The sequence below is a fragment of the Gasterosteus aculeatus genome, chromosome 5 (assembly GCF_964276395.1).
Source record: "Gasterosteus aculeatus chromosome 5, fGasAcu3.hap1.1, whole genome shotgun sequence".
Taxonomy (NCBI): domain Eukaryota; kingdom Metazoa; phylum Chordata; class Actinopteri; order Perciformes; family Gasterosteidae; genus Gasterosteus; species Gasterosteus aculeatus.
The window spans coordinates 7,606,585-7,663,013 of NC_135692.1; the positions used below are offsets into that span (position 1 = coordinate 7,606,585).

At 44.6% G+C, this 56,429-nt stretch overlaps 2 protein-coding genes across 56 annotated transcripts; one reads left to right on the top strand and one right to left on the bottom strand.

The window, feature by feature from the left end:
• The first annotated feature begins 7,044 nt into the window (after positions 1-7,044).
• LOC120819588 (KAT8 regulatory NSL complex subunit 1) lies at positions 7,045-32,038 on the top strand. Of its 7 annotated transcripts, none has more exons than XM_040177131.2 (16): positions 7,045-7,105; positions 7,726-7,808; positions 12,967-14,461; positions 21,751-21,892; positions 22,015-22,098; positions 23,140-23,249; positions 23,795-23,936; positions 25,761-25,926; positions 26,204-26,359; positions 26,755-26,970; positions 27,068-27,213; positions 28,187-28,311; positions 28,399-28,456; positions 28,839-28,951; positions 29,039-29,291; positions 30,397-32,038. In XM_040177131.2, exons 3-16 carry the CDS (start codon positions 13,035-13,037, stop codon positions 30,601-30,603), a joined length of 3,345 nt encoding a protein of 1,114 aa, XP_040033065.2. In that variant the 5' UTR covers positions 7,045-7,105; positions 7,726-7,808; positions 12,967-13,034; the 3' UTR covers positions 30,604-32,038. The 7 variants fall into 7 exon arrangements, with proteins under 7 accessions (XP_040033065.2, XP_077959011.1, XP_077959014.1 ...); XM_078102885.1 differs by having other exon boundaries at positions 26,764-26,970; XM_078102888.1 differs by having other exon boundaries at positions 26,764-26,970; positions 28,190-28,311.
• Positions 32,039-32,181: 143 nt separating this feature from the next.
• On the bottom strand, positions 32,182-55,590 carry LOC120819595 (microtubule-associated protein tau). Of its 49 annotated transcripts, XM_040177145.2 has the most exons (16): positions 51,457-51,654; positions 49,465-49,630; positions 48,191-48,262; positions 46,599-46,622; positions 44,724-44,758; positions 43,812-43,952; positions 43,498-43,564; positions 43,326-43,364; positions 42,878-43,128; positions 41,178-41,270; positions 40,508-40,600; positions 38,613-38,705; positions 37,259-37,340; positions 36,628-36,734; positions 35,580-35,715; positions 32,182-34,832 (listed from the first exon to the last, which is right to left on the bottom strand). In XM_040177145.2, exons 1-16 carry the CDS (start codon positions 51,556-51,558, stop codon positions 34,828-34,830), a joined length of 1,506 nt encoding a protein of 501 aa, XP_040033079.2. In that variant the 5' UTR covers positions 51,559-51,654; the 3' UTR covers positions 32,182-34,827. The 49 variants fall into 49 exon arrangements, with proteins under 49 accessions (XP_040033079.2, XP_077959070.1, XP_040033085.2 ...); XM_078102944.1 differs by lacking the exons at positions 48,191-48,262; positions 51,457-51,654 and adding an exon at positions 55,153-55,279; XM_040177151.2 differs by lacking the exons at positions 35,580-35,715; positions 51,457-51,654 and adding an exon at positions 52,580-52,720.
• Positions 55,591-56,429: the final 839 nt, after the last annotated feature.

Genomic DNA, 56,429 nt, shown 5'->3' on the forward strand with positions numbered 1-56,429 from the left:
AAAAGTAATGTTTAGCCTACTTAACCAATAGTTGGGTTTAGGATATTAAACCAACAGTTAGATTTAAAATATTAAACCAATACTTAGATAAACCAACGGTTACATTTCGGCTGGATATTATAAACTATGTCACGTGCTTTGACCGTTGTTTGGTTCGGTGGATGCATTTAATTCCACCACTAATAGGACTGATTAACTTTCCATTTGCATTATCCTGTCTCTGTACAGAAGACAAATATCTTTCATCTCGTGTCTATTTAAGGAGTTCAGCAGTGTGCAGGACCAAGAGGGTGTTCATGCTAAAAAAAAACCCGTAATCCGTCAACCGAAAAATCCTGATGCCAGTGTTGCTCATGAGCTCGGGTGTCTCCATCCTGCTGATGAGCCGTAGTGCCGCCCACCTCCAACACCTGCACGCTTCTCCACTGGGCGTCATCGCCGTGGCAACCTAGCGACAACCCATTCCGTCTCCACCAGGTGAATATCGTTCACTGCTCAGCCGCTGCCAGCAATACATTACCTCCCAATTTGTTTTTTTTACATCTCAGGAGCATCAGTAATAGTCTTAATCCTCTGCCCAACAACAACTTTGATTTTAGATAAGAGTAACAAACTTTATCTTAAATTCTAGTATCCGAAGAATCCACAGATAATAAATGAACCTACCCACTGATTTCATTTATTGTTAAATTCATTCATTAAAGATTAAATTCTTCTGCAAAGAATCCGGTACTGAACGTGGTGATGTCAGAACGTGATGATGCAGTTGAGTTTAATAAGTGTAAAGCTGAAGTTAAGGAAGCTTAAATGATGAACAAATATTTTGTATTTTTCCAATGATCAAGAAAGAGGACTTTTTAATCTGTGATGTCACCTTAATGCACAGAGCAGGGGGGGCTGTGATGTTCTTTTCAGAGGCTGACAACTTGCGTGCGGACGCCCGAGATGCTCCAGGGGAAACATTCCCGTTTCTCTCTCCGATGCTTCGGAACGTTACGGAGCTCCGGCTGATTTCACAACCAAAAGAGAACAATCTATGATTTGACTTGTTAAAGCTGCATCAGTGGAAACCAAGTGCATTTAATCAGGCACCAAAGTACATTATGAGGTACTTTTACTCCTCCTTCCATTGCTGTTATTATTGCACTCTTTACTGCATTTACTGCATTTAGATTGAATTGCCTTACAAGCTTCACAATATTAATACAAAATATAAATCAAGTAGTAGTACTAAACGTGTTGCTTTAAGTATATCATAAGAGACATTTACAGGATGTAGCATTAATCCCCAATTTATAAACACTACATAGCCACACTATGTATAGTTATAGTTAAATTATAAATTGTATAATAATAATCTACTTTAAACAGAAGTAGAACCAACTTCTGCCACTTGTAACAGTAAGAACACTGCTACAAGTTGAGTACCATGTTGTACACACCAAAAGCAGAAGTAGAGTAGATTAATATTGACATCTATATTATAATACTAGATCTTAATGTTTTTTGTAAGTTATGTTTATTATCAAAAGCAGAGTGTAGTTACACATTACACCTTTACACATCCCCCCCCCCCCACAGACACACGCAGTTTTCCCTTAATAAATCACAATCACTTCTAAATGCAGCGCAGCTTTTGCGGCTTCATGTCACGCCCATAGTTGCCCATATACAGTCTGTGAAACGCCCACAAATGAATATTTATCGATTGTGAAATCATTACAAACACTGAGAGGAAAACGAAGAAACGTAACTTCGAAGTCAAAATGATCATTGGCGAGGTGGAAAGGAGAAGTCTAAGACTTTTTGGAGGCACAGTATGGGCATTACTAATGCCAAAAGGGCACTTGAGTGGCAAAAGGTTGCAGAGCAACGCTTATGGCGGCAAATCACTGTCAAAATTCGAGAGCGCAAATCAGGTTGATGCGCGCGCGTAAATCAAACATCCGCGAGCAAAAGTTCATCTCGCGCGAGATATTTGCTCCCTCGCGAAACGTGAACTTCCTCACTAGCGAGGTTAATCTCTGCTCGCGCTCGAAGGTGTTTTCTACGCGCTCGCTGTTTTTCTTTTTGACAGTAAGGGGGCGGAGCCAGTCACCATGGTCTCTACATCTGATTGGTTACAAACCGCGTCTTTGGATTGGCTGGAGTGATGCATTCACACAACTATAGAAGCTCATTTCCGCACTGAAGAAAGAAAGTCGAAATTATGAGATAAAACTGAGATAGACAAACGCCCCCCTTCGGTAATCGTAGTGGACCGTAGATGACAACCAGCTACAACCATCATTTACCATCATTTACCATCATTACATGCGTCCAGCAAATCTCCGTTCATTTTACTGAACGAGATTCAAAGAACCGAGTCGGTAAAATGATCCGAACTTGCCATCAGCGTCATTACGCATTGTGATGGTATCACGGCATTTTATTACCGTCCATTTGATTGCATCTGACAAGCAACAGCTGTGTTTTGAGGATGATTTGCATAACATGCCAATATTATTGCAGAACATATTTCACTTTTCTTTTTGAAAATGTGTTAATTTGTATTTGTTTGTTTTACGATGCAGTTCGATCAAACGGGTGTTCGTGTTATTTATGAGAGGCAGTATCGGCATTTCTTTTACACAACAGTCTAGTTTTACACATTTTCACACACGTTTGCGTGTTTCTTGCATTTGCCGACGGTTCTCATTACACCCGTTTTTGTGCGTACGCATGGGTCCGAGCTTGCGTGAAGGACCGCACATTTTTCCGTCAAGTTTGCTTTTTATAAATACCAATTATTGCGTAAAGAGCGGCGTACGCCTTCTTTTGTGCGTACGCAACGTTTATAAATGAGGCCCCGGGACCTTTAGCCACAAGGAGGAGTTGGGAGGGCGAGGTGACTTCCAGTCTAATGGGATTCTCCTTCGTGCCAAGAGGGTTGAGAAAATAATACTAGATCATAATTATCAATGTATTAATTTGTCATCACTTTTAAAGTTTAGCTCATTTGAATTACTTTATACACATTGTGAATCTCACAGAATAAAGTGTTCTTTAGTAGTACAAAAAGAAATTAGAGCTCAAATATCTTAAATTTGCTTGATACTTACAATACACTTGAGTAAATGTACACGACTTCAACCACTTACTTAATTAAATGTTTGAAGGATTTCTCTCTTTATGTATCAGAGGAGCTTCCGTCCGGCCAGCAGCTGAATTACTAGTGATGACGGTGATGATGATGACGGTGATGATGATGATGATGGTGATGATGATGGTGATGGTGATGATGGTGATGATGATGCTCAGTGTGATGTCTCAGCACCACCTAGTGCTGCTTCACTAAAACCGCATGTCACCTCAAAAACATTTAGCGGAATAAACCTCTACAGAAAAGGTGAGATGCAATTAATAAATAAATAAGAAGCCATTGTGGAAGCTAACAAAGTTAATGATTCTTTCTAATTGAGAGTTGGCAGAAAGAACGAGGATCCAGAGAGATGGTGGAGAGAACCGTATTTTTCTTTTCATACATTTAGTAGTAACCTGTTGGTGTCCTTGTATTACTGATTGTATTTCAAACATGGTGTTTGTGTTTGTGGGACCCGTTTTCATCTTTTTTATCAAAACAACAACAAAAAAATCCTTTTTCGGAGCTCCTGAGGAGGAAGCTGACCATGGCGGGAACAACGAGGAAAAACAGCACTGAGCTCCCCAATATTAACCATATTTGCTTTTTATATTGCTTCTAATTGGGATGAAGTAAATATCTGTGGAGTAGTTTAACATTGTGTTGAATTAATAACCCCGAAATACAGCAGGTCCAACAGACCCACAACACCGACTGAGTAACAAAAATATGAACACTAATGCAGCTACTTCTTGGGCCAATAAAGCTTGGTGAATATTGTTTAGTTATTCACTCCACCATCAATACATTACATGGAACATTCTGTGTTACTGGCTTTTCACGTTGCATTCGTACCTTCTCACTATAAACCAAAGTCTCTTATACACAGTGGGGAGAACAAGTATTTGACACTCTGCCGACTTAGCAGGTTTTCCCACTTACAAAGCATCTAGGAGTCTGTCATTTTTATCATAGGTGCTCTTCAACTGCGAGTGACGGAATCTTAAACAAAAATCCAGAAAATCACATTGTATATATTTTTTTACATTATTTTGCAGTTTATTGCATGACATAAATATTTTATCACCTACCAAGCAGTAAGAATTCCGGCTCTCGCAGACCTGTTAGTTTGTCTTTAGGAAGCCCTCGTGTTCTCCATTCATTACCTGTATTAACTGCACCTGTTTGAACTCATTACCTGTATAAAAGACACCTGTCCACACACTCAGTCAAACAGACTCCAACCGCTCCGCAATGGCCAAGACCAGCGAGCTGTGTGAGGACAGCAGGGATAGAATTGTAGACCTGCACAGGGCTGAGACGGACTACAGGACAACAGGCAAGCAGCTTGGTGAGAAGGCAGCAACTGTTGGCACAATTATTAGAAAATGGAAAAGGTTCAAGATGACGGTCAATCTCCCTCGGTCTGGGGCTCCATGCAAGATCTCACCTCGTGGGGCATCAATGATCATGAGGTAGGTGAGGGATCAGCCCAGAACTACACGGCAGGACGTTGTCAATGAGCTGAAGAGAGCTGGGACCACAGTCTCAAAGAAAACCATTGCTGACACGCTACGGGGTCATGGATTAAAATCCTGCAGCAAGGTCCCCCGGGTCAAGCCAGCGCATGTCCAGGCCCGTCTGACGTTTGCCAATGACCATCTGGATGATCCAGAGGAGGAATGGGAGAAGGTCATGTGGTCTGATGAGAGGAAAATAGTTTTCCGGTCTAAACTCCACTTGCCGTGTTTGGAGGAAGAAGGATGAGTACAAGCTCAAGAACACCGTGAAGCACGGAGGTGAAAACATCATTCTTTGTCCCTTTTGCAGAAAAGCATCCCCAGACTGCACCGTATTAAGGGGAGGATTGACGAGGCCATGTAACGCGAGATCTGGGCCAGCAACCTCCTTTCCTCAGTGAGAGCATTGAAGATGGGTCTTCCAGCATAACAACGACACACACAGCCAGGGCAACTGTGTGAGAAGCATCTCAAGGTCGTGGGGAGGCCTATAGCCGGTCTCTAGACCTGAACCTAATTGAAAATCTTTGGGGGAGCTAAAAGTCTGTGTTGCCCAGTGACAACCCCGAGAGCTGAAGGTCTGTATGGAGGAGTGGTTTTGGATTCAGTCACTCACAGTTCAGTACCCATGATTAAAAATGTCAGACTCCTACATGCTTTGTAAGTGGGAAAATCTGCAGTGTATCAAATACTTAATCCCCATTCTATTCTAATTATGTGAGATAAACCTCACATTTGATTGTGAAACGCTGTGTTGAAAAATGACAAAGCAACGCTTTGTTGCTCGTTCATTTGACACATATTTGCTCTACGGATAAATAAATGTATTCTCATCCATAAGTTTGTTGCTCACCTGCTGATTTTAATTCAATACCTAAGTGTGGATGTGAGCGAAGATGTGCTAGTGAATAAAAAAAACTATGGATGAAGTACTCTAATTTTTCTTCAGTTAAAGTAGCAGTACCACAGGGTAGAAATACTCAGTAAAAATACTGCATTCAAATGTATTTGCAGCAAAATAAATGCATTCAAATGTATTTGCAGCAAAATAAATACTACGTACAAAACAAAGACTGTCCTTGTAGAGTGTTTAGAGCCTTCAAAGTCCTGAATTGTTCTTATTGTCATGTCTATAATGATCTCTACACACATTATCAACAGAATAACTTTAGAATAACGTGTTCAGGACTTCAGGAGCTCTCTTGTAGATCAGTCATTTAAATCTGTTTTTCACAATGTTTTTCTATTTAAAATCCAAGCAGCTGTTTGATAATTACAGTGAAATGTATTGCCACATATTGCGTATTATCAAGTAGGATGGCTAAAATATCTGAAACCAAACACACTTCTTTTATTTCCATCTGTCCTCATCGGCCTGGTCTGTCTCAAATTAATTGGGATTATCAGCAGACTAGCATAATACAATACCGTACGTAATATAGTACAACAAAGTGGGATACAAAGCAAATTTTAACACAAGGATAAATGTACTGATAATGCTCATGTTATATTAAATGTCATGTTTTATCTGCTGAGCTATTCAATACATTAGATTACATACAAAATGGTTTTCATAGATGATCACAGTTACAAATCTCTGGCCTCATGCTGCATGACAAGAAATCCTGTGAGTAAAGGCAATCAAAGTAACACCAACTCTCACAAAAGGGCCAATAACAATCATACATCTGAATTATTCTCAAAATAACATCCTTTAATCTGCAGTAATATTTGTGAATGTGGAACACAGCAAATGTGACTTTACTGCCTGGCTCGTTTCATATTTCCACCCATCCTCTGTCTCTGAGTGTCTCCTGTCTCAAGTCCCCATAGTGTCTCCCGTCTCATCCGCTCCAGCTTTAACTAAGGAAACGTCTCCTCCTTCACATCTCCTCTCCTCTTGAGGTGAAGGGCTGAGGGAACCGGACCACACTGCTCTCATCCCAACAACACCAGCTGCACAGCCTCTTTAGCATGTGAAGCGAGCAATTAAAAAAATCAAATAAAACATATTGAACCAACTCGATAGCAGCCATCTGCGTGTGGTTTACAACGTATCGGGACGTACTGAGATGTATTCGCTTCTAAAGTCCCGTCGACAGGGCAGTGAAGATGTGATATATCGTTACTGTAGTTGTGTTGAGTGGAAACCCCTCACCAGAATGGACTGAGTAGCTAGCATGCGGTGAAGTGTAAACAAGGCTCGTCTAACAGGGCAGCAAAAGCATAAATTGTATTAATAACATGGAGGTTGTTTATTCATTTTCAAATCAAAAAAGAATATTTTTGGATAATGAAGTTTCGTGGCATGAACTTTCGTCCCACATTTCCGCTGTACGGGCATTTGGCGTGACAGACAGGCGTGCGCAGCCAATGGGAAGCGTTGCCTGGAAGCGCCGGCCAATGGGAGCTCAGTGGGAGGGGTTGTTATCAAGTCGTAAACGGTTAGTAACAGGACAAGCAGGTAAGTAAGATTTTGTCTTATTTTTCATCAAAATTAACGAACGTGCCGCTTGTTGAAAAAAAAGAGTCACCGTAGTTAAACTACTGGCTGTCCTGTTTCAGCCGGTCGGATTTTTCGGGGCACTTTTATGGCAAACGTGCTCAAAAAAAGAAACGGCAGTCATTGAGAAGTCAGTGTGGGGATCGGGGGAAGCAAACAAGCTAGCTAGCGTTAGCGCAGTCCGCTAGCTTACTCGGCTGTTATTGGCCGTTAGCTGGCGACGTCAAACGTTAGCATGGATAGCGTTAGCTTCTCATCTGGCGTCGGGAGAAAGTACTGTTTAATTATATCACTTAAAATGACGGACAGCGCGTTGTTTTACACGGTCGGTTAGTAAACAACGCACCAGCCCCGTCGCGACGTGCGTGTTCTCGAGCTCAGTGTGAACATTGTCCGACATGTAAAACTTTTTCATTATGAATGTGCAGCGATAACGTTCGCGTAGGTTAACGTTAGCCCAGTTAGCGTTAGCTTGCCAGCTGGACATTAGGAAAAAAACTTTATTGACCGCATCTGAATCTCATCCGGAGAGTTTTACTAAGATGAAACTAATGTTCCTCATCTATACTTTCTGTTCTTAGGTGTCACTTTATTTCCATCCGAGGTAACTGGAAATATGCCCCCTTGGATTATTGAATGGATGATGTCCACAATGGAGATACAGGTATTTCCTAATAGCAGTGGTTAATTTTTCTTTATTTACTGATGTTCCTTCTCGACTCGGGAGGTTTGTGGGGTCCGATTGTGGCCCGAAATGAGCGTCATATTTCGGACCGCTTGGCTAACCTTGTCGCCCAGAGAGGAGGCACAATGAGGTGCTTCTCACCGGGAGACATGCGCATCCCTGTGGAGGCATTTCAGACTGGGAGGGAAACCGACACCTGCTGGATATGTTGCATATGCCATCGGAGTCTTGGAATGGGCAACTTTTGCTTGGGACTGTTGCTATGGTGACATGGAACAGGACATTTTTTTTTAAACCATGACGAGGATAAACGCAGAATATCTAAGTGAAGACGTCACTTATTTAATGCAGACATTTGTGTTCTGCCATCTGAGACTGCTGTGTAGATTTTGATTGTAGTACTCTCTCATTGGCACATGTGTGAGCACAAATTGATCATTTCATCTTTATTATGCTTGTGATCAATGACACGCTGGTAGTTTGATGCCGTGAAAGATCAGTAGGAAATAAGTATGTAATAATTTGCATTAAGAAAAAAATCCAAACAAGCAAGCGACACAACATTCAAAAGGTCTAATGTCCAATAAGTCTGTCTCAACGTGCGCCGGAAGTGATACTATTTATTTAGATGTCATGGTATTTTATGACTATTTATATTCTAACAGGTGAGAAACAGGAAAAAACGTTATCTTGGATGAGTGGAAATAAGAAACATGGGTACTAATGCTTATATATACCTACACAAGTTCTTATCCCTTTATAATAGGTATAAAAAAATAGGAGATATCTATAAATGTGTTTAATAATACAATATCTCCACCACTGCCAAGCACCAAAGGACACTGAGCAATTGAACTGGATGAAGTAACATTTCCTCAGATATGACATCATGGTTATGTTTAATTTGCTGGTCCTTTGACACCAAAATGTATCTGATTCTTAATCTTAATGTCAAACTACATTCTGTTAAATTGAGGGACTCCTTGCCTTAACCAATGCAGACAAGCCACAATAATTTTACATACACACACTGCCAAGTCAAAGTTACAGAATGTACTGCAGTGTAAAGCAGGAGAGGGATGTTGAACCAGATTACTTTTAGGGTAGTATCAGAAATTGAATAGAGACATGAGATTATATTTACTCTGTATTTGATCAGGTAGTTACAAATCTGTAAACCTATGTAATTATGACAGTGTGGCTGCTTTATAATATAGAATATAGCATAGGTTTTTTTTTTTTGGGGGGGGGGGGCACTAGTCATAAATATAAAACAATACCCATTCCTATTTGATGACAGTCATCAGTTTTATATAACTCTTGAGTAACACTATTCTGCTGTGTCATCTTAACAACAACAACTACAACACAACCAATTAACCACAGCCTCAAAGGATCAACCTCACACAGACTAAACTAAATCTCAAAGGCCAGTGTATGGACTTAAATAATGGGCAGTATGTGCAGTATTACTGCTGTTCCGGGCCTCGTGGTGGTGTATCACGCTGGGCTGTGGCTGCAGAGCAGCTCCCTCTAGTGGCCACAGAGTGCTGCTGATCAGTTCCTGTTCGCAGTGACGGAGACGGGCTTGGACGACTATTTAGTTCCACCCAAAGGGTCACAAACAGGAGGAACTACTCGTATTATAACCACAACACCGAAAACCAGCATGTTAAAAAAAACGTGTTTAAAGTAAAGCGGAAGGATATTTCGCGCACGGTGGAGGAGCGATACGTTGGCACGCCGTCCTCACGGTGCGTCACCAACTCGCGCTAAAGTGACATGTTTGTTAGCGAGACAATGCCCTGCTTTGGTAGCTTCTTCTGAGCGTTTATGCCGCTTCTTATCTGCCCTTTACTCTAGTGGCGAGTATGAGAAATGTCTCCCGCCTACCAGCGAGCAACACGCACGCCCACACGCACACAGCCAACACACACACACACACACGCGCGCGCGCGCTCACACAGCCCTCCTGTTTGTCAGACTCAGATCCGAGGGAGAGGAGCTAGCCGCCATTTTCTAAGCGTCTCTCCCTAAAACGAGAGAAAAATAACTCGCGTCAAAACCCGCCGTGTGGACTACCCCTCGCTCGCTAGAGACGCTCTTTTTTTCGGTAGCGGATTACCGTGAAATCGTCCCGGTGTGAAGCGACTCGGGGGGTAGAAACAACGTTTCGCGGCCTTGTGGTGTATATTCCGCTGCTTGTTAGCAGCTAGCTACTAGCGAGGTGTGGATCGTTGATTCGCCCTGAATCCGGAACGAGAACCCGAGCGGCTCCTCGACTGGGGCCTTTTTTTTTGCTGGCGGGGGAAGTCTGGCTGTTATTTTTGGGGGGCGGGGGGGGGATTACCGAATGGCAGATTAATCGATCCACAATCGTGTTTTTTTGGTGTGCGTTAGCACCCTTGTTTTTCTTTTCTCCACTAAAAACTGCAGGGAGATTGTTGCCGAAATTCCCTCGGATAGTGCAACCTCGTCACGTGGTAGGTTCCTCCTTTTTCTTTGTTAGCGAGCTAGCTAGACAGGCAGGGGTCTACTCCCAACTTCAGACGTTCTGTGCATTAACGGTATCCTCCGATGGACGGGCCACCGTGTACAACAACAGGCCCGGCGGTGTTTATTCCCCTAGTCTTATTGCAATGCACACCGCCTCCGCTCTGCATCGGTCCCGGGGATAAGTTGTGATCCGTAACGAGGGAGGGTTTTTGCGGTCAATGTGGACGTTTCAGCACCTGGATGTAACCCGGGTGTTCGTGCATGGGCCACCGGGCCTTTGTGGACGTACCACATGCGTTACTTTGATGGGTTTTGGGGCTTAAACTGTCACTGGCGTGGAGCGTACGTTACGCGGTCGGTGGCTAAAATGTTTACTTTACACAGAGGTTTTTTTTTTACGTTGAAGTTCAACGTCGGTTTCCTTAAACAGACAACGAAATCTTAAAATCCATAATGTGATGACTGTTCGGAAGTGTTCCACTGCAGTTGTCTTATTGGGTCCGCACGCTAGCTCCAGGAGCAGGTTGTGTTTCTTGCATCAGCCCCCCCCACCCCCCCGGGAGCTAACGTTAGCCAGAAGCGAGGCGCATTAATATACACGCAGTGTGTAAAGTGACAGTTTAGATATTTATCTGTTCGGTTCCTGTGGCTATCTGGACTTATTATTTTATGCATTACTCGCACGGCTCGATGCCACACACACACCCGGCTGGTCCTAACTGTGTCTCTATGTGTATTTTAGGATTACGAAATAACCTTTATCGGGCGCTAATGCATTTAGTGGAGAGGCGAGATGTGTTTCTGTAAACCCCAGGAAGACATTTGGGTGATTACGTTATGCTCTGCTGACGTTGGCTGTGGGCATATTGTTTTTGTCGCATCTGTATCCAGACGGTTTCCAGAGGTTCTGTCGCTGCGGCGCACGTCGATTCGCGTACCGACGCGTCCACCGACATCCGTCCGTAAACGACCCGTTTCCTCGCATGTCGCCGCTCGGCGTGTTCTGGGTGAACGGGGTGGTTCGTAGGCGGATGAATCGCATTGCATAATACGCTTCGGAAATACCAACATGGCGTAGTGCGCGCTGACTATAAACTGCGGTGAAATACTGAGCCCCCGTTTGTCTGACCCTGCAGCCGGGGGGGGGGGGGGGGGATGCAGCTCGCCTGCTTTATTTGAAGGGAGGCTGCTTAAAAAAAATATTTTTAAAGTTTAATACTAACGTACGAAGGGAACGTTAACCCGTGAATAAGTAGTCCACCTTAATCGACCTTTCACATATTAATTTCCTGGCAGTTATTTTGGGGGGAAATTGGACAGTTTCAATTGGTTCAGCAGCCAATTGACCAGAAACTGAGTGAGGATGACATCATGTGCTGTGGTCTAATGCTACCGCCTAAATCCACCTCCTTAAACCGCCTCTGTGAACTTCTGCTTCACAGCGACTTAACCACGGCAAATGTGTGGCAGTGGGGTCCGGGCGGTGAGCTTTGGCTTCCCCGGTTTCTTCCCCTCATCAGAATTGAAATTCCAAAGCATGTTTTTTAAAGAGGAGCCATGCAAGTACACAATGGATGAAGGCGTGTTCACACATGTATGGGTGCAGTGGGAATTATTTATTAGCTTACTGGGAAGCGGGTCAGATGTCTAGTGTTATTCCATAAATATCTTGAGCATTTCATGTACCAAGGTCAGTTCATACCATTCATTTTTGGGGCTTTATTTTGGATCTTGGATCAGGGCCTCTGTAGATAAATGTAATATTCTTATTATAATAGAAACTGCACCACATTTATGGAAATTTTGTGAGAAGCAAGTGACTTATCGGTTGCATCTCTTCATTTGAGGGGTTTCTCTGAAATCCCTTTTACATTATTCCTATAAATGTTTCATTTTTAGCAAAAATTCCCACCTGCAGCTGCAGCGTTTGTTTTTGAGGCAGTTGTAAGACTTGTAGTGGTAGCATTTTTCATTGATCGTATCTGGTGCCAAATATTTTAGAAATGACACTTTTTCTTTTTCTTTTTTTAGGTGCCAGTTAGTAAATTTCCACTCCCTCTTAAAGGTTACTGAACCTGTAGTGCAGGATTTTCATTTGTATGTTTTATTATAGAAGCCAGTTGTCATGTTGCATCTCTATTAATACATATTATAGAATATATACACATACATACATACAACATAGTTGCTGCTTAAACAAAATGTTTCCCCCCACTATTAAACCAACACTTGTGACCCCGTGACTTAAAAGCTCTCTCATTTCAGCATTTCCTATAACTGTTTAGGCTGTGCAGTTGACTGACTTGACGTCATGGCCTTTTAAATAATTCTGAGTGCACTAATACAAATGAAACTCTGGGAGAGCTGCCGCGTTCAGTATTGAATCAATATTTAAACATGTTGTAGGTGTCCGTATGGTTGTTTACACTCTGTGGTTTTGGTTCACGGTTTTGAATGTTGCCTGAAAATTGTTGATGGGAAAACATCTCCACCCAACAGCCTCTCCCCCATCAGGGATCAGACTTTGACATAGTGTTCTTAAAAAAATATGTATGTATATCAGTTTCTGCAAGTAAATCATTTAATTGGATTCGTTGTCTCCCCTCTCTGCCCTTCTTTATTTTGTCTTCACCCTGTCCAGGCTGTCCTCCGGTGGGGCAGTAAGCGGGTGGTGTGGAGCAGGCCGCGGTGCCCGTCCCTCTGCACTGCATGGCTGCGATGGCGCCCGCTCTCACCGATGCCCCAGCCGAAGCTCACCACATCCGCTTCAAACTGGCTCCCCCATCCTCAAGTCTCTCACCGGCCAGTGCAGAGAACAACGGTAACGCCAGCAACATCCTCATCCACAGCAGCGGCCCAGCTAAGTGCAAGACCGCGCCCGAAGATTGCCCGCTTGACTTCTGCGTCGTAGACCAGGAACAACAACAACAACAACAGCAGCAGCAGCAGCAACAACAACAGCCCCAAGCCGACTCTGTGGCTCAGGCCTCGGCCCTTGGAAAGCTCCAGCCACTTGTAGCCTCTTACCGATACTCTGATGTGATACCTGTGCCCTCAACTAAGGAGTCACTCAAGTTGCAAGGAGTCTTTATCAAACAGTCTGTGTTAAAGAACCACAGAATACTGCCCAGCGCAGTGCTCAACGGCGGAGGAGACTTCCTGTTGAGGAAGAGGCAGGCTATCGAACTGTCTGGTGGTCAGCTCAAAGGCCTCATGAGTGGCAGCACTAACGGAGGTGACCAGCCCATGGCACCGGTCAACGGGCTGGCCAAGAAGCTCGCCACCATGTCCGGCCCCGGCTGTGTGGTGGCGGTGAATGGCGACAAGCAGTCCACAGACTCCCAGTCTCAGAACCTGCCCTTGGGTTCTGGGACCTTGGCGGCTACCTTATCGGGGCATATCCCGGCGAAAGGGACCCTTAAACAGAAGCATTCTTCTGGGGTTTCTCAAAATACAGACGGTAAAAACCTTGAACTACCAGTGCTCCAGCCTAATGCACTTTTCCCCTACACTCACGACAACCCTAACTCCACCGAACAAGTGAATTTGGAGGAGGCTGATTCACACATGACTACCGGTCAGCCACAGGGTTTTGATAGGGAGAGACCCGGTAGCAGTCAGCAGGGCTCCCCGCCTTGCACACTTGCACCGCAGCCTCCTGTACCCTGTACCTCTTCCTCGGACAGCCTTGACGCTCACGTAAAGGAGCGCACCCTTCTTAACAGCAGCCGCCAATCAGAGATCGAAAGCCGGCTTCGGCGCCTGCGCAAACGCCTCCAGGTTGTGCAGGCCAAGCAGGTGGAGCGGCACATCCAACAGCAGCTTGGGGGCTTCTTGGACTCAGCTCTCAACCGGCTTCTGGTCAGCAACCGCAAGTCGGAGACGGCAACCCCTACTGCTACATGGAGGACCGGGCGTCACTCTTCCTCCAACAGCAGGGACGGCCTCGGTCGCTTCCTGAAAAGCGGCTCCATGCCCCTGGAGCTGGAGAGGCTGTATCTGAGCGGCTCGGCTAACCTCCATTCTGCAGAAAGCGCCTTTGACTCCGATGTGACAGAGAGTAGCTCTGGAGGGGACTCCGACCTGGAGGAGGAGGAGCTGACCAGAGTTGACATTGAGCAGCGACATGTCAAAATGTAAGTAAATCTGTCCCTTTTTCCACTGGGACCTCGAGCTTATTTAGAGCGTCACACACAATGCGGTGCTGAGAATTCACTGCTGAGGCTCCAGGTGAATGGTGGGAGGCAGCATTTATATCTTACTTATTTCCATGGTGCTCTTGAACTGCCCTGTGAAAGTCCCTGTATTTCTGTGCCCTGCAACACTAACTGCTTCGGTAGTGGTTGGGTCAAACTCCAGGGAGGGGAAGAGATAGCATTTGCCCAGAGAGCCTGTGCAGTCGTGTGGGTGGTACTGACCCGTGGAAAAGGCACAGGTTTGATTTGACTGTAAAAAAGCTCTCACATGAAACACAGTGCTTCCTCCTGAGTGGGACTCAGGCTGAAACTGAACGCTCTGTTTCTCTGCAGAGCGAACAAGCGAGCGCCCACAGAGCCGATGAATATTTTGATTTTATCAAATATTTTTTGTTTTTTTTTCTGTATTTTGCTCGCTGATTGTTGTGATGTCAGGTTTGCGCGCTTGTGTGTGTGTGTGTGTATATGTGTGTGTGTGTGTGTGTGTGTGTGTGTGTGTGTGGCATGCATGGTCCCAAAGTAGAGAAATAGTTGTAATGTATTCGTACTGTGTCTGTATCCAACGGTGTAGATAATGTATGATTTTTTTCGAGGAGAGTGGACAGTGAGCAGCATTTATGGATAATGAGCTTTTAGCAAGAGTGAGGGTCATTGTGTCATCACGAATATAACTATATCATATGTATCATTCATAATAGTTGTGAATTGAGTCATTACTAAACTACTCCTTATACTACTGTTACAAATAGAAAATGGCCAAATTAGTTATTTAATGATAGTATAATAAATATTAAATATAATTAAATAAAATGTTAAATATTGTTACGATATAGAAGTGATTATGTAGAAGGAATCTTATGTTTAAGACGTGTTGGCCTGGCAGCTGGTCAGTGTACTCTCTCATGGCATAAGTCATTTCACAACATTCCACTTTGATGTACGTGTTATGTTGTTAAGTCATAAAATTATACATAGAGGCAATAAAGGCCTTTTAGCCAATAACAAAATAGCAAGACTATATTTAAATAAAATCTCCGTGAAGGATGTTTTGATATTATTTAATGTTTATTTTATTTATCATTTACATCCACATTAATCATTCTTAAAAGATAAACGGTTTCCCTTTATTTTATGTTGTGTAATTTATCAACCTAGTTAGTCTATCCATTATTTATTATTTATGAGTGGTTGATTTCCAATATTCAATGTTATATTATATACATTATCTAGCTATTTCTTTGTAATATAATATATGTGGGCAGTTTGATCCTTGGAAGTTGGAGGTTCTTTCCACATTTATAAACATCTTTTAGGATAATTTTGTTGGTCATCAGCCATATTGGTGTCATGTTTGAAACTGGAAATGGCAATATTCCAAATGAAATATTCTCATTAAATTAGCAATGTGTTTGGATGAAAGGGCTATTTAAAAAACCCTTTGGCTTGAACCAAAAGTATTTTGATATTTAAACCTCAAATATTAATTCCATAGTAAGTCATGGTTAAAGGCTGCATCAATTATCCGCCTTTAATGTGTGTCTGAATGGGATATGTATTTATGGTCAGTTGGAGGATTTCACCCGTCATCATTCAGCACAGATAAATATATCGTACGTTGTGGCTGTTCTTTTTTTCCCTTTGTGTTTATACTCAAACAGCTTTGGTTGTTTGCTAAGTGAATCATGTTTGTGGTTGCCTTTTAAACTGTTAGAGGTTCCTAGATGTAGTTCCGTGCCTGAGAAACCATCTGAAAGCCATTGAGGTATTATGCAGATTTATCAGCAGGAGTACAGGAGCAACCTTGGTACAATAGTAACACGACTCCCGCCCAACTCGTCACTGTCATCCCTGTGTTTTTCCTCTAATCTCGACCAACATCCTGTGATGGCCTAAAATAAACCGGACAAATTACTGTTTATAAACAAAAAAAATTCTCCCTCTTCTTAGTTTATCTTCAGTTCCAGCAAACATGACGCATCTTGTCCTTGTGTTGCCATGACAGCCAGCCATTATATGGGTTCTTATTTTGAAGCAGGTACAGCTTCTTGCCACATCAGTCACTGCGTTAGCAACAGTGTGTAGAACTCGTCCCTGTGTGGAAGCTTTCATTGTCTGTGGATTTGTTTTTACTAGGGCAGGGCCGTCCTTTCTATTTTCATATTGTCCAGTCGTGGTTACTCGAGATTGCCGAGCCAACTGCTGGGGGGAAAGAACAGCTTGACAGCAACACTGCCTCATTGTAAAGATGTTAGTCTTTCACAAAGTTGAGGAGTATGTAACCACAATGCCCCATTTTCAAAACTGACATTTTGTTAGCAATCAGCTTACAACTCTATAGGAGTCACTGAAACGTGGTCTTCAGGCAGCAGCGCATATATTATTTAACATCGGCTGAGTTGGCAACGCTGTGGAAAGCAACCCATTTTTGGTTGCCTGTTTGGATGAGGCGTGTTGCTTCCGACTAATCCCGTCATCCCGGCCGCGCTCTAGACGTGGTTTCCAGTATCTCAGAAGATTGGGTGGCCTGCCAACATCTGTTGTGGCACTTGCGCCACAGGGCCTTTCTGCTGTAGCATTGGAGCCCGTCTGTGAACCTGACTCAATAGCCTCCTGCGGGGGAGTAGTAGAGGGGGGAGGGGGGCCTGCTGGTTTCAATCTGCTTTTGCACGAGCTGCAAGATGGCAGTGAATGCTTTATGAAGTCACCTAGACATGTTACATGGAGCAATAAGGCAAAGGCAATACCCATCAGGAAATCTAAGCTTACGTAATGGCTCAGACAGAAAAAACTGCGGGAATCCTGTTATCCAAGCAGCACTAAAATGCACCGCGGTTTGCAGGCTTTCTGTCTTGTCTGATGATAAACCCATAGCTGGATGGGCAGAGTCTGTGTTACCGTATAAACGCCGGTCAGCCTGCTGCCTTGTGAATCTGGGAGACCGGGTTAGCCGAGACCACAGCATGCCTTTCGTGCTATGGCTCAGCATTACTCTGCAGTCTGAATGGCTTCGCTGTGAGCATGTGTGTGTGCCTGGATACGTCTGTCCCGTTTGACACATATGGATGCGTTTTAGCTCGGCCGAAGTTCCTCAACACAAACCCACAGGCGTTACGTAAGCCCCCCCTCCCCCTTTTATGTAATGTCTGCTGCAGCTCTCAGGCTGAATTCACCCTTTAGTTTTTCCTGCCCCACACCCTATCGGCCCGCCTCGCTCGACAAACCCGGCTTTTGAGCAGTTTTCGTCCTGTCATGGATCAGTTTGACCAGCAACCGGTTTCGGTGTCTGGGTGGTTATCTGCTCTTTTGGTGCGCTTTTGAAAATCCTCTATTGTAGAGAACAGAGAATTTAAAGTGACAACTAGCGCTTTTAATTCCCTTCATGAATTATAACAGCATGGTTTGTGGAGCACACACACTGCAAAGTGGTTTTATTTTCGGTTTCCTAGGGAACAGTGGAACGTGAGCGGGCCTTTGTTTTGCTTTACCTCTCCTAACCCTGTTCCTGTGGCGGGTTTTTGTACACGGATCTCTGGTTTCAAAATGTATACATGGGTGATGAAGTGGGAGTTATGGAGTCACTCGTTGCCTCCATAATGTTCATGGAAAAAAATGAGATGTGCCAAGTCCTTTTCACCCCTGATTGGAGTTCTTATTGATTGTTGTTAATCCTCATACAAAGGGTCCCTCATAATCTATGTAACTAAACCATGTGCCATGCCCCAAATTAAACCCAAATCCAGTTTAGTCGCACACCCACCAACTGCTTTTAGATAATATATCTGGCATTACAGCTTGACTTTGTGGTCTTTGTTTGAGCTATTGTTGCAAGATGATTTGGGTCTTGGAGACTCGTACCCTCTCTTTATTGCCAGCCTGCACAGAATATGGACTTTAATATCCCGTTTCCAATCAATAGCATTAATAACACCGAACCTTGATGAAACAATGAAAGTGGGACAAACACAAGCTGCACTTACATCTCATTGACATTCACGGTGGTCTATGCTCATTGATATTTATTATCGGCGTGCATGGCTATTACAGGAAACTTTTCTGTAACTTTCTAAAGATTTCTTTTTGCTTTCAACTTGATCAATTGTCTGTAGATATTAATTAAACAAAGGTCAAATTTCACTCCAGCACTGCTGTGGCAGAGCTGCACCTTTTACAAGCTAAATGTCTTTTTGTTGGATTGTTTGATGAGGGATAATGTTTGTTGGAGCCCTTTTTTCTGACTACTTTTACCTCCATTATACAGCAGACTTGTATTTACAAGCTCTGCTCAGCATGTACTCAAAAAGCTGTGTGTTTACTCTGCGTGCCGAGAGTATTCCAGTTTTAACCCTCAGTTAAGGGCAGACATCGGGGCACTAGATGTGGTGCGTAAATGCTGATGGAAATGATTCTTGTGCCTTTGCTTCACCGTGAAAAGAGCTGTGATTTGAAATGCACCGTTTACTGGTTCTGTTGGCGGTTCCCCTGTTGATGGTGAATATCCGGGGGAAAGGTCGGCGGGTCGGCTGGCCTCGGAGGCCTTTTTGTGGTGTTGGTTTTGGCGGATGGAGTGTGGTACATGGAATCTCCGTATAACATACATGCTTCATCCAGATCCACCACAATGGAGAATGTGCTGACGAGCACAAAACAAAAGCTGTACTGATTTGCCGCCGGTGCTTTGTGTGCGGGGGGGGGGGGGGGACGTGTCCTGGTTAGGGGGCGGGGGGTTGAGGTGTGTGTGTGTGTGTGTTTCTCAATGCCGCTAAATGACCCCTCCTCCTCCATTAATATGGCGTTTGAGGCAACTGCACTGTAGTGGTCTCCATGTGTTTTATGTTTTACTAAACCTCTTTCACCTGGTATGTGTAGTCTAAATCCGCCCACATGATGTAGCCCCGAGGCCTCCACCCCGCTCAATGTTCCACTTCAACCCTAATTCTGCTTATTTCTCCCTGCAACTCAGCCTTTTTTAGTCACACATTGAAAAGATCCATGTCCACGCCGGGGGGGGCTACAAACAGCAGCAGCTTTTTTGAGGATTTGCCTCAAAATATACTAATAGTAAGAACAATGAATATAATTGGATCATTCAATTTTTTGATAATTTCTTCATCCTGATAAATGTAAGACTATATTCTACTTTTTTTAATTGTATACTGTATATTTCTTGATATTCTGCTGAGCAACTACTATCAGTATAAATCTATTTAGATTGTTTTATTAATCTGACTGCATTGACTAACTACTACTAAGTTGTTAAATAAAGCACAATATTTGCTGTAATTATGGAAGTACCTCAAAACTCCTTTTAAGTTTAGCAAGTACATTTACTGTACACAGTAAATAAGTACATTTACTGTACACACAGTAAATGTACTTGGTTATTTTCCACCACCTGGCCCTGTTTTCTCTCTCGTGTGACTTTCTTTGATGGACCTACTTGAGTTTGTGAGCAGAACAATGCATACCGGGACATCTTCCATGTCAGAGTTTGTGTCCTTGAGAGTGCTCTCCCTTTGGTAGATCAGCTGTCCTCCATCACTGGGTGAATCATGGCACAAAGGCAAAGCACCAACTTGTCAGGAAATCGTGTGACACTCTCCCCTTCCACCACCAGTGTTGTTTTGAAAAGAGTTCTCCACAGGGGACCCAGGGGGTGCAAATTAATGCATTTCCAGTGCATTGATCCGATGCACCAGCTGTGGGCGTGTTGGTAGCGTTGCTGTGCGTGAGGGAAGTACGTGCTTGTTTACCCGTGCAGGGTTGAGGTGTTGAGAGTAGGTGCAGCTGCCGCTGCGTTTGCTGTGGTATCCTTGGAGCCGCATCGCAGCCGATGAGCCGCGTTGCCGCTCGCTGTCGAGGAGGAGGCGGCGCCTGTCATTGCGCTGATTGGCGGCTAACGTGTGCATTGAAGCCTCTCGTGTCCTTCCTTCCGCTCGGATCCACAGTAGACAGGATTCCTGCTTGAATTATTGGTTATCCCAGTATCTGCCGCACTGTCCCCTGAACAGCCCCCACCCTGTGGCCTGTAGATTGCTTCTAAAGCCCGGCTGTTCCTCTTCAGGCTGCCAGAGCTTTCCCACTCCTTGTCCCTCTTTTTAACTCTTCCTCCTCCCCACCCCATCTCCTCTCCCTCCCGCAGCAGTAGTGTTTTCTCCACTTCCTCCATCCTGCTCTGTAAATTGAAAACAGAGACGGGTGTGGGGTGGAGAAAGCGCAAAGCAGTGCAAGGTCTATCTTTGTCTGCCATCTGAGTCATTTTTTTTCTCTTCATTGTTCAGCCTTTGTTGGCTGCAGCTGGCATTTTGGGGAAACGGCGCCCTCTGTGGTTGCTGCTGTGCCGTGCAAGAGCAGACATTTTCCTCTCGTGTCTGCCTTTGAAATGCCCATTCTGCGTGTCATACTGGTAAAATGGAATACTCGGCTCCCAGCTGGCACCCGCTGTTTGCCATGGAGGAATGTAGTGCAATGAAAATCCCACATTTTTTCGATATTCTTCCCGCACTTGTGATGCAATCCCTTGTGGTGTTGTTCGTTTGATGAGGATTTTCCAGGGAGCCTGCAGTTGCCTTTGCTGGGAGCTTTGTGTAATGCTGATTCACTGACCTCTGCGGTCTGATGGGGGAACTGCTCGGATACTTGCCAGATAATGAGCTCTAAATAATCAGTTTGGAGTGCTCCATTCAAATGCATCATGTTTGAAATGGTGCGTCATGACGTAACAGGCCTTCAACGCAAATACTTTACAACTCAATGGAGCTAAATGTTCTATATTTTTTAGATCATTTTTTATAAAATAGAAGACCAAGATAGTGAAAATGTCTCCTTGTTTAATTTGACAAAGATCCAAAACCCCCAAATCAGTTTAATCAATTTACAATTTATATATATATATTAGTGTGCGTGTGTATATAATATAATTCTGTAACGAGTGGTTATTTGAGTTACCGTTTCCTTTCTATCATTTCAACCCAATCTCCCCATTCTCTTCTGACCTCTCACATCAACTGCCGCTCACTGGATATTTTCTGGACTTGGTTGTGTGTAAAAATCCCAGTAGATCAGCAGTTTGTGACGTACTCAGAACAGCCCGTCTGGCACCAACAACCACGCCACGTTCAAAGTCACCAAAATCCCCGTTGTTCCCCATTCTGATCCTCTGTTTAAAACTGCAGCAAGTTACTTATTTCTTTCTTCAAACAAGCAATCACCCTCACCTTTTGACCCCCCAGATTTAAGCGAGCAGAGAGCCGTTACACCGTGGAGAGAGCCGCCATCATCAGCCACTGGAACTGGCTGCAGGCACACATCTCGGACCTGGAGTACCGCATTCGACAGCAGACGGACATCTACAGACAGATCCGTGCCAGCAAGGTGTGTGTGCGTGTGCGTGTGCGTGTGCGTGTGCGTGTGTGTGTGTGTGAGAATGTCTGAGCTTTTGTGGTGTGGTGAGCTCTATGTGGTGAAAGTGTAACCATCAGGTCTTGATCCTTCAGGGCTCTGTGGAGCTGGGAGGCGGCTCCCCCAGCGGAGGAGCTGCCTGTGGGACCGCAGTGAAGGCGGAGCCTGCAAACGCTCAGGTATGTGAAGGAGGGCGTTAACGGAGGACTGTTGCTTCAGTCATGTTCTGTCTCTTGGGGCTAAACCAAATTAATTTGTGACAGCTTGTCAGTAGAGATGCATTTCCAGCGTAAAGTCTCTTATTGAGTATTCAGCTATTTCTGCTACTTCCTGGTCAGAGATCTCATGTTTATTGTGATCGTTGGGGCAGAAAGGTATGAATTTGATTGTCGTTTTCTTGGGTGATGCATTGTGTTAATGATGCAACTAAGGCTGACGGAAATCCAAAGCTTCAAACATGCTCATAAAAACAACACTGACGTGTGAAAAACAATAATACTTAGAGAAATCTGTTTTTCAATATGTAAATGTTCTCTGCATACATTTGTTTAAACCTACTTTCTCTCAGCACTTTTAATAATCTGAGCGTTTTTTTATAGATATCTGACTATCAACCTGTTCTTGCCCAGCAAAGCATCTGGTGGACAACAAATGTTTACTTTCTATCCATGTCATCCACAATGAATCAGATGTTGGCTTTTGTGTAATAAGCTTCTTCAATTCATATTCAGATAATTACCAAATGTTATATTACAGGATGAGCCTGTTTCTGTTGGTGAAAATGTTTGTTAATCTGGTACGAGTGCAGGTGTGGCCTCTAATCCTGGTGGACAACTGTGTTTTCATCATGATTGTGTCTTTGCTGAGGATACTGGTATCAAACAAAGGATAATCTGCTGTAACAGCTGTTAATGAGGGGCTGTAGTTTGGAATACCATAATCAGACCTGTAACTTGTGAGGACAGTTCTGAAGTTCGATTGAAACTATGAAATATTTTTCATCTTTGTGTGAAAGCTGGAGATGGAGTTTCTCCATGCGTCTCTTTATTTTTTGCTTTGGGTCAAATTGGCCTGACTAACCCACGGCCACAGAGGCGGGGGGGGCTGGCTCCGTCTTTTCTGTAGCTTCCCCGAATGTCCCGCGCGTCTCCTAAGCGCTGCTGGTCGGCCCGTTGGCGCGAGGTGTAGTCTCACTGGCTTTGTCTTATCTGTCGATGCAGGATGTTGGTTCAGAGCGGCTGGAGCACACGGGCGCCGCCCACCTCCCCAACACAGAGCCCGGCCCGTGGAAAGGTCAAAACACACAGCCGGTTAACGGAGTCCTCAGCAGGTACAGCTGATAAAAATGACCCCAACGGCCGTGTGTTGGCTTTTCCCAAGAAGGGAACCTGCTTTCTGACTCGCACTTATTACAGAAGTGTTATCGAATGACGGGTTGTTTTAATCATTATTGCTACATGTTTACTCGATCTACCTTCTTTTCTTTTTCATATATGATGTGAAGCTAAATGTCTTTAAAGCATTTCAATGAAGCTGTTGTAAATATAACATTTTAACTGATCACAGAAATGATTGGCAGACCAATCGATGACAATCATCAGAAGTTGCAGGCCTAATGTCACTCGCTACTGAGATTAAGTTGTGACGAAATTGGCAATACATTACTAATTCACACCTTATCTAGATGCTGACATGCAAAAAAAGAAAAGCATATTGGATAACCGTCGGTGTCTAATTCATCTCAACTAACCAAAACGAACCGATTCATACTGATGTATTTAATTAACTTGGTTGTCACTTGAGACAAAATGTGTTTGTGTCGTCTTGAAGGTCAGACGCCCGTGACCTCACTGTGCTCCCTTTGGTTTGTGACAGGATGGCGGAGGGGGGCGACGCCAAGCACCAGCAGCCGTCGGCCTACGACAGCACGTGCACGGCCTCGCGCACGAGGCCGCTGGTGAGCTGCCGACGGAGACGGCTCATTCAGCCCAGCGGCGTGCCCAACCTCAACGGCAAGGTGAGCGCCACGTCCTGCTGTGGTCGGCCCGAGGTCCACGTTGAAGGGCTCCGCGTTTGTTTGTTTTTTATTTCATGTTCCAGGCGTCACTGGCTCATTAGTTTCTGTGTTTGTAACCTAACGAGTAAACCGCAGACCGACGTTAGAAACTGGGACAAACAACAAAGAAGGGAAATAACCCTTGTGACGACTCACAAGTTCTAGCCGCGGAAAATAGAAACATGGAGCCGATTGTTCAGGCTCTCCTCCCTCCCCTCCCTCACGCACACACTGGCTCAGCACTCAGAGGGAGAGTTCCTTTGAAACGTAATGCAACGAGATCTCTCGTTCAGAAGTGGAATATTCACTCCCACTTTTCATCTGTTGCGCAGTTGAAAGGAAAAGGAAGTGTTTACTGCTTCTGTCTGTACCATTTACAAGGCTTAACACTTAGAAATTGGTTACGCTGTGGATAAAAAGTATCTGGTGCCAAAAGAAACAACAGGATAAACAGGAAATGAGTCAAAGAGCTTCAAAACCTAAAAAAATACAACGAGGAAAGAAATATTAAATTTGTCTTTATTTAAATAATAAAGAGCCAACATGTTTTGGCAACTTTAGGTCTTTGGTTTGTTGAAAACATGATAAACAGCCTAGTATGAACAACTGACGACATGACCTGGGAAACCAACTCCCTGATTACAATAGAACGAGATTAGATGACACGGGAGAAAAAAGCCTTTTCTGAATGCATCAAAAATGGAAAACTGGTATTTTGGGTTTTATTACATTAATAGTCGTCCTCTGAAGCTGTGGGACTCAACCCTCTGGTGGGTCGCTGTGGTATTACAGCTCAGTCCCATGGGGAAATTCTGAATTGAATGAACTTTATTTAGAATTTCCCATATAACAAAAGTGAAAAGTACAGGCTGCTGTTTCCAACATTAAGCATGAATCAAGTCTGCAACCAAACGAGTTGTGGTGAAAAAGCAGGCTCATTGGAGCCATTAATACGGATAAACCTTGTTTTATCAGTATAAGATGACTTATACATATTTGCAATTTTGTTTAGTTCTCCACAGGTTGCACCTTGTTAAATTTAAGAGGTTAATTACACCCACAGTAAACCACTTTCTCCCAAATATGTTTTTTGCAGAGAACTTTATTTTCATTGTTCGTTGTACTTTACTTTTTTTCTGAATCTTGTTAACTTGAAAGGGATTGCAATTTATCATTTTGAAAAAAGCATCGAATAGTCACAATATTTTATCTTGTACCACTTTGTTGTGGCGAGAACATTTTTCTTCCTCCAAAGTGGATTGTGACAAAAAGGATTGAGAACCACTTCTCAACCTTTTCAGCTCACGAATGAACAATGGAAAAGATCAAATAGAATGAGTTTGATGGGTTTCACTCTGTTTTGTGTGAATCGGGAACATTTATTGCCAAAATATGTTCGACATATGAGGAATTTGACTTGGCAGAGGTGCATTACATCAGACAGTGAGACAATGGACAGATAATGAAGTGTTCTTCACCGATCTGATTATCAGCGGGTAAAAATTTTTGGTTTGAGGGGAGACTAATTGGTTTCTTTTTGCATTTTGATAAATCAATTAATTAGTCCAAATCCCAGTTGAATTATTTATGCTAATAGGACTAAATGTTCTGTTAGTTTGGCCCACAAGAAGAGCTGCCATTAGTACCATTTGTACTATATTTCCACACAGTGAAAGGTTTTTCCTTGTGACTTGCTTGAATCCTGTGGTGCATTAAGAGATTTGGACGTGCACAGCTCATTGTGACTGTCCACAGCTTCACGTGGTTCCGTGTCCTCTCCCACAGGCCCAGAGGAGCAGCTGTGTCCAGTGTAACTGCCGGGTGAACCCCAGCTGTGTGATGTGCGGTGGCTGGCCCACCGCCAGAGAGGACCCCCAGTACGAGCAGCCCACCCTGGAGCGCCTGTCGAGACTGGATCTTGGCGTCCACCCCATCCTCTCCTTCCCCGATGGTCAGTTCACGCACTCGTTTCCTTCTTTTCTTCCACGGGGGACGAGGGAGGAGACTCCTTGACAGGAAGTTCTTCTTGGGGAACTAAATCGACTGGTGTCATATTCCCCCTGAATGCGCGTTGTCTTCTGTGGATCCTTTCAGTATTCTTCAAGGCCATATTGTCTTCCCTCCACACGAAGCAAGGCCTCTCTGTACTGACGAAGGAAAAATGGAAACGTGGCATGTTTTTTTTTTTAATTGACTGTTACACTGTCTTTTGTCTCCTTCCTCCTCAGATGTTTGTATTGGCCTTCGTCTGCAGCAGGTGATGAAGAGCCAGTGGCAGGCCAAGTCTTTGGAGAGGAGCAAACCCCTGAAGAAGCTCTCCCTCAAACACAAGCTGTCCTCGTCCAAAGAGAAGCACAAGTTCACCAACTCGCTCATGGCAGTCAGTAAGTACGAGTGCTGCACAGGATGTTATGTGACAAGAATGGAAACTGTTCCATGTTTAAAATAATCGTATGAATACATTCTCAGGATTTGGGTCATTGTGACAAAATGTTTTTTCTTCCTGCTGCAGTTTATCGAAGGTCGTTGTTATTTTAGTCCAGCACTTCTTGTTTCACAATGGCATTTCTCCCAGCTGTGATTTCTTTCACGCCGTGCTTTTTTTTTTTGTTACAACGTTGCAATTTTTAATTTTATTTTAATCTCACACAATTCATACTCCGCAAGGTGAATCTCATAAGACAACCGTTGAACTTCTTATCTAAAATCTTTTAACTCGTTGCCTTGAAAACCCCCTTCATCAACTCCTGGTCTAATGATGATGTGTGACTGGTTGCTGGCGTTGCAGGATTGGGCCACTATAAGAACCGCGCTGAGAAGCCGAGGACGGTGGACAGCAGCGTGGGCGGCGGCGGCGCTCTGAACGCGGCCCGGGTCGAGGGCCAAGCCGTGTGCAAGACGGAGCGGCTGCAGGGCCTCTCCACGCCGCTAGGGCCCTACGACAAGAACTACGGCCGTAAAAGATTGAGAGAGCACTCGCTGGACAGGGCCGACAGTGAGTCACACACGTTGTGTTGTCATGGGGTTTGTGTGGCCTCGAGGAGACCAATCCTAAAAAACGACAACAAATCTGTCTGTCTCCCGTCCTCCAGCCTCCCCTAAACTTTTCATGGACTCCAGCGGCCCCTGTCCCATGCTGGCCAACATGCACCCGTCCCTCCACAGCCCCCTCACACGCCAGCTGTCCACGTCTTCAGAGAACTCCACGCCACTGGGCCAGAGCATCCAGAGCACACCTGTAAGGAAACCCGAGCTACATGACGATGGACGGGGACTCGAGACTGTCGGGGGTTCAAATTTAACCTTGCGGTTGTCAGTTAGCTTCTTTTAAAGCACCGCCTCTAAAGGACCACACTGTTGTTCTGACCCGTCCGGATATTAGTGTGCTGAAGAAAAGAATGGGTTCCCTACATGTGGATGTCCAGTCAGTGTGTTTATGTTGCGCTGACCCAGAAAGCCTCCATGTTCTAGGACTCCGCCTCTTTTCACAGCATTATTAAGCTGGAATAAATATGGCTGAACATCTGATGCAGTAAAGCCTCTCCACAATGCAATCTCCTCCAAATAATCCTCTGCACTCACATTCTGGGGTGAATATTTAAGGCTGAGGGAACGGGGAAGTTCTGATTTTAACCTTTTGTCTAAGATGAAATAGTTTGTAGTTCTTCTTGCCTCCAACTACGTCAGCGGGTGGAACAAGGACAGATTATGCAGCTGTGAGCTCGACCTCATTTACCATCTACACTGACTGGATTTCCACATGAAAGGAGCCCCTTTTATCCGTTAGACAATAAATATAAAAAATAGAATGTAATACTTTTCTATCCTACGAGTTATTGAAAAATAATGTTGTAAATAGAATTTTTTTTTTTTTTTTTTTTTTTTTTTTTTTTTAGTGAAGCAGAGAAACGCGAGTGTTTCAACAATCTTTGTTATTTATGAAACACTCCAGTCACAACACGAGCAGCTGTCTGACACCATCTCGGCTACGATTAATTCATCTGCATTAACAACCTACCATTGAGCTTAGAACGTTCCAATTCCATCATTTTTAGGTCAATTATCCAGATCAATAAATGGAAACTTTGGTATTAGAACAGCCAATACTCACTGATAAATAATGAGTGACGATGATTTCATTGATGGAACCGTCTCAGAGATGAAACCCTGAACCCTAATCGGAGCTCATTTTTTGTCTCTCCCGCCCCTAGCAGCAGCCCATCAAGAGGAGGCGAGGTGAAAGCTCCTTCGACATCAACAACATTGTGATCCCCATGTCTGTGGCCGCCACCACCCGGGTGGAGAAGCTGCAGTACAAAGAGATCCTCACACCCAGGTGAGTGCACCGGGTCTGAGTGCTTGGAGTCCTTCTGTTTATATTCTAAAGGTTTGGTGTTCCCTCATGTTTGTGTTTTGTGTGCAGGTGGCGATCAGTGGACATCTTCTGTCAGCACATCACCGAGGAGGAGGACGAGCGGGAGGTGAGCGAGGACTTTTCTCCTTCGTTAGGATCCACATTGATGAGACATTTTGATGTCTTTCATCCACTTTGTCAAACACAATAACTTTAAAACGTGAACTGGCTGGTTTGGAGTGAATGGGGACATCTAGTGGTCAAAGCTCCAACTCCCTCAAGGTTAATTCTCTGTAGTAGATCAAATGGAATCTCAAATCTTTGATTTAATAATCTACATTGACTGTGATGTAAGTGACTGGAAGCAGAAGCTGTGAGTCTAGTTCATCCTCCTCTCGCGCTCTGGTTGAAATTAATAGCTATTGTAGCTAATAATATTCAGTGACTTGATGAAGAAGTTGCCTGAAGTGGCGCGTTAACGGTCTTGACGGTGCTCTGTGCTTCTGTAGGTGGAGGACCTGACGGATGCGGCCTTCACTGAGCTCCACCAGCCCTATGAGGACCAGGAGCGATCCCGCTGGACCTGGATGGCCCTGGCTCCTGCTAATAGGCGGGGCAGCAGGTCCGTTAACGTCACCATGACAACCACACGGCCACATAGCCGTTTTCTATTTTCTTTTTATGTAATGTCTCTCGCCTCCCTCCACAGGTCGTATAAGTCTGTGGACGGACGCACCACGCCACTGCTGTGCGGGACCAACCCCCCCACCCCTCAGCCGGCATCCCCCGACCCGGGCCACTGCCCTCTGCTCCACGACTACAGCCACCTGCCGTCGCCCATGAGCCCGCCCAGCCCCGACACCGCCTCCAACCCCCACACGCCCTGCTCCAGGGACTCGCACCGGCTGCTGTCCAGTGAGGACACGCGCTGCTCCACGCCCGACTTCACCTTTGAGGAGAGGGTACGTTCTCGTTAGACTACGCAGGAAGTGAGGATGAGTTCTGTCTCTTCTGGAGCCTGAAGTCCACAAATAAACGTCAGCTGTCAGCAGAGTTTGTGTACCGACAGAGCTCAGGAACCTCTTATGTACATGTATCCTTTGAGACACCAATGGAAACATCTGATATCACACGATAATACTGTTAAAGACGCAAGGACACGCAGACCCAACACATTTCACATCACGTATCATATTTTCGGTTTCATAGCGCAATACCGCCATTATTAAAACAAAGATTTTTTACGAGAAAATGAATCAGATTGAAGAGCTTTGGTCGGAAGAAATGCGTAAATATGACCCCTTCTACAACCCGTCATTGGCGGACTATAAGGACGCGCGGTTGGCCTCCGATTCATGGAGGTTTGCCGGTCGAGGGGAACAAAGTTGTGGAGGAAAATACGGGAAAATATGTCTGCGGAAAAAAGGCGCAGTGGCGATGCACGGGCCAATAAAGTCTATGATAAATAAATAAACGGCTTTCACACACAAAGACGTGACTCTCTAGGTCGTCTTCGACAAAAAACGTTTACTCCACCTGTTGTTCTGGCGGTGAATTGCTCTGCAACACACGCAAGACTTTTTGAGTTTGACTTTTTGAACCATGAATTGAAACGAGTGCAGTGATGCAGTTTTTATTTTTTCTTCAGAATGCCAATAAGGGAATATTTACATATTGTAGTAGTTAGTACTATGGAAAATGTCAAAATGATCAAATGATCACAGATGAGATAGTATGATGATTTTATTGAATATTGCATTAGAACACTTGAATTATACTGTGATGGTTAACAATAAACAATGTAATCAGAGTCACACGTGTGTGTGTGAAACGTGAGGGGCAGCGCAGGGGGTATTAGTACAGATCTACATTGCTCCGTTACACCACCCGTCATGTAGCGCTGGGCGGCGTCGCCAAAAATTCATACTACGGTATTTTGTAAAGATTCTGCCTGAAATCTGGTACTTCCCGGTTGATTCGGTGCACGGGCCTCCGTCATGGCTGTAGAACTATAGTTGATAATGACAGTGTTTTTCGGGTTTTGTAACGTGCGTCTGGTGTTTGCAGACGGTGGCGCCGTGGGAGCGGCGAGGCTTCCCCCTGCCGGAGGACCCCGCCCCGGAGCCGGAGAGCGACGAAGTCAGGCCCAGAATGCGCAGCATCTCAGGTTGCCGAGCAACGGCCTTCGGGCGGCTAGATTCGGACGACATGGAGATGCCTTTTGACGACGACAGCGGCACCAAACACAAGGCCTCCTCCACCGCCCACCGATAAATGACTGATAAGCTGAGGTCCCCCCCATCACCACCGCCTCCCCCTCCTCCACCCACAGCTCCTCTCTGGCATTAACAAGCAGAACCTCAAAGCGGAATAAAAATATTAAATGGGTTCCTGTTGTTTGATATTCAAACATCAGTCTAATACTTTTCACAGTTTTTAGTGAACATTATGGAGATAGAAGCCTTCCTTACACTTGTTTTGTCACAGGAAAAAAAGGATAAATGTAAAAAAAAAGTATAAAACAACACATTACAAAAAAATGTTTTCTGTAGTAGGCTAAACAATGTACATGGGGGCTTAGTGGTGTTTCATACGTCGCGTGTACACTTGTAGCGCACTATGTAGCGGACTTCTCAAAATATGGCCAAAGGGTGTTTTCTATTGACTAGTTTGCTTGTAATTCCCATGTACATTTTTAGTGGAGTGACAAATTACAAAACAAGAAAAAATACCACCCCTTCCTCCTCCTGCTCCTCCTCGTCCAAATAAACAGGTACATTTGAGATGTGGTTCCCTTCTTCTCCCTCTAGAGGTCGCCTGAAATCACCAGAGCACTTCTCCAACTGCCAAGTTCTGTTTGCTTTTGTTTTCATTCCTGACGTCTTTGTGTCTGTAACACATTCTTTGTGTTTTCTTTTTTTTTTTAAATAGTAAAAATCATTCCTTAGTCCACAGCTCTGCCTCTTCAGTTTTATTTTTTTAAAGAGTGGTGGCACACACAGAGAGAGCTGGGGCGTCTTTTGAGCACTTGCCCTACAGTAAAGCGCTGCTGCATGCTGCAAAAACATGCTAATGTTAGTCTTATCACAACGAGCGATACACTTATTTAAAAAAGAAGAGATCGACACTGGAGGGGAGAAGGGGAGGGGTTGAACAATCCGCTAGTTAATTCACTGTCAGCCTACAGTTGTTACTTTATTAAGTTAAATTGTGGTAAAAGAAAACGATAATGCCCCCAGACTTCCTTTTCCGTCTGGTTGTCCTGCAGACATTTGAAATGTAGCGGCCCTCAGCTGGAAGCCCCCCCGCCCGCCCCTCATCCTCCCGAGCTCAGGTTTTTCAATTGAAGGGAATATTTTCTGCCGTTATGCCGTCATATCCAGACTACTCTCCTGCCAGATGGATTTTTTTTTTGTATGTGTGTGTTTGTCATAACCACACCCTTCCTCCCCTCAACCCCCCCCCCCCCCCCCTGCCCCCACACACCACCGTAAGTAACTAATTGCTATGCAAAAAAATACTGGTTGTTTTCATTTGACACCTCCGTTTTATGCCACAGCCATTCAATCACTGTTTTTTGTTTTCGTAGTTTAAGCAAGATGTCAATGTACCTGTTTGATTGTTGCAGCAATTAACCTAATCAAAAAGCAGATTTGTTTGTTTTTGTTTTTTGTAAATAGTACCATTAAAACATTTATGTTTAACTTGGCGTCGCTGTTCTGGCCTCAAGTCCTTCAGTGTGAAATCACTCCTGATTTCACTTTTAGTGAGTGAGTGATATATGTGTACTTGTGTAAACATTTCATTGTGCAAATTCCAGCGTGGTTCAGTGAAAGTCCTTCATGATGACTGTGGCTTCATAACATTTATTTTGAAATACACATATACAGCAACAAGAATCATCATAAACCAGTTATTGATCAAATGCACAACAACGAGAACAATCACATTTCCACAGACCATACAGCGGCAGACCTAACCCCAAAAACAAAATTAAAAAAAAAAAAGTGGAGAGTTTTACTGCAGAGAACCTCTTGAGATGACTTTGACCTTTGACCCCCGTCCCTCTGGAGATGAGTGGGGTCTTACTAAAAAAGAACTCGGCATGCGGATGACATGCGCACCCTGAAGTACCGTCTGCCCATTTAAAGCAGCATCTTCACAGTTTTTCTTCTATTGCGGCGACGAATGTGAGTGACGTGTTTTTTTGTTGTTTTTTTTTAAGTCTTCCACTGGCCGGTCTTCAAAATGCAGAAAGCGTTGATAAGAGAGGATACACAAAGACCACTTTGTGATAAGGGGAGGCGACAAGCGGACTCTCTTCACTTACATGAGGTGCATGCAAGAAGTTTCTCATATGAATGCGAGTAACAGTAATGAGCCACCAGGGTAATCAAGGATGCTTTTCAGCACATGTAGTTCTGACGGGTCACAAATTGAGGAAAGCAGCTGGTTGTATTCGCTTCATTCAACAAATACAAAAAATTCCAGATTCCTGTGGTTGTGTTGACTCCCTCAGAGTATCTTCTGTGAACTTGACTACTTGGCCGGAGGACAGGAGAGTGGCCTGCACACACGTGTGCTCTTGTCCACACACTTTAGGCCATGTGAGGAAGCAGAGAACTGGGTAAAAGTGACCTGCTGAATCAGGTTCAGACACGCGTCATGGGGGGCAAGACGTCTTTGCTGCACAGGTTGTTGGTTGTTGTTCCCCTCCTATCGACTTGGCCCAATCAACCAGTCATCATCCATCTGAAATATTCATTCAGGTTAAGTACATTAAAATACTACTTTTTTTTGTTTATTTTACAACCAATTAGAGTGAGACTAAGTCGCTTTAGTGAGAGGAAGTACAAACTAAAAGTCGAAATCCAAAAAGCGTTATATTTCACTTCGTTCAACACACTGATGAGCAGTGGCTAATGTTAGCAAACGTGTTCTTTGCTGCATAGAAATACCATGTGAGTAGATTCCCACTCTACTCGATGAGGCGGGATGGTCAGAGGCGGCCATCTTTACGTGCACCGTTGCCATTGTTGCCCCAGCAGCAGGCTAACCGCGACTACAACGAGCTGTTAAGTGTATTGTGCCGTCCTAGCGCCCACGCTAGGAACAGCTCGTTGCTATCAACACATGAGCTACTGTTCTTCACAGTGTAGCATTAAAGCGTGGTCGCAGGATACCAGCTTACTAGCGGGGCAGCTGGCTAATTTACTTAGCTCGCTAATTGCGCCACGATTTAACGTTAACGTGAGACCACTCCCCGTCGCTGACATTAAGTGCCACTTAGCTTGCTAGCTAGCCGGGTTGTTCCCTTACGATTATTCAAAGTTACGTAGTCTCGCTATAGGAATACTTCATAATGGTGGTGAACATTATTCTACCTAGTTTTTATGTGCATATCGCAGTTTAAATACTGTAACCATTAAACAGTCTCTATTCCTTCTTATTAATTTGGCCATGAGTTATATTTTTTAAATGCCAAAAGAAAAAGGTTAATTCCCCCCCGAAGCTTCAGCGCATTTACAATTGAGCAGTAACAAAAAATAAAATAACACTGACAGTAGCAGGCACAATACAAATGTTTCTTCATATCAAATACATGTCATATATCCACAGAATACGATTATAAAACTGTGCCCAACACAAATCAAAGTTTCTACTCTAGTCGTTCCCTTTTTTTAATTTCTTTTTTCTTTTAGATCCAGGTCAAACCTGCGTGGGGTCCAGACTACACAAAGCAAAGACAGCACTGAGGTCTTTATCTTCCTCCCCCCCTCCGGCCTTGACGAAAAACGATGCTACTCTTCTCTTTAACAACCCTGTTGACTGCTGGAGCTCAGCTTCATTGAAAGAAACACCGGGGGACATTTAGAACATGATTTTCTAAAAGGGAAACCAGGTGTTAAATGACGTCAGATTCACCAGAAAACATGAGAAGGACATCCTCAGGTCCACAGGAGACATGAGAGGACATCCTCAGATTCAGAGGGAGAGTTTGGCTCTGCTGGGGTGATTTGAACTCTTAAAGGGACACTTACAAAAGGTAGAAATATCAAATAAAGGGCTCAAATACCAGAGAGAGAGATGAAAACACAGCGGATGTTACTCTGTTCTTCTCTACCAGTAATGCCTCAGGAACAGCTTCAACGGTTAGTGAAGGATAAACAGTGATGGGTAGCTGAGAAAGTCCTGTGGAAAACAAGGAGGAAGGCGACGCAACTCCTCTAAGTGGTCGTTTTGTTTGAGGTGGAGGAAGTGGAGGTGTGTTTTTTCTGAGGGGGGGGGGGGGGGCGCAGGTGCATTCACAAGCCCTGTTTGGCCAGAGAGGCGGACACTTGGTCGGCCAGCGTGGAGAGCTGCGGGGAGTCGGCCATGTTGATGCTGCCAGAGGAGGACATGGTGCTGAGCTGGTGGGGGGAGTCTTCCAGGGACACGATCTCAGCGCCGTGGTCAGTGCGGGCCTTGGCGCTCTCGCGGAAACTCAGCTTGTGGCTCTCAATCTGAAGCGGGGGGGGGGGGGGGTGGGGGTGAGAAGTGCCGACTGGATTATGTCAAAAGTATTATTAACTGTGGCCGGTGTTGAAGAGCGCCATCTGGTGGCCACCGATGTGCTGAATTAAAGATGATAAAACATCCACGACGCCAATTCATCACCTGCAGTTCATCAGAACTTATACTATGACTTTTTGTGACTTTTTCATAACATATACTGTTAGTTTTGTTTGATATGCTGTCTTTTCTAATACTTTTCATAGTATAGCAATACGTGCTATACTATGACCTCTTTTTGAAAATAAATTAAACATTAAAAAATATATAGTTAGATATATTATATATAGATATTATTGTATGACCTTTTTTTACATGACATGCCAATTCTCCAACAAACTATGACTTTTTTTCAACATACCAAACTATAATTTATTTTTACCTTTTTTCCAAATACCACACAATTACTTTTGTCACATTTTTTTCTTTTTCAACTTGCTACAGAACATCCAAGTATTCTCATGATGTTATAATATGCTATACCATACCAGTGGCTGTCAGAGCTTTTATAACTGGGGGCCAATTTAGGGAGCCAGCTACTAAAGTCGCAGATCAATGCCCACCGCACGGTGGTGTCCACCCACCAGTGGATATGCAAAGAACCTTGTTTCGGCTAAAAAAGTTAGAAAAATGAAATGAAAGGAGAAGAAAACCTATTTTTGGCTGCTGTTTAAAGCAGGCTGCTTGTGAGTACTTACTGGAGTCCTCAATCTTTATGAGGGGGTTCGTCAAGATGGGTGTGACAGTCTGTGGTGACTGAGGGGGGGTGACAGCTGGGGAGGGGATGGAGGGGCTGTCTGAGGTGCTCCCCTCTGCTTCCTTCCCCTTCTCCCTCTACAGAGGAGCCCCACCAGAGGAATGACAAGGCATGCAACACAATACATGTGATGGCATCAACAGAAATCAAAAAGGCAACAAAAACAAATGAAGATCTCAAAAATAAGGACGACAAATGAATAAGTGATGATTTAAACTGGCAGCACAGAGAAGATGGAAGCTTGAAAGGTGCCAAACTTATGAGGGGGGGGGACGCATGAGAGATGAAGGGCGTGGCAGCACGTCTTCTGCTCCTAAATATCCAAATGTTTGTGTAAAACCCTTTAAGTATGATATGAAGTTGCATTGTGGGGGGATGAAGTTTGCCAAATTGACTACAAAAGTAAGACTTAGCTCCAGAAAGGCAAATCTTTTTAAATGAAATCTGGTGGGAACTAACAACTTACTACATATATTACTACACTTCCTGTACTTTTATACACTTGAATAAATCTAGTAAAAGAGGATATTCTTCAACCTTTGCGCACCAATATTGAGCATACTGTGTCATCTTCTATTCAAACAGTTTATCCGCTCTGTGTCAACAGATGTATCTTATATTTTATACATATTTTATATTCCTAACCCGCTGCAAGGGCTCATATGACTTTTGTCTTCCATGTATGTGAGGACTAAGAAGTTCATATATATATATATATGTATGTACATAGGCCTAATATTGTTCTGTTATTATACAGAGTATAATCTTCACATCAAATATCTCTGCTCTTCTTTTAAATTCACAATATCATGTTTTTTTTCTCGTGCGGCGAGGTACTGTTGATCTTTATCAAGAGTGAAAGCTCTACCTCTGCACATAAAAAGCTTCAGCTGTGCAAACAGAAGAATATGTTTTCAGAGCATATCCTTCTGGAAGAATGTCAACAACAATAAAATAAGAATGATAGATTCTTAACGTGGAGTTTTTACCCTCCGTTGTCCTCCTCCTGGGACGTGGCCGATGTTGTCAAGAGAGCCGATCTTCGACTGACCTTTGAACTCAATCTTCTCATTTTTTATCTCAATATTTCCACCACCTGATAAAAACAGAATGAAGCACCATTATTATTTATTATAAGTTAAATAGCTGTATACATATATATGTAAAAGTAGAAATACAACTGAGTAAAAATGATTCAGGCCAAATTATACTTGAGAAAAACAATACAAATGTGTTAAACATCTAAAAACAACTTGTTCTCCAGTAACCGATATGTTAATAAAGCTGACCTTGTCCATTGATAAAAAGATGCACCAATGTGTAAACAGCATTTTAAATTCGTAGCTGCGCATCTAGGTTTAATAATTGTATACACACTTTATTCCAGCGGTTCCCAACCTAGGGGTCGGGCTCACCTAAAGGGTCACTGGTTAAATTTGAGGGTCATAAGAAGAGAGCAGAAAACGGAAAGAAATACACAAATGTATGTATGTAAATATATTAATTTATATCTTGGGAGTTGTGAAGTAAATGACTGAAATGAAAAGTTAACAATTAAATATAAATAATGTGGTGAAAATGTAATTCTCCTTCTTTTGGATTCCTCAAAGAAAAAATCACCTGGTTTATGACGGATGTTGGCTTTTGATCCACATTTCGATTGAACGTTGGTCAGATCGATCTTTTTGTGCACAATTTGAACCTGAAAGCAGAAACATCAACTGAGGAATTAGAATTAGTCTTCTACAAAAGCCACCAGAGGGGAAACACAGATCAACGAAACACTCAGGCTGAGTTGCACCAACAAGGATTAATTTAATCTGAGATTAGTTCTAATCAGAGTTAGAATACATAGGTATGCATTGAGTTAATCTCATGTTAGGGTCAAGCGGACCAATGAATCTGTATTGCGTCTAATCAATGACATTCTGAGAGGATTCTTTCTCAGCCCGTCATGGCCGGTGGTCTCATCCCACAAAGCGCTGAGGTCATCTGCGAGCTCCTCACAACAGGCACAGAGTGCACAGAGGCCCTTTGTCCCCGTGCACTTCTTTCACCACACAATCGGTTCTCTTCAGTGCGAGGGGCACTCCTGTTTCTCATTCACAGAGTTTCTGTAATAGAATAAACTTGAGGCGGTTTGCGTAAGTCAAAAACACACACACAGGATTCATGCATGTTTGTTTTAGGGGTAAAACTGTTGTGATCACAGAAGAACCGACAAGTGAGAGTTATCAGCTTACAGAAGAACATGAGCATTACAGTGGAGCTCTGTGAGCATCCAGTTTATGGTGACTAATAGAAATCTAAGATTTATTACGGACAAAGTCTCTCTATGGTATTGGTGGAGTCCAGAGGCTTCACTTTAGTAGAAGTACTAATACTACATTTAAAAATATTCCAAAAGTCCTTCAAGTGTAATGAGGAGAATGTACTTCATGTGTTAAAAGTGTAAAATGTTCTTTGTGACTGTCAATCAATAGATCATTATTAGTAATGCATTTAAGTGAAAGCAGGATTTTACTGTAGTAGTCTATTTGAATCTAAAATGACACGTTCCATCGTGGCTTAATCAGATTTTTTTTCTAATTGATTGCTTGGGTTGTAAATATTTTGAGAATTCAGAGAAATACCGTCATTAGACCTCAAATTTATTCGATTTAATGTCATTTTGAAACAAATAATAGCCTCTTTTGAGAAGCTGAAATAATGAAAAAAACATTTATAATGGACCCTGAAATAAACCAATGATGTGACATTCAAACATGATCGTTTACGGTTCATCAGTGTGAAATGCTCATGCCTTTGTGTTAGTGATAAACCAGTTAAAAGGAGGCGTTAACAGCCGGGACCATCGAGGTCCGGAGGGTTGAACACACACGGCAGGTTTCGTGCCGACATCCTGCTTCTTCGTGAGGAAGCATTCAGGAGCAGCAACATGATGGGGGGAGGGGCACATCCCTTATCTACTCACATTGCCTCCACCGGGTACATGTCTCATATTATCTTTGGAGCCGCAACGGGACTGCACGTTGCTTAAGTCCAGCTTCTTTTCAACAATTTCAACCTGGAAAGTTAATATATAAAAGACGGTTATCCTGCACGAAGCGACAGCAGCGGGGACCCCGAGTGAGGACCAGAGATGGAAAGATGGGGGGCTCCAACCAAAGGGGGCTCTTACTAGAGGGGGGGATCTAAACAAGAGGAGGTGGATCTAACCAGAGGAGAGGTATCTAACCAGGAAGTGGACGTTACCAGAGGAGGGGGCCGTTACCAGAGAAGAGGGATCTAACCATCTAACCAGGAGAGGGACGTTACCAGAGGACAGGGACGTTACCAGAGGAGAGGTATCTAACCAGGAGGGGGACGTTACCAGAGGACAGGGACGTTACCAGAGGAGAGGGATCTAACCATCTAACCAGGAGAGGGACGTTACCAGAGGACAGGGACGTTACCAGAGGAGAGGGATCTAACCAGGAGGGGGACGTTACCAGAGGACAGGGACGTTACCAGAGGAGAGGGATCTAACCATCTAACCAGGAGAGGGACGTTACCAGAGGACAGGGACGTTACCAGAGGAGGGGGGCGTTACCAGAGAACAGGGACGTTACCAGAGGAGGGGGACGTTACCAGAGGACAGGGACGTTACCAGAGGAGAGGGATCTAACCATCTAACCAGGAGAGGGACGTTACCAGAGGACAGGGACGTTACCAGAGGAGGGGGGCGTTACCAGAGAACAGGGACGTTACCAGAGGAGGGGGACGTTACCAGAGGACAGGGACGTTACCAGAGGAGAGGGATCTAACCATCTAACCAGGAGAGGGACGTTACCAGAGGACAGGGACGTTACCAGAGGAGGGGGACGTTACCAGAGAACAGGGACGTTACCAGAGGAGGGGGACGTTACCAGAGGAGAGGGACGTTACCAGAGGAGGGGGACGTTACCAGAGGACAGGGACGTTACCAGAGGAGAGGGCCGTTACCAGAGGACAGGGACGTTACCAGAGGAGAGGGACGTTACCAGAGGAGGGGGACATTACCAGAGGAGAGGGACGTTACCAGAGGAGAGAGACGTTACTAGAGGAGGGGGACGTTACCAGAAGAGGGGGATCTAACCATCTAACCAGGAGGGGGACGTTACCAGAGGACAGGGACGTTACCAGAGGAGAGGGATCTAACCAGGAGGGGGACGTTACCAGAGGACAGGGACGTTACCAGAGGAGAGGGATCTAACCATCTAACCAGGAGAGGGACGTTACCAGAGGACAGGGACGTTACCAGAGGAGGGGGGCGTTACCAGAGAACAGGGACGTTACCAGAGGAGGGGGACGTTACCAGAGGACAGGGACGTTACCAGAGGAGAGGGCCGTTACCAGAGGACAGGGACGTTACCAGAGGAGAGGGACGTTACCAGAGGAGGGGGACGTTACCAGAGGAGAGGGACGTTACCAGAGGAGAGAGACGTTACTAGAGGAGGGGGACGTTACCAGAAGAGGGGGATCTAACCATCTAACCAGGAGGGGGACGTTACCAGAAGAGGGGATGTTACCAGGGGAGATGGATCTAATCATCTAACCAGGGAAGAGGAATGTAACCAGAGGAGGTGGCTCATTGAAGAGGACGGGGAAGGACTCTTGTGAGAGGTATAAGAAGGTGACACTGTATTGACAAAGTCAGCCTTCCACTTCCTAAATTAAATGTGGCAAATTTCCCTTTAAAGATGTCCGTACCCAATAATGTACCAATACTGTTGGTGGACATGTTACAGTTGGTCAAAGAGGACACCGGTTTCTAACTGTGAATATTTCCACAAATTTGTGTCAAAGGCTCAGAAGACAAAAAGAAGTGCATTTATTGATGTTCCTGACCTTTCCTCCGCCGGGCGTGTGCTTTATATTGTCTTTAGATCCACAGCGAGCTTGGACGTTCCCCACGTCCACTTTCTTATCCAGGATTTGGACCTGCAGAAGTGTGAGAATATACAAATACCAGTCTTTAGACAATTAAAATTAAGATAGAGGGGAATCCGCCCAGAAAGAACGCAATCCAATGACAAAAGGGAGATATATTCTTAACTTATTTCATTAAAGCTGCCATCCATAAGTTTGTACAACTTTTGAGCATTAACTAGAAAATATTATGCAGAATATTACGCATCTGGCTCTGTTATTGAACCAGGATTTTCAATAAGCTATTGAGTAAATCTTTAAAAAAAATGTATTTCTCTACTTCAGCACACATTAATTACCATTTAAATAATATAATAACTAAACAATTGTTACAGATGCCAACTTTAACGCGTAAAAGCAGACAGCTTTTGAATAATTGCACCTTGAACTTATTGAGCAGATTGTGACATATTTGTACATATTCCCTTCATAAGTCCGTCTTCATTTTATGTATTTTCAGAAAAGAAAGCAGAAAAGAGAGCACCTTCTTCTTTGCATCTATTTTCTTTTTACCAAAAGTTGGTTTTGATCCTCATAACTGCAGAGAAACTCAAGAGTCTGGTGTTGAGTTCACCCCTCAGTTACTCACATTGCCTCCACCGGGTACATGAGTCACAAAGTCTTTGGAGCCACACTTGGCTTGGACATTACTATAGTCCACCTTCTGGTGAAGGATTTGTACCTGGAAGAAGGAGAAACGGCAGCGTTTAGACGTCTTTGGGCGGAGATGACGGCGCTGAGGGCCGGGGAGAGTGGCTGTGTGATTGGTGTTGCAGCGTGCGACATGCTGGATGGAGGTGACGTGGTGTCAGAGAGGAAGAAAGAGGCGCCAATAGAAACGCAATAAAGGAGTAGAGCGAACACGGCTTCCCGTGGTCACTTCACCAGAACGAGAGAGAGAAGAACAGCAGTTGTGTTTTGGTCGCAGCTCTGGAGACGGATAACTGACAAGTTGGCTAGTTAGCCTGCTAGCCTGCTAGCCTGCTAGCTTATGCTTTGTGTGGTGGAATTAGCAAGACTGCTAGCAAATAATGACAATAACAACCCTGTACTGCTGTGATGTTGCTGCTCTTCCTCTTCTCCTTTTACAAATTATTATTATTGTCTCTTTTTGAAGGTTATTCTTTTGTTTCAGTTTAGTTTATTTAATTTAATTTAATATTTTTTATCTTATTATATTGTATATAATGTGTATATAATGTGTATCTTTTTATTCTATTCTTTCCTGTACATGCTGTGATAACAAAATTTCCCTCTTGAGGGATCAATAAAGTATCTATCTATCTATCTGGTTAGCCAGGTAGCTCAAGAGAGGCTCGCTTCCTGTAACCAGTGCTGTTTGTCTCCTATTGATCTCTCTTCTTTAAGTAACCGAGTCATTGCAATGTGTGCGCTCCTCCTCTCCTCTGTTTCTTTGATTCACCATTTAAACGTCAGGCAAGCTGAGCAGGCTCACGTTTAAATCATTAAATAACACACCACAATTTCTTATAAATTTCAGCAGTAAATAAACAAGTAAACAAGGGACACATGCACACACATACACACAGCCTCATACTCAAATCAGGTTGGACTGTTTTGATCAGACGACACTCAAAACATCAAAAGGCAGAAGCTCTGGAAGCAGGAACCTGATTGGCTCATTAAAACCAAGTGGGCAAAGTCAGCGTATTAAACCTTTTTGGGTTTGTACTGAGAATACTTATGCAGGAATAAATTCCTCGGCCAGTATCAACAGGTCTAATGACCTTTTGAGGAGTCTGTGAACCTGATTTAATGAAGAAGCAACACAACGAGGGACGAGGTCAACACACTTCACCTCCTCCTCTGCTTTGAAAACAAAACAAACCTTACGTCTCACTGCGACGACATCTACTGCTGCACAACAAACTGCTACAACAGTTTGGGTGATAACTCTCACGTTTGGTTTCTTTTCTCCGGCCTAGTTTCAGTCACTGCTCGGGTTTACTGCATATGACCTGATGTTAAAGGGGCCTGCGGGCTGTTATGAACATGAGCATGCACATTCCTTCAGCCTGTTTGACGCTTTGCAGGATTCAAATCATATTTAACTGTGGGGTTTGCTAGAAAAGAAAACGCAGTCAGACCTTTTTTTACCTCTTTTGTTTTCATGCCAAGTGTCTTGTGAAGTTAGTCGGCATCTGAACCGGCTCAGTGAGGCTCAAACTCTCCAATGAGAGACTTCCTGCCTCCAGAACCTCTGACCCCCGGCCACAAGCCATCGGTACCTCCTGCGTGCTGCGAGAGCGGAAAGACTTGGGGTTTTACCTTCCCGCCTCCCGGCTGGTGCTTTATGTTCTCCGTGGAGCCGATCTTGGAACGGACGTGCTTCAGATCCGGCATGGGCGCCGCGGCGGCCAGAGGGGCCGGCGGGCGGCTCTTCAGCGAGCCCGGGGATTTGGGCGAGGAGCGCACCACCGCCACCTTCTTCACCTTGTTGGCCTCGGCCGCAGCTTTGGCGGCGAGCGCTTGGCTAGCTGGAGATTTGGGAGTGCCGGGGCTGCTCTGTCCACTCCCATCTGAAGCAGTCGGAGAGGCCACCAGTCAGAGGTGCGTGGAAACAAAATATTAAATAGCAATAGATAAAGACTAAGATCTCTGGCGGCTAGAAGCTGACCAAGTCTGATCAAAGTCCCGATCACACTGTGGTATTGTGAGCTACGAGAAGCTATAAGTGATCTCTAATAACTATTTTTCCTTTCTTATGGCGTTTTACCTTTTTTATTTTTTGGAGTGGGAGGTTTCTTGGCACTAGCTGCATAACAAAAAATATGACAGATCATAAGGAGTCCTTAGATCTTACTCCTCATAGAAATCAAATCAATAAAAAAATGGAAACGAAAAGGAATCAAACGAAATACGGCGAAGGAAATGTGACGTCTTTGTACCTGGTTGAGCTGCGGTTCTGACCGAAGCCTTGACCCCGGGGGGTTGAGATTTCGCTCCACCAAGACTCTGCAAAACAAAAACAATGCCAAGAAGTTACGAGGGATTTCAGCAGAAAGCTGCTGTTATTCAGGGGCGAGTCGTCACCAATCACAAACATCTGGTTCACAAGTGAATGAGCATCGCACAGCGATCGGCTGGACTCGTTCATGGTCATTCACCACAAGAAGGAATGGAGGTTTCATTGCGTTTGCGTTTCCTTAACCGCTCGATCCACCGCGTTTGACACCCCGATCTCGGCCGGAGCCGTACTTACTTCGGGCTGCCGGGGCACCGGGGCGCCGGCTTTAACAGGGATGGAGCTGGGGCCGCTCCGGGGGGGAGCGTGGGTCTGGTTGCCCCCGGTGACTACGGAAGGTCTTTTAAGGGGGGCGGTTGGTTTGGTGGAAGTTAGAGTCTTTTTCATGGAGGAGGAAAAGAAATGAATGATGAATGAATAAACTAAAGATGTGATGACAGTGAACATAAAACAGAGGAATGATTCAATAAATTAAAAGGGATTTTACTTCCTTAAAGGTTTATTCCGGTTTGTTACAACTTGGGTCTTATTTTCATAGTCGCGGCCGTTAACTCTCGCAACAGTTATTGTCGAGGTTTGAAAGCGCAGCAACACCCCAAAGACAAAGTGATGGGGTGCTATGGTTTGGTTAAGTGGAGGCACAAAAACAAGGTCAAGGTGATAACTGTGGCAACAAAAATAAATGCATTAATGCATTTAGGGTTTGGACACGAGATTGCAGTCGTGGGTTAAAATAAACTGAACATTGAAGATCCGCTTGCTCCCTATAATATTTCATCTTACCCTTTTGTTCATGACGCACATGATTCATGACACAAGTCCCATTGACGATCACATGAAGACGGTATGAGGTAGAGGTAGATTGTAAAGTACTGGTTCCTGGTTCCTAAATAACAATCTCTAGTATCATTTAGACCACAATAAGCATGATGCATTTCTTCTACACAAACAACCCGATGTCTCAAACACGAGCCGTTGAACCTGGAGGTTTATTCACAGTCGTCTGACCGAATGTTTCTTCATCCACTGTCGCCATGTCGATCTGTAGTGCAATAACTGAAAATGCTGCAAAAATATGTCCCAAGTTGTAATATCCCCAAATAATCCCGTAAACAGTAGATATATTTAATAATATCCCTGGTCACGTACCTTATCTGCAGAACCGTTATCCATCTTTGCTTGAGCTACAGGCAGAGAAGAGAAGCAGATTACAGATTTGAAGTATCATACACCTTCTTCTCTCCATCATTTCCAAGTGAAAGACGTTTGCCGCCCAGTCTGTGCCTGAACACATTCACATGGCAGGGAGACAAAAAACAAAATGTGATGCTGGTGATATGCAGCATGCATGGTCACACAAAGTGATCGTGGAAACCAAAAGAAGAACTGCAGTTATTTCCGTGGGCCGCATTAACCAGCAAGGTGAGAGACGGAGATGGAGACTAAAAGTGTCGGGGGGGGAACAGGCTTCTCCTCGGGTCAAAGGTAACATCCAATAGAGAAACAGCCCGGGGAGGTTTGGGGTGGGGGGATAGGGGGTAGGGGGGAGTGGGGGAGTGCAGCGTGACAGATAGAGTGCTCCGTTGTAAAATAAAGAAGTGGGAGGAGTTAACTGAAGAGGACTCTAGTGAATACGACAGCAAGACAGACCTTTGCAAATAGCGACTGGGACCAAAGACTTTCTGGCTTGAGGGTTTTGGGGGGGGGGGTTCTGGAGCTTGGCGGTACCGGTAGTCTGAGCCACGCTCCAGTCTGACTCATTAGAAATGTGGGGCTTTGAATGGCCGGGCCTGTCTAACCACGAGTCACCGCTGCTGTTTTCAGACGTCATTTTGCTCGAGGGACATTCGTTCTGCGAAGTGTCCCCAGCGCTGGGAGGCTCCTCCCATTGGGAGTCAGAGAGCGAGAGGCTTTGGTCGTGTTGTGCTTCCAGAGGGACGTCTCCAGACTTTAAAGCTGCTCGGTCTTCAGAGACCAGAGGCTCCTCCCCCTGAGGGACCCTGGAGCCCTTGTAACCGATGGACGTCAGGTCCTCCAGAGCCTCGCTGCGGACCAGAGACGTCCCGGTGAGGTCGCTCCTCTCGCTCAGGCACTCTGAGGCGTCCAGGCTGATCGCCCGCTGGGAGTCGGCGGGGCTCCCCCCGTCCTCCCGCCTGACCTCCGGCCCGGAGCCCAGGTCTTCGGAGGCCCAGAGGGACTCGCTCATCCTCTTCCCGCACTCCCCCGCCGCCTCGTTTCCTAGGACCGGGGGGCAGGAAGCTCCCACGGAGGCCGGGTTCGACCCGTCGGCCGCAAACATAAACACAGCGCGGGCTGCAGGAGACCCGGGCTTCGCTAATTTGTTTGGAAAGCAGATTAATGACAACATTCACAGCAGCTGTTTTCCATCTCCCCGTCGAAAATAAATAGATAAATAAAAAGGAGTGAAAAGAACTGTACAAATGATGAAATGATTATTTCACGAACCACAGAAAACAGAGCTATAAAGGTGGAGATGCAAGACGTGACCGAAAACATCAGATGGACATGGAGATTAATGCATCACAACCGGGTGACAGACAACCGAAGATGCGTATGAGTGAACACAGAACACTAGAGAACACTCAGATTAGGCATTTTGAACCCAACAATGTTATGAAATATAAAATAAAGTCTGTAATCCATCTGTGAACTGTAAAATAATACAGTGCCCTAGTTAAAACACAACTAAATCTACTACTAGAAATTAAATGATACTTTAAAAGCTCTGCTAATTGTTGGTTATTGGTACTTGTTTTTGAATTATGAATTATTTAATAAGATTAAAATGAACTTAAAGGCTTTTAAATGTAACGGGTTTATAGGACAATGCAGCTTTAAAAGTAAGTTGGGTAACGGCACATAAAAGTCTAGAATTTTTCAGATAACACACAGGATAAAAAAAAGATCTCTGTGCACCTGCAGTCATAAATGTCCTCATATCTCTCTCCTGCAGTAAATATAAATACACTCCGAGTGCGATCAATGAAACATAAAGCCGCCTACCTGTTGAAGCTGCTCCTCCTGTTGCTGCTCCAACACAACGAGACAAAAGGAAAACAGACATTAGCAACGACTTCCTGTCACTCACGACGGATCATAACGACAGATTAATACACAAATCAATGCGAAGCCCTCACACAGCTGTTAAAGCGCATAACTGTTGCAATAAACCACTCAGAACCACGTCAATATGCAGACTGTCGGCTTTCCAGCAGGCCGAGCGCGCTGCTTAAGCGTATCTGCTCGACAGATCACAGGACGCTCTAATCAACCTGCCCTTTTATTCTGAAATAGCCGGGACGCTAATTGATCTTTTACTGTTAAAAAGAAGCATGTGTGTGAGTCTGTTTACGGTCATGTTGCAGTTCTAATAAGAAGCAAACTATAAAAACATGAGAGTTAGCACAAAGAAGAAGAAGCAGAACAGAAAAAACACTATTTTACATTTAAGATGCTGTAGCCTAAGAAAAAGATAATGAGCTCCACTTTCACCAGAGAAGCTTCGGTTGTACAACATAGAAGAATAGTTCTAAATGGATTTTATTCCTTGCAGCGAGTTTAATGAGAAGATCAACACCACTCTGCACGCTCAGCGTGAAGCTACAGCCGGTTAGCTTAGCTTAGCACAAGGGCCGAGAGCAGATAGAAACCGCTACCCCGGCTAAAGCCTTTCAGATAACATGTTATATCTTATAGACTGCAAGTTCTCGTTTCATGGAGAGGTTTTATTTGGCTGCCTGGCAAAATTATACTGCAAATGATCCCCATTAACCACAAATATTCCCACTTTGATATTTGTGCTAACTTCAAAAATGTCACCAGTGTCATTTTCATCACTTAAATAATCACACAACTGCAAAAGTAAATGACAGCACTTGCTGACTCACTTCACAAGATAACGATCTTGTTATTTTATTCATTCAGAATGATCTGTAGTTCTGAGTGCTGTCCCACATGGAGCGGAAGACTGTGTTACCTGTTTATGCTAATTTGAGCTATCAGCTAACCATACATATTGTGGTGTCAATCTTCAAGAAAAAAAAATGGAAATGCACAAGCAGCTGAGATGTCGGAGGCGCTTCGAGATCCTCGTCTCCAGGCGAGAGAAGAAGAAAAAACAAAGACCAGAACCTTGAGGACGCCGAGTCATTTAAGGAAACTGATTCAGCTCTCAGGCCAATGTGACTCTGTTTTTACAGCTTAAACAGGCTCTGAAACGTCACCAAAGTATTTTGCACGTCCCAGAAGCTGTTTAATGGATCAAGGAGCATTTTGAACCCGATGACCTCTGTTTCCACTGCGCTTCGGACCCGCTGTCACTCTCAGTGTTTCGAAGCGTGTTCGACTGAGAAGAGCTAATTCTCTCTTTACGCAATTTGTGCGCAGTGACAACACAAACAGATGTGCTATGAATCTGAGAAAAGCATGTTAGCACATTAGCAAAACAAGACATGCTGCAAAAAAAGAAGAAAATTAACAATCACAGATGAACATTATTTCATGTTTGAATATCTGGAAGAAGACGTTTATTGTGAAAAGTGGAACCGAAGCATGCGTAATGAGGGTTAGCTCGAGCTAATGCAGGAGAGGCGTACCGGGTTTCCCCTCGTCGTCACAGAGGTCAGAAACGGGTGTCACCCCGTTCTCACTGAGCGCCGCTTCAGTCTCTGTGAATTAAAGGTACACTGGAGTTCAAGCTGGAAGTTTATTGTGAAAAAAACTATTTCAACCAGCTTGTATTCAGACAAAGGTTCTTGGAGGGAACCTGAAGAAATGAAATACAGAACAAAGAGGAAGAGAGAATCATTCCTACGAATTAGGTCAATATGGCCCCGACAAATGTACTATAATAATGAGACGAAACGTCTTTACTGCCAGGATCACATTTTTAAGTGTATTCCCAATTCCTTTATTAAGGAATAATTTAATTATTGAACCACGATAAACCAAATTTACTGCTTTAAAGACCCCACGACTACCTCCACACCACAAAAACTACACCTTCCACCTTGCGCGTGAGGTCGTGGGAAGAGGAGCGCCAGGGAGGCCTGTAAGCCGGGGGGGGGGGGGGGGGCTAAACCTCGCACTACCCGTCCCGTACGGGTGATGAGGAAGGGAGGGGGGAGGGTGAGAGGGATTATCAGCTGCACAACCATCCGGACTGTTGTTTGTTTGTTTAACTGTAGAACGGACAAACCAGAGATTTGTTTTAGGATTCATCATCCACGCCTTTGGTTTCTTCTCTTGATGGTTTACGGGAAGGAGACGGGGGCTCGTTCACTGTCAAATGGGTTACAAGTCCTCTGTGAGCCCGTGTAGGGAAATATGACGGCGCTGACTGGAAAGCAGAGTGACTGAAGTTCAACCTGAGGGCCCCGGGGTCGACCCACAAGTCAGCGGGGTCACATGATAACAATCACCAATCAGTGCGAGCGCAGAACGCTAAATACTAGAACATTAATCACATTTTATTGCAATAATAGTAATAATAAAATGTATAGACCACTACTGCCCCCCGGCTGAACCGTTTGTCCAACTGCTCCCCCCCGAAGTCATTGGTCCAATTAGATACGAGCATGTGAACGCTTTCGCTTTTCGCCAACCACCAAACGTAGTTTTTCCTGGTGATGACTCGCTGTAGAATCTTTTCCGCGTTTCCATGTACTGATCAACCTTCACACTAACGATTCTTATGACCCGAATGATATTTCATCGCTATTCGGTCTGAAAATCCACTTGTTCCGCTCCAGTTGTGTTTACTTCCCCCTCTTTCTGCTGAGCTCGCCTCCCTGCTCCTCATCTGCAACCTGTCTTAGGTTGAAGCGCGGTGACATTTGGGCCGTTTAAATAAAACCGAGTGACCTCTGACCTTTCATGACTGCCTCCCCGGGGCTCCTGTGCCCCCCCAGCACCCCGTTCTCCTGGCGGTGCTGGTCGCTGATGGTCATGTTGGCCAAGGAGGAGGTCATGGTGTCTCCGGAGCTGTAGCTGTCGGAGGCGTTGTTCGTGTAGTCCATTGCCGAGCGCGGGTTGGGCTGCAGGAGAGCGGGGGGGTGGGGGTGTGGGGTGAGGGGGGGGGCACAGTTAAGCCCGGGACGTGTCAGGTGACAGCATCAGTCACACAGGATTAAAATACAAGCACGGCGCTCTTGGTTGACTTTTTGTCTCCTGACGTGTAGGACCCCCTCCGTCCCCTCGCCTGTCCCCCTCCGCCCCCCGCCGAAGCACACCGACTGGTGCACCGGTTATTTATACGTCCTGATGTGAGGTTGCCGCTTCGTGTTACAGCCTGACCGGTAAAAATAGTCCCTCCTGCCAACCTGCACGCCGGCTTTGCTGCACAAGTGTGTTTCATGTTCCACCATCATCGTCAAGTGTAATCTTTAAAACATTCAAACTGTGACTCTGATTATCACCACTCAGGCATTGATGTAAAAGTATTTACTGTTGGTTGAGCCGGAGATCAATTTATACTATTAACAAAGGATTGTGATGATGATTTTCATTATGGAATAATTTACTGATTCTTCTATGCATTGATCCAACATTATTACGTTAATAATCCTAATACGACTTTATAAAATAAATATTTAAACTTCATATAAATGTGAAGCTCCAACCATGAAATGTTCCGTAACAATGATGGAGTTAGTTAAATCAAGTATAGTTCCTGCTGTACTTAAATAAACCACCTCCTGTCAGCTGTATGTATGTTTTGTGTACAAAATGCTAAATTTGTAAAAGCTTTCAACTGAAGTGAACCCAAGTACCTCAAATAAAAGTACAACGTAAATGTACTCAATCCCCTTTCAATACTGCTATCGCCGTGTAGTGTACAACAGGAAGTCACCCGCAGTGCTTCAACTGGCGAGATGCATCAAATCTCATAAAAAAGAGGATTTCACGTCAGATTAAACACAAGCCGCTGGTTACATCAGCAGTTTTAGGTTGAAATCTGTTCTCACACACACACACACGCACACGTACACGCACACACACACGTACACGCACACACACACAGCTTACCCCAACTGCTCTTTCCATGTGATCTGATGCAGATTTGTCGGCATCTGATCATTGTTCTGATCTTCTTGTTGATTTATGCTGATAAACAGAACTCGCTTCATCTGTGGTTCGATTAATTATATTATCAATTGTTATTCAGGTACTTTTACGATTTGAAATACTTCTACTGGGAAACATTATGCTTTTTCCTCAACTACTGGATTTATTTTATCGGCTATTGCCAATGATTACTTTAAAGATTGAGATTCTATACAATACTAAATTTGATAGAAAATACAAAACATTTTAAAGATATTGATTGAAGACTATTGATTTTGGACTTTTTTGTCCATTTCAAACATTTATTAATAAACCCCTCATATGGTTTTATTGAAATAACATTAACAAAATAAGAAAAGGCCCAGATATATGAATCCAAATATGTGGTGACAACTTCTTCTTCTCTCTCTTTAATCATCTCGCAGCCTTCAGATTCACCTTGTGGCCGTTAGAGGGGCCGGGCCCCCAGGATGAGAACCACTGTGTATAAAGTAGTTAAAACAACTTCCACACTGATGCATCCGTATCAATACTCTTATGTTATATACATTATAGCATAGTTTTATGACAATACTACGAAGGAGGAGAAAACTGTGGGCCGTCTTATCTCACGATGTTTACACAGCCGCGTTGTCAGTAAACACACAAATGGGAGATCGCATCACGCCCAGTGTTTGACCGATCTACCAACCAGTGCAGATTCATCCACCACTTAATGTAGTGCCCCAACAAAGACTCTATTCCCCCCCTTTCAGGGATTTACAAAGAAATTCACAGATTTAAAGAGTTCACTCACAGAAGCCGCGTCAGCGTCCATCTCTTCTGCGCTCGCGGCCATTTTGGCTCTGGTGTCTTTTGTCATTTTTTGAGCTCCAGCGCGGGAACAAAACGAGCCCATTCTTGATGCAGCCCCCTGAGCCCTGATTGGCTCTGTTGGTTGTTTTGGTCCAAACGCACTGAAATAGTCAGCGGCAGAGATTCAAGAAGCTTTGGAGCTCGACTAACTAACTTTTTATCGGGTCTGTTGACAATAAAAAAACAAAGAGCGACACCAGAGGCATCCTTTAAACGACTGCATCTAAGTAAACAAACAAAACAAGGAGATGTGGCAATAAAGGGTCGAGAGATATCTGCGTGTCCCATAGAAAGACGGATGAATAGTGTACTCTCAGTGCTGCCGGACAGAACGGCCTTTGTGGCTTCACACATGACAGAATCCGAACAACGAGCTCTCCGGCCAGCGGAGACGATGTGAGACAACGAGGAGCCGCCGGCTGCAGAGACACTCGGCGCTGATGAGAGCCGGACCCTCCGGCTGAGGACGCTGCGTCTGCAGGGAGGCCGCGTGTCACTGACACTGAGCACCTCTCAAAGGACCTGCACACACGCCCAGTTTTCACCTGGAGCTGGATCTCTGCGTTTGAACATGTTTGCATACAGATTTTATCCTGAGGATCAATTGTTCTGTGAATATTACTAAATTTGCGACAAACAACCTTTCAGAATCTAAGGTGACCTTTCTCTGGCACGCCTCTCTAGTAAGCTCACTGTCACAGAAGGAACAGAAAAAAACTTGAAATGCTATTGAAATTATTCATCCACCTTAAAAATGTTTTTTTTTTTTTGCGAAATGCTTCATCCGGAGCAATAAAACCGTAAAATAGGTTCATCAATTAGTTAATTTTGAGTTCATTAATAAACAACAATTCAGAATAATTTATTTAATTTCAACTAAGAAAATATGGTAAATATTCTCTGGTTCTACCTTTTAAAATGTAGCCGCTTTTTTCTCATCTGTAAATATTCCTTTAAATATCCCTTTAAAACCGGAAGAAGAAGATTAAAATGGTCACAATAACCAATAACAACCATTAACATAACACAGAGAGAAGATCCTCTGAGAGAATAGGACATTTTACTTTTCTGTCGACTCGCTTTGTCTCCTTTTGCCCCGTCACGTGTCTGAGAGCCGATTGGACCCAACAACAAAACGTCCTCGTCCTCGCTGAGCAGCTCGTAGCTCAGCTGGGAGACGAGGATGCTGCTCACGTGCTCCACTGCTCCTGCATCTCTGACCTACTTTCCCCTCGTCAGCCCTCCGCCTCTCCGCAATGGTGGTGGAGGAGCTGGAGGCCTCAGAGCGTCTCCTCCACACAGCCTCGATGCCCGGTAGTCAAACACCGCCCCCCCCCCTCCTCCAGGATGTGAAACCACACCCCGCCCTCCTTCTACACACATCCGTGTCGGAGAGCGACATCCGTCACTTCATCATCAGAGACCATCTCAGCGGTGTGGAATCCTACGTATGAGGAAGTCCTCTCGTGTTGTCATGGCGATGAGGGTAAAGTCATCTCCATGTTTCAATATGTACACACGGCCCACCCCACACACGCAAACACACACACACACACACACACACACACACATTACTGGTCCGTCATCAGTCACCTCTGGACCGGAGCCCACGGGGGAGCAGGGAGGGGAGGAGGGGAGGAGGGGAGGGCGGGCTCGTTTGATAACGAAGGAGGCGGAGGACCACGAGCAACCTGCATTTTTGTCAAGAACTCGTCTCCATCTCCACAAACATTCACTGGCGATGCGTAGAAGCAGAGCAGTGAAGCGCTGCAGCTAAACGCATGCTAAACCAGGTTAGGTGCACACTATATTTAGAAACTTTCACCTCTTTACTTAGCTCTCAGACGGCCCATTATGACGTGGACCTGAGACCGTTAACCACGCTCTGTTTAAAGCCACCAGACCCCATCGACAGAGACACTCAGCGTTTTTAGTGGTGTGGTGCTCGTTTACTGTTCGGTTTCGTTTACTGGGGATTTTGCAGTCGCCATCTTGGATCGTCGAGCTCTTTTTTTGCATCCAAGAAACAGACGTGACCGTGTTTGGACTGAGGAGGATGTAGAGACGCTGTGGTAGAGGCCTGTCAATCACAGTAGCCCCGCCCTAAATCATCCCCTGCTTTATAGTCTGTTGGACTGTGAATGGACGTTCCTTTACTAAATGAACATCATGCTGTATTAAAACTGACTCACAGATTGAGACCATAAACTCATGTTTACAATGTTTACTGAGGGAATAAATCAACAGCGAAGTGAAGCCATTTTCTCATAGATCTCTATAGGACCAGAGGAGTCGCCCCCTGGTGGGCACCAGAGAGAACGCAGCTTTAAGACAACAAAGCAGTGCTTTACTAGAACCACCGCGTATAAACACGCTTTAAAATGTTTTAACTGTAGATCTTCTTAAAGGCTTCTGTTTTTTGCTGTCTGCCTCAGTTTGTTACCATGAATACGTCTTTGAGCCAAGTTACTCCCTTTGCTCCATAACAACTGGTTCCAAAGACCCACAGATACAGAAGGCTTTTCTGTCCATCCAAACATTGGCAAAATTACCCTGAAATGTCCACACCCTCCTCCCCCCTCCCTCCCCCACCGTCCTCTCCCCATGAGGATGAGAAAAGGTGTGTCAGACACTACAGGTGCACGTCTTTAACCGCTGACATAAACCGTATTGTTCTCATGGAGACGCCTTTCCCTTTGCGCCATAATGTGCCATCGGGTTCCCGTCCGCTAAAGGACAGATGCCGCTCAGTCTGGAGGCGCTGCTGCGCGCTCTCCTCTGTTCATCACATGGAAAATGGGCTTGGCATTCGTGCGCGGTGTCTCTATCCCTAAAGCCCAGACAGCGTCCGCTCTCTGAATAACGCAGGGGAGAATGAGCATCCGTGTGAGATGGAATGCATTGCGGCGCGGTCAGGGTGCGCGCATTGCTTTAACGTAAGATCTACAATTAAACATTTAAGCCCTCAGATGGAAAAGAGGAGAAAGATCCAGAATAACGGGAGCGAGGGAGAAAGAAGAAGAAAAAAAAAAACAGAAAAGCAACACATTCCCAATCAAATCACATCCCACGACACAAAGAAAGCTTCGGACGCAAAACCATGTATTCAAAGAAATAGCATCGCGTTATTGTCCACCCGGAGCCTTTAACAGTGACATCATAGAATATTGTGGAGGATTATTGGTGTGGAGTGCGGGGCAGGAGCCGGACCTGCCCCGGAGGATGGAGACATTTTGGGTTTTTTGCGCGGAATGACGGAGGACAACCGCGGCCGTGTCGGAAGAGGGAGGCGACGGCCGCAACCAGAACGCGTCCTGTGGCGGAGGACCGATGGAGAAAGCGCACATCTCAATAAATCATCACGATAATAAAACGCCAAAACAAGCCGCTGCAGGGGGAAGTGTGCCTGCAAAATGCGTTTCATCCATGTGCATGATATTTCGGTTCGCTCGGAGGCCCAACCTCTCCCACCTCAAGCAGAAAAACATGAAGACACACAAGTGACAAGACGAATGCCGATGGAGAAACACGACGCCGCGGTGCGAGCTCCGTGTTCCCGCGGAGACCTTTTCCGGCGTGGGGACTGGAGCAAAGAAGAGAAATGTGTTAAGGTTGTTTCTGGGTTTGTTTTTCGTACCTGAGTGCAGACAGCGGTGTCTTCAGCAGCAAGCGCTCCGCAGGATCTCACGGACTCTTCTGGTCGCAGTGCGGCGGGCGGCCGGAGGGGGCGCTGCGGACTCCTGATATGTAATATACACGGCAGAATAAAGGAAATGTACTGAATGAGAAATGTCCAAAAACGGAAAATACAATAAATAAGTAAAAACACTGGAAGTTTTTTGCTAACTGAAAATAAACATAAATGACTGACAAGTGTGAAGTGAAACTAATTTTGAGGAAAATATCATCAGGCTTCCATATAATTCAAATGAGTAAAATTTGTCCTGATAATGATCTCTCATTATCAGGACATTTTTAAAACACATAATCAATGTTTAATGGAGGTATTTTCAGAGTAGAGCCTGTCTCTTTTTGTATTTGAATGTTTTTGAGTGTTGATGTTGCCACCCTCTGTGGAGTAAAGAGGTCTAAAGGAGTCCTCTGTTTAAAATGAAAACACATGTGTTTGTGTGTGTGTGTGTGTGTGTGTGTGTGTGAGAGAGAGAGAGAGAGAGAGAGAGGGAGAGAGAGTCGTCCACACTGAACTGAGGCCGCACTAACAGGTCGGTGTGGTCCGCACACAAATGGCCAGTCTGGCACATTAAACAGTGGAGGCCCCCGGGGGACTAAACAGTGCACCCTTGTGTCAGTCTCTGCTCACTGGCCCTTATTGTGGCCTCCCTCTACCACAAAAACAGACACACACACAGCGCCAACTTTTACACCAAGTCGAGAGAAGCCGTTAAGCTTCTGAATGTTGGGAATGTCGAGTCTCTCTCGATGTCTGTAAGTCTGCAGTAACAGAAAAATATAAACACTCAAGTAAAAGTGCAGGTGCTCACTGTTGCATGAAATAATCTTATATTAGCACCAGTAACAGATTCAACATAATGACTCATGTTGTAAAAACTATATTAGTGATGATATTCGCATCTCGAATAGTTTAAGATTCATTTGTGAATAGATACTGTACATTCCAGTGTGAAAACAATGTTCACAAGCTTTCTCCCTCACTGTTTTAAGGGAAGATTTGACGTTGTAATTTAAGTTATCAGCTCTTAGTAAAACCACCAGTCGTCAGTATAAGTGCACATCCTGCGTAGTACTGCAGGCTTTCACAGCCCGTTGATTCACAAAAACCGCTGCTGTGGGAAGATTTAACCGCTGCCGATTACAGGAAGCATGAAAAACAATAAGTGAAATCACATTTAGTGTGGAGCATGAATGATGCATTGAATCTATAGAACGCTCCGT

Coding starts and splice junctions, on each gene's coding strand:
- LOC120819588 (XM_040177131.2), top strand. CDS start 13,035: ATGGCTGCGATGGCGCCCGCTCTCACCGATGCCCCAGCCGAAGCTCAC. Junction 26,360..26,754: donor CAACTCGCTCATGGCAGTCA/GTAAGTACGAGT, acceptor GACTGGTTGCTG/GCGTTGCAGGATTGGGCCAC. Junction 28,312..28,398: donor AAAGAGATCCTCACACCCAG/GTGAGTGCACCG, acceptor TTTTGTGTGCAG/GTGGCGATCAGTGGACATCT.
- LOC120819595 (XM_078102917.1), bottom strand. CDS start 45,942: ATGTTGTCATTAATCTGCTTTCCAAACAAATTAGCGAAGCCCGGGTCT. Junction 43,129..43,325: donor CACTCCAAAAAATAAAAAAG/GTAAAACGCCAT, acceptor CGACTGCTTCAG/ATGGGAGTGGACAGAGCAGC. Junction 40,601..41,177: donor ATGTACCCGGTGGAGGCAAT/GTGAGTAACTGA, acceptor ACACTTCTGCAG/GTCCAAATCCTGGATAAGAA.